This window comes from Eleutherodactylus coqui, chromosome 8 (assembly GCF_035609145.1).
Source record: "Eleutherodactylus coqui strain aEleCoq1 chromosome 8, aEleCoq1.hap1, whole genome shotgun sequence".
NCBI classification, from domain to species: Eukaryota; Metazoa; Chordata; class Amphibia; order Anura; family Eleutherodactylidae; genus Eleutherodactylus; species Eleutherodactylus coqui.
In genome coordinates this window covers 135,811,264-135,880,296 of record NC_089844.1, presented here as the reverse complement: position 1 = coordinate 135,880,296, position 69,033 = coordinate 135,811,264, and the positions used below count along the sequence as shown (strand labels likewise).

At 46.2% G+C, this 69,033-nt stretch overlaps 1 protein-coding gene across 2 annotated transcripts; it reads left to right on the top strand.

The window, feature by feature from the left end:
• Positions 1–21,133: 21,133 nt before the first annotated feature.
• TFAP4 (transcription factor AP-4) lies at positions 21,134–47,640 on the top strand. Of its 2 annotated transcripts, XM_066576484.1 has the most exons (7): positions 21,134–21,443; positions 32,377–32,542; positions 38,356–38,454; positions 39,351–39,521; positions 39,962–40,090; positions 40,438–40,596; positions 42,328–47,640. In XM_066576484.1, the coding sequence occupies exons 1-7, from the start codon at positions 21,355–21,357 to the stop codon at positions 42,499–42,501; spliced, it is 987 nt and encodes a 328-aa protein (XP_066432581.1). In that variant the 5' UTR covers positions 21,134–21,354; the 3' UTR covers positions 42,502–47,640. The 2 variants fall into 2 exon arrangements, with proteins under 2 accessions (XP_066432581.1, XP_066432582.1); XM_066576485.1 differs by lacking the exon at positions 39,962–40,090.
• The last annotated feature ends 21,393 nt before the right edge of the window (positions 47,641–69,033 follow it).

Below are 69,033 nucleotides of genomic sequence, written 5' to 3'. Positions count from 1 at the left end.
TTTCATCAATCGTGACAGATAAAGAGGCTGGCTAAAGCCCCATTTACACGCAAAGATGATGGCTCAAAATCCGTTCAAAAGATAGTTTGATTGACAGTCTGAGGAGCGATCATTTTGCATAAACTACTAATGGGCACTAATGCCCATTAGTAGCTTATTAGCTTTATTTGCGTGTAAATGAGGCTCCCTTTGCTGTATGCAGATAACAGCATGTGGTCTGTTATCTGCATGCAGCCCCTTTGTTCTGCCTTGGGACTGCAGCTGAAAATGATCTTATCAGTGCTCCCGTGGAGAACTCAGTATACAGTCCCTGCTATCAGGAACGATGGATTGAGCAACGATATTGCTCAAAAGCCATTGTTTGGACAAATTTTGAGCGATAATTGTTGCGTGTAAATCAGCCTTTAGTTATTGAAATGAGCCAAAGCCAAATCAAATCCTGTGATGATGTGATGGACAATGAAAGGGGCATACCAACATGATCCAGTGTTGGAACCCAGGCTAAAAGTGGAGGTACAGGCATGGCTGGAGTAGGTAAGTATTTTCCCATCCTGGACAACCCTTTTAACCAATGTTAAAATGTCTGAATGTTGATTCTTAACCATTGACCTGTTTAAATTTGTCCACTGCAATTTTTGATGGTCTCAAAGGAGATTTTAGGGGTTTTCCAATCCATTGGAAATACCATAATACTAAAACACTTACTAATAAGCTTCTTAATCTTTTTTGCTTCCCTATTCTGGTTGTTATATCTTATAATGTTTATTGCACCTTTCACTTCTTTTACATCAGTACCTATGTATTACGCATTTCTCCTTGGCACTCCTGAGGACGTTCACGTGACTGTTGTCCACTATGTCCTCTTTGACGGACGCACCTATGTAGTGTAGTTACATTATGCATTTGCTTGATAAATTTCCTTAGTCTTCAGCCGAAATTCATGTCCTGTTCATCCCCTGAGTGAACAGAGATAAACAGAGGTGAGAATTAAGTATACAATAACTTACAGGAGATGGCAAAAAGCTTTTTTTTGTCTACGAGGACTTCTAAAGGACCAAATTTCATGGATATAGGTATTTAACAATCCATTTTAGAGGTCCAAGGCTTGAGGCTGCTCTACAAAAACCATGTAACAGAAAACTCAACCAAAGAGTCCACTCATTTTAGATAGCCATTGGTCGAACACTTGTTTGATCTTCAGGTATCCCTCACAACCCCTATATGCATATACACGCTAGGCCAAGTGTACATGTGTAATAAATGCAGAGGGGGAGAAAGCCAAACACATCTGGCAGCAGTTTATCTCTCAAGAACAAAAGGATCAGGCAGTAAAAACTCAACTGCCCAGTCCTTATCTCCTCCAAATCCACCATTGGGGCCAGTCGGAAGGCCGTCATACACATCAGATGATCGACCCGGTCCCATCAAAGCCTGTAGGTTTGGCTTACCTCAATCTAACGTATACGACCAGCCGAAATATATTTTCAAATAGTTCAGTATTTAACTTCTCCATTGTTTATTTTGTGTATGCTTTTCTACTTTAACCCCTTAATGGCGAGCCTATTTTTTGCCTTAAGGACCGAGCGATTTCATTGTCGCACTGCAAGAGTCCTAACTTGTTTACATAGACATATGAGGGCTTGCTTTTTTTGTAGCACCACTTTTTTTGTACTTTTTAATAGCACCACTCTGGGGGACATAAAATGTGTTTGTATAACTTTTATTACATTTTTTGAGGGCGGAGATGGAGAAAACGCCCCAGAAATTCCGCCATTGTTTTGGGGTTTTGTTTTCCCCATTCAAAAAAAATAAAAATGACATGATAATTTTCTTATTTGGATCAGTACAATTGCTGCTATACCACATTTATATGGATTCTTTTTAACTACTTTTGCAAGATAAAAACACATTTTTGAAGAAAAACAAGTGAATCTGCATTGCCGCATTCTAAGACCTATAACATTGCTATTTTTCCAGCAATGGAGCCATGTGATGTCTTGTTTTTTGCGGGAAATTTATATTAGTACTATTTTGAGGTACATGTGACTTTTGGATTGCGGTTTGTGTTTTTTGGGAAGGGAACAAAACAAAAATAGAAATTCTGGCATTAATTTTTGAGAATGATTTTTTTTCAGCGCTCACCATGAGTGATAAATAATAAGATATTTTCATTATTTGGGTCATTGTGAACGCTGTAATACCTATTATATGTTGTTTTTTTAAGCAATTTGGGGGTATTTTATCCACTTAAAATGGCTTTTCTGGAAAAATGTTTTCTTTATACTGGATTTATGTTCTTTAAATTATACGTTATTGAACTTTTTTGACCCTATATTTTAGTCCCTTAAGAGGGCGTGAAGATGTGATCATTTGATTGCTTGGATAGTACACTGCATTACTTATGTAGTGCATTTTTCTAAGCCTATGACAGCAACCTATTTGACTCTGCGGAAATGGAGGCCTTTGAAGGTGGCGGAAATGGAGGCCTTTGTCAGGCTTCTAGCTGTCATAGGTACTCATTGCTACCTTGAAATCGCACTGCAGGGTGCTGATGGGTGACAGAAAGAGCCCCCTGCCCGGGTTATCTGCTTACATGTTGCTATTGATTGTGCCATGTAAGGGGTTAAACTGCCAGGATCTGAGGTTTCTCAGCTCTTGGCAGCTAGCGCAGGAGCCCAGCTGTCAGTAGTCATCCAAGCCACCACCTTAAAGAGATGTATGTGCAGTTTTAAAGCCCATTAGTAATGTCAGTATAAAGGCATATTGGCTGTCACTAAGGGGTTAATATACTTATGCAGTTTACATGGGTAGATAATCTGCCTGTAACGGGTGCCAATTGATGATATAGCAGGTCGATTGGTGCTTGTTAGGCTGCGTTCCACACAGCAAAAAAATGCTTGCGGCTGAAATGCCACCCAGTCTCGGCTGCCAATAACCGCACAATCTTGCATGGCTGCTGTGGCTGGGTGGGGTTCCATCTGCAAGCAGACCTTATTGTGTAGGAATGCAGCCCTAAAGGGGTTGTGCCAAGTTACAGTTATCCACAGGATAGGGAATAACGTTATGATCGTAGGGCTCCGACTGTTGGGACCTGCACCAATCTTAAGAACAGGGATTGGTCGGCCCTTGAATAAATGGAGCAGAAGTTGCGGAGGCATGCTGCTAATCCATTTACTTCAATGATAGCGCCAGCGATTACTGAAGCGCTTGAACTCGGTAATCTACAGCGCAGTCATTACAGGGACTGACCGGATCCCCATTCTTGGGATGATTGAGGGTTGTGGTGGTTAAACCTTTCCTTTACATACGGCAATCAACACTGGTGTGCAAAATACATGGAGATGACTAATCCTTTATATCAGGGTCTCCCGAAGTGGGCTACGCAAGTGATTGTCAGGCGCTCCGATGGAGGGACTAGGCTCCCACTCTACTGACTGCTGTAGCGGTCTCCGGACAGCCTACACTGGGGAAATGAATGTCAAGGACCTGCGGTCGACATAGCAACGCGGATCACATGAGTCTCGACTGCCCCGGGCCCAAGACTCCAAGGGGCCCCACGGCCATCCCAATCGCCCCTTTTGTAATCCGCACTGCTAAACCTCCAGCTTCAGGTATAGGAGGGGGGTTAGGAAACTTCTTATTTTCACAGCCCTCCATCTCTGCTGCCTCGATCTCTACATGTAACATTGTAACATTGTCCAAATATCTTAACTAGTTGTTATATCTTTTTGTAGCTTTAAATAAATAATATTGTCTCCAGTTCTTTTTTACTATTGTTTCCTTTATTAATATATCTACCTTATTATTCATACTTCCGCATACGTACCATGTGTAATATGCCTTATAGAACATAGACAGATAGAACTAAACACTAAATCACACCTTGGGGCTCCACGAGAAACTTTTGCTTCAAAAAGGGCTCCATGGGTAAAAAAGTTTGGGAACCACTGCTTTGTATGATATTTTTTCCCAACCGTGTAGAAACGAGTGGATCTGCTGCCGACACACAATGCTTTCTATGCCTACATAAGGGTGCCCGTACCCATGCAGGATCTGATCAGGCTTTTTGATGCCAATTTAATGATGTTTTTAAAGCCAAAATCAGGTGTGGATCAAAAGAGAAGAGAAAACACTACAGATACTACTTCTCTTTTTTTGAATCCACTTTTGATTTTGGCTTTGAAAACTGCATTAAAAAACCCATACAAAACCCGATCACTTGTATGGGCAGCCATCAAGATTAGAGATGAGCGAGCGTAATTGGCCACGCCCCTATTTCGCCCCAGCGCGGCGATTTTCGAGTACTTCTGTACTCGGGCGAAAAGATTCAGGGGGGGCACCGTGGGTGAGTGGGGGGGTTGCAGCGGGGAGTGGGGGGGAGAGGGAGAGAGAGAGGGCTCCCCCCTGTTCCCTGCTGCTACCCCCCGCTCCGCCACGCCTCCCCCCGCCCCCCGAATTTGTTCACCCCAGTACTGAAGTACTCGAAAATCGCGGTGCTCGATCGAGTAATTACTCGAAATGAGTAGGTTCGCTCATCTTGATTCAAGATGTGATCTGCCGACAAACGAGTGTTTGCTCAGTTGATGGCAGATCGCTGGATGTTTACACACAGCAACGATGGAGAACAAACATTCAGCTGATCAACGGCCTGTGTAAATGGGTCTTTGCCCTCTAATGGAAAAAATCTATAGGAAGATAATGACCAAAGTGCAGTACTGAGAAGATAAAGCATAGAAACTGCTGCGTACCCCGAACAGCGGTACAGCTGCCGCATAGCCCAGACCTCAACATTATAGGATGCGTTTGTGATCGCAAGGATGGAACTACTGTATCTAAGAACTCTTAATAGTAATACTAAATTCCACAGAATCCAACACAAAAAGTCTGTAAAAAGTTAGAAAAAAACCCATACCTAACATACTGTACAGCAGAGTGTAATAAAAAAATTAACAAGGCAGATATTTCTATTAATTGGCCATCATATAGTGGGCGGAACCACCAAAATACTACTTATGGTCCTTTTAAACGAGCTGATTCTTGTTTACACGAGCGAGTGATGTCACCGCTAACTCGTTCGCACTCCTGCAGCCTGTTTAGACAGGCAAATGCATCGCGGCTTGTTCAAAGGAGAATCAGTCAGTCCCTGTATAAGTGAATGAAAGGGACTGAACTATTGATGTTTAATCAAAAACGATAAGCGAACCAGCCAGCAATGATTTTTATGCCTGCACAAAATTAACATCGAACAAAACATGGCACTGTATTTGGTGGCATTTGGCTATTGCTGTATGAGGTACTGTGTTGTATTATGGTTTTCCCCTCCAGTTCTTCCTTTGAACAACTGATGACCTATTCTCAGTCATCAGTAGTTGATTGGCAGGGATCTGCCAATCTGGACCCCTGGCTCGATCACTCCTATTGTATAGAGCCAATGTGTTGCTGGAAACACACATCTCTGTACATTCTTTAGTGGCCCAGGATGGTACTGCAGACACAGTTTCCTTTACTGCAATGGGAATTTTGCCTGCAATACCATTTTCGGCCACTGCTAAGCGGACAGGGATGTGTGCTTCCTGCAACACTTTGGCTTAGAGGACAGTTGATTGGCGGGGGTCCAGAGCCTATCCTGAAGGCAGTTCATAAATAGTTCAAAGTTGAAAATACTCTTTAAACAGTATGTTCACACGTCACAGATCTGCCTTAAGGCCCTTTACTCGGAATGAAAGTGAACGATAATCGTCCAGTCTAAAAGCAGCCAATGACAAAACAATGAATCCTAAATCATTCACTTGTGGGCATAAAAATCATCGTTGGCTCGTTCACTAATCATTCAGTTTAAACAGCGATCGTTCCGACGTTCTCATTCACTTATACAACAAATATGAATGACTGAACGATTTCTCATTTGAATGAGCCAACGATGTATCTGCTTGTATAAACAGGCTGCACAAGTGAACTCATTCGCTCGCTCAAACAATATATTGTTTGGTGTAAATGGACCTTTAGGCATATCCAACATGTAACTGCATAAGCATCCATGGCAAGAATGTGAGGCTCACACTTGAATCACTGACATGGATATACTGGTGGCTCAGCGCGAGGATTAAATCTGGGTTGGATTAATCTTTGTTTTTCCAGATCCGTGGAAAATCCGCAGTATTTCCACCAGGATTTTTTTCTGATACATATAAATGGGGTTACAAAAATTTACATTGAGGGCAGATTGTGCGCGGATTTGATGATAATTTTGACGTGGAATCTGTGCCAAAATCCTCATTAAATACAGAAAATATGAACTCTGCAACATAACCACAAAGCAGAGGGCATGCTGCAATATTTGGTGGCCGAGTGGTTTAAAGTGTCCATACAGGTCAAAACCATAATGATCTGAACAGAAAAGATGACGGCGATAGTTCTGGCTGATGGAAAGTTTCTTGTAATGTGACCGCGAATGAAAACCATCATATCATTTACGTCAATCAAATTCTTCAATGCTTTTATCCTCATTTGCTTTTCTTTATAAAGAAATACTCCCTCTACTGGTGACATTTATATATTTACACGACCGGGCAATTCATGACGCCACTCAGCTTAGGTATCATGTTCTGCATGAAGATCTGTATCTGGTAGCACCCAGAATAACATTTCAGGTGGTTTGTTAATATGGTGGCACATGTGCTTGCTCAACTGCATGTCTACCCGAAATAGACAGTTTCTCTAAATATGCCACAATGTGACCGGTTCATGCTGGGGGGGGGGGAAGGTTTCACGAAAAAAGCAAAAAGAAGGTCAAAGTCCTCAAGCATGCCCCAAGTAACCTGTTCTGCTTGTGATTCCCACATGTGACTGTTAGACCGTTTTTGGCTCAAAGGTGCTGACATTCTTCTACTTGAGTTAAATTTCTGCTAGCTCCGTGAAGAATGCCAGCTCTGCTCTTTGTGAAGACATGGCGCTTGTGTGTGAGTAGCGATCTGGGTAGAAAATCTGCCCCCGATTGTGGCAATAAATATATGGGTGTTATGCAGGGCTGCAGCACAACCTCCTATCAATGTGCCCTGAAGGTCTGTAATTGCTTTACCGCCATACTATTTGTGGTGTAACTAGTTAGTTAATCACCAGTAGGCCAGGCTCACACAAGCGTAATTTAATTGCGTATGTACGGCGTTTTTTTATGCATGTTGCTAGGAAACATGACTTAAAAGTTGAGAAAAAAACGGGAAGCCAGTGCATGATAGCGTGCGTGAGATACATAGGCATACGCGATCACAAACGCGCCTCCACACTCCTAAAATGCTGCGTTTTACTATATGGCCGTGTGAGCCCGGCCATATACTGTACATATTAGTGCGCACAAAACATGGCAAGGTTGTCTCTAGAAACCACTTAGGTTTAGTTACTGAAGCTTATAAAGACACCATATAATGTAAACATCAGTGCTAATGAGCATTAGGCCGAATGCACACGGGCGGAGATTCCGCGGCGAAATTCTGCGTGGAATTTCCACCGTTGCACACTGCCATAGGATTGCATTGGTTTATTGCAATCCTATGCAGACCGCTACGATTTTGATCACGGAAAACAAGCGCAATAACAAAATCGTGGCATGTCCTATTTCAGTAAGAGCCTCGCACTGCCGCGCCGGCTCTGCATTACGCATGAGCGGCTGTGAGCCAGCCGGTACATCCGCAGCGCAGAGCGAAGACGCCATACAGGTAAGCTGCGAGTCACTGCAGGGGTACGGGTCGCATCCCGCTGCGTGAATCTCGCAGTCGGAATCCGACCCGGCCTTAAGTAAATATGAATATATGTAGTTGCAAAAAAAAGTAAGTGAACCCTTTGGACCGCCTTGGATTCCTGCATTGATTACTAGTAAAAAGGGGTCTGATGGTTATCCAAGTCACAACTATAGACAAACACAATGCAACTAATAACAGACAGTTATCCCAGCCATGTCTTTAATTGGGCACATTGAGTAAACATCCACAGTGCTGGGAGCAAAAATAAGTGAACCCTTCAATTTAATAACCTGTCAATTCCTCTTTAGCAGCAATCATCTCCACCAAATGTTTCCTGTAGCTGAAAATGAGATTTGCATAATGTTTTGGAGACCTTTTGGACCATTCCTTCTTGCAAATGTGTTTCAATTTATTACTATCCTAGGTGCACAGCCCTCTTCAGGTCTGCCACAGCATCTCCATAGGATTACGGTCAGGACTCGGACTTGGCCATTCCAAAACTCAAATCACTTCTTATGTAACCATTCTTTAGTTGATTTACTTGTGAGCTTTGGGTCATTGTCTTGTTGCATCACCCAATGTCTCTTCTGCTGGAGGTCATGGACGGCAGCTTTTACATTCTCCGGTAAGATGTTCTGATCCACCTTAGAAGGTATTGTTCCCTCAGTGATCCCAAGGTGTCCAGACCTGGAGGTTGCCAAATAGCCCCAAACCGTGATACTCTCTCCACAGTTGGGATGAGATTTTGGTGTTGGCGTGCAGAGCTTCCTTCCAAACATAGTGTTCTGCATTTGTGCTAACAAGGTCCACTTTTGTCTCTTTCCCAGAAGCATTGTGGACATCCAGGTGGTTTAAGGAAAAATTGAGACAGGCTGCAATGATTTTTTTTAACTGTAGCAGCTTCTTTTGTGGTGTCCTTCTATAATCACCAGTCTTGGTCAGTGTTTCTCTAATAGTGGACACATGAACGTAGTTTTTTGCAGTTTGCAGAATCTTCCATAGGCTTTTGCTGTTCTCCTTGGGTTCTTTCTCAGAATTGCCCACTATGCTCTAGGACACCCACTTATAGGGAGGTTAGAAAAGTCCTGAATCAAACAGTGGATTGAGCTACACCCAGTTCTTTAGTGATGCTTCTGTAGCCCTTTTCACCTCTATGCATCTCTATCAAACATCTTCTGAGGTCTTCTGAAATGTGGCATGCTTCACAGTAATCAATCTTTCTTGAGAAGAACAGATTTGTCATTAGCCAGGCTTTGTGTGCCTACATTTAATAGGCAAAGCACCTATGAAATCCTCCAATCTTACCTCCTTAATGGGGTTTTCTAGGGAGAATACTATTGATGACCTATCCTCAAGATAGGTCATCAATAGGTGATCGGCTGAAGTCCATCGCTCAGGACCCCAACCAATCAGCTGAGCGGGCGTATGCCGTCAGCGCCACATATACACATAGGTCGGAGCGGAAGCCTCCGAGCTAACCTCTGTGTAGTGGACGACGCTTATAACTGCAGGCACAGCTCGCGTTGATTTCAAGGAGAGCTGTGCCTGCAGTTACAAGCGCCAGCACTACACAGAGGTCAGCGCACTTCCGCTCCGACCTCTGTGTATTTGCGGTGCTGACAGCAGGTGCCCGCTCAGCTGATCGGTCGGGGGTCCGAGCAACAGACCCCTGGCGATCAACTATCCTGAGGATAGGTCATCAGTAGGATTCCTCCTGGAAAACCGCTCTAAGGCCTCATTCACATGGACGTTTTTACGAAAATTGCGACCATGTGAATCATTGGATTCCAATGCATTCATTCACATGGGCGATTTTTAGGCACGTGAAAAAAAATCGTTAACCATCTTTGGTCGTTGATTTTTCACGCTGCGTCAAATATAGATCTTGACCTATTTTTGGCAAAAAACGCTGGAAGCTCCCATAGACTCATTCTTGCCCTGTGGATGATTACTCAATAAAGCCACCTGCAGATGGCCAGGTCGGATCCCCTGAGAGAAATCTCGCAGCGGGACCCGACTCGCGCCCCTGCAGGGACCAGTGTGGCTCTCACCTTCACCCTTGGCTCCGGCTCCATGATTTTCCGGCTGCTGGCCAGCCGGCGCATGCGCAAAGCAGAGCCGGGGTGCCGGGAGCGACATTTCTGTGCGGGGCTCTGCGGGACCCGCACAGAAGTAGAACATGCCGTGTATTTTCACGCGGACAAATCGCGGCCGTCTGCATAGGATTGCGTTTTGTAATGCAATCCTATGCAGGCGGGGAAATCCTGCGGGAAATACCGCCGCAGAATTTCCGCCCGTGTGCAGTTGGCTTTAAAGACATGAGCGATACAACTGTTTGTGTGTTATTAGTTACATTGTGTTTGTCTATAGTCCTGACTTATATAACAATCAGACCACACTTGATTATTAATCAATGCAAAAATCCAAGTCATTCCAAAGGGTTCATTAGTTTTTCTTGCAACTGTACTTAATATGTACCAATAAATATTTTTTTCTCCATTCTATACTAGGTATGTAGGATTTTTGCATCATATGTGAGATACAGCCAACGGCAAGGGTTTGCAGAAGCATTGTGTTACACGTATTGAGTGACTCAATGCATTCTTATGGAGCACGACTATCACCTCGTAATGCCTCAAGAACAATAGTGTTATATAATCTGTCGTTTAGCCTTATTCTTCACACCTTGGCCTGACAGTATGCCATACAACATGTATGTTCCTTACAGCAGGGTATTATTGAGCTGCTCAGCTTGCAGGAGAGCAGCAGATGCATGGGAAGCTGTGCCTTGTGATTACACCCATGTGCAGGCTTCACCTTGCAAGTGTGAGATTAAACAAGAGCCCGCCAGTGCTGTGTGGCCAGTTCAGGAGCAGGGTGTGGCTGGGAGACGGCCTGGAATTAGGAGTTATTGTCGGAGTGTACAAGAGGTGCGTGGGAGGACTCTGTGGTGAATGTGGTTAGATGTTCTCAGGTCTCCTGTGTTCTGCATTCTCTTACTTTTTTAATTTATGCAAAACTATTGACAGATAAGTTTAAACAAAATAAGTGATTTAGTACCTGGTGTAACTATATACCAATAACACCCTGAATACTTATGCTGAAAGTAAGCCTAGTAGTATGAATAAAGTTGGCGATGTTACAGAATCTGCATTTGCTTCAAGTTATGCCTCTGTGTGCATAAATACATTCCATGTAGGGTAAAGTCCTAAAGTGACGTCACATCGTGACATTTTCTTGGCAGACTGGTTTTTTTGTGTGGGGTGGTTTGCAATTGCCTCCCCTAGTCATCTTGTACCTCGGAAGGATGGAAGGCTGAGTCAAGCTTGAGCCGACTACATGGGGATTAAACCCACAACCTTCAGGTCGTGAGCGAGAGCTTAGGACTGCATTCTCCATTCATTTAAAAGGCCACCCTAGAATGGCAGGACAGCAGAAGATCCGCCAGGATGAGATGCGCTCATAGAGGGGGTCCCGAGTGAGTGACCCTGCTCTATGACATTCACATGTCCTAATAAGGCATATGAACAGCAGTTGGGATCTTGGCACGACCATTTTAAGGGCTTATTCAGATGTGCGTATATTGGCCAGGTTTTAACGCCTGGACGATATATGCTGTCCCTCTCTGCAGGGGGAGGAGGAGACACGGGCTGGGAGCAGTGCACTGAGCTCCCGCCCCCTCTCCGCCCCTCACCACTATTTGCAATGGGAGGGAGCAGGACTTAGCTCCGCCTCATTCCGCCCCTCCTATTGCAAACCATGGCAAGGGGCGGAGAGAGGGCAGGGGCTCAGTGCACTGCTCCTGTCCCGTCCCGCCTCCTCTCCCTGCAGAAAGGGAAAACGTATATCGGCCGGGCGTGAAAACCCGGCAGATATACGCATGTCTGAATAAGCCCTTAGGGTGTATTCACATGGGTAATTATTCCAAAGGAGTTCTGTCCGTTTCTGAGATGGACAGAACTTGCATGGGAAAAAAACCAAAACATTCACTTAAATATATGTTAATTCACAAACGCGATTTTTCTCTCAGACCAATAATTCAAGTTAAAAAAGATAGCTAGACGTCCTGTTCTTGTGCGATTCTTCATTAATAGCGTATTATTTTCTATGAGATTATTTTTTTAAAAGCATTGGTTTTGCGTGCCATGCGATTAGCAAGCTATTTTTAATCGATTGCAACGTGTTTTTAATACAAGCGGCTATGGGGACCCCAAGACAAAAGTAAATTGACTTGCAGTAAGGATTTTAAATCTGAAGTGTGTCAATTTATGCTGTGGATTGTCAGTGTAGATTTCATCTCTTTAAGGGCTTATTCAGACGACCGTATATCGGCTGCGTATTCACGCCGGCCAATATACGGCGTCCATCTCTGCAGGGGGAGGAGGCTGGAAGAGTCGGGAGCAGTGCTCTGAGCTCCCGCACCCTCTCTGCCAAATCTCCACCCCCTCCCCGCCAAATCTCCACCCCCTCTCCACCCCTCTGCACTATTTGCAATAAGGGAAGGCAGGACGGAGCTAATTCACAGAACTTAGCCCCGCCTCCTCTCATTGCAAATAGTGCAGAGGGACAGAGAGGTGCGGGAGCTCAGAGCACTGCTCCCGACTCTTCCAGCCTCCTCCCCCTGCAGAGACAGACGACGTATATTGGCCAGTGTGAATACCCAGCCGATATACGGTCGTCTGAATGCGACCTAAGGCCATATTTACACGGACGATGTTCTTGTGCAAGTTTTGTGCATTGTAAGGTCTCCTTCACATGAGCGTTGTTTTAACGCTGACTAGGTGTGCTAAAAAAGTGTATAAAAAAGAACCCACTTTTATGATGTGCCGAAAAAAATCAGACGTCAAAAGGTAGCGAAAAGGCGTATTTTTTTGACACTGAGATTTTCATCCGTCGCAGTGCCTGCAGCTCCCATAAACTCTTATGGCAGCCAGTCGGCAAAGGGAGGGGGCGGGATGGGAAGTGGCACACTCGCTAATAGGAACGGCAACATGCTCACCCACTCCAACCCTTCCCATTGCTGGCTGCAGACCTCTGCACAGGTCTAGATCAGTCCCCCTACAAATTAATGGGTCCCCTCCTTACATTGTCTGAATGGCCTATGAGGCTGCTGTAAAGCATATCTAATAGAAAATGTTTTTAAAAAATGTTGGTGATATAGTCCCTTTAATACATGTAGTACTATTCCAACATCAGAGGAAGCAGTGCTTGGACCAGCTACTATGGCAACTTCCACATGCGGATTTCCACAATAAAGCCATCAGTGGGAAAATCCCAAAGAAATGCATATTCTTTGAAAGTGGACTTGTAGCTTTATAGTTATTGTAACGGCAAACTAACATGTCCTGACATCCGGAAGCTGGACAGCAACGTACATTGAGAAGGACACTGGTAAAATATGAGAACATCTAACTCCAATGTTCATCATATATTCAATATTAGTATTCTGGGTATACTATACACTTAAACCAGAAGGAATAAAGGGTGCATCAAATACATCAGCGTTGTCCTGCTTTTCTGCTAGGAACTATGTGAACCTATTGTGCATTGCTATCAGCAACTGTGGATTATTTCCCCAGAAAGTAAACTGCCTAGACAATGGCTGACTGCGGTGCCATTATCTCCTATGGAACACCTGCTCCACTCCTACCTTTGTGGAGAGCAAGAAGAACATGCTCGGAAACAAGCTCAATACCTCCCCTACCTCCAACGCGGGAACCTTCTTGCGCTCACTAATCACATCATCAGCATGAACCATTTCATGTGCTTGGGATAATTACAGTGATGACCCGGCTTCAGAATTCGAGAAGGTGGTAAGCAGGTAAGGCCAACCATGATTAGAGGACGAAGATGGAAAAAAATAGAACAGTAACATTTAGCATCGCTCATTTCAGATAATTTGCAATCTGACTTAGAACGTTCGCACCGCCCACCAATGATAGGAGGATGTGAAGTTACATCGGCCAGAATGAGGAGTTTTCTTTTTAGAATGGATGTTTTAAAAAAATGTTTCTAAATATAATAATTTCCAAGGCAATGGATAAACAAATCCACGATGGTCATCTCATAAGACATACACAATACTTTTGGCATGGATGATGGTTGACTAGGAATAAAAGGCGTTGTCCAATTGGGACATATGAATGTCATACAAGGGTGGCAGTTCTGTACTGAGGCTTCCATTTATTAGCTAGAGCAAAGACCCTCCAGTGCTCCGGAAGACTGGGAACACTCAATCACTTACCCGCTCACTTACCTAATAAATAACCAATGTCTTACAACTTCTTGCTGAAATTGTGGGGTAGGCCACAGCTTTATTTATTAAACGGTCTCAACGATAACTTAATTTAACGATCGATCACTATCCATGCTGTCCGTGTTAATTCTTACAGTTCGTAAACCGTCCACTGAGGACGTTTGTAAGCCCCGTTCCTTCGGCTTGCAAACCTTCCTCTATTCCTTAACAGCATGGACAAATTCCGGGCCAAAACCAGCTGTGACAACTTCCGACGACTGTCCTCTCTAACTAGCCCACCTCCTCTCCCTCCCTGACCTTACGGGCGGGTGGGCGGGTGTCTCTGCTCTGTCCTTCTCTCTTCACCGCTTGACTCCTGACTGAAGCTCCTTCCGCTCCCCCCCCTTCTTTCCTGTCTAAACTCCACCCCTTATGCTCGCTCTGCTTAACCCCTACCGTGCCTGTTCCCAGTCATGTGCCGCCTCCTTAGTTAGCTCGCGGCATTCAGGACTTGGTGCATTAGTGTATGACACATGGTTGGCCATTGACAGGGACACCATGTAATATTACATTTCCCTGATATCAGGTAATTACTGGGGGGGGGGGGGGTTCCAGAAATAGGAACCTAGTGATGAACTCATCAGACCCTGAGGGTGGCTTTACACGGGACAATTATCAGATAACATATTGCTCAAACTAGCAATTTTGAGCAATGGTTGTCCTGTGTAAACATGGGACCCGTCAAGGTACTGAGCAAAAAAAAAAATTGCTCAGTAGTTGCTTTGCTTCAGATCAATCAAACAAAGCAACTAATGAGTGAGTTCTTGCTCAATGTAAAGAGGCCGTCATCCCCAGCGTGCTCGGCCTCCATTTACTGAACCACTACCGCTCATGTGTGAACGCACAGAAGTACAGATGAGCGAGTATACTCGCTAAGGCACATTACTCGAGCGAGTAGTGCCTTGGCCGAGTATCTCCCCGCTCGTCTCTAAAGATTCGAGTGCCGGCGCGGATGACAGGTGAGTTGCGGCGGGGCGCGGGGGGGAGACAGGGAGATCTCCCCTCCGTTCCCCCCCGCTCTTCCCTGCTGCTCCCCGAATCTTTAGAGGCGAGCGGGGAGATACTCCGCTAAGGCACTACTCGCTCGAGTAATGTGCCTTAACGAGTATACTCGTCATCTCTACACAGAAGTAATGTCGTCATGTGTAAAGCCACGCCAAGAGTATGTTCACACACTGCGGATTTTGGTGCATTTCTGCACCAAAAACCATGTCAAAATCTGCACCATTTAGTGAAGCTTTTGATGCAGATCCACAACAGATTCCACCCTTTTAATTGAAAAGGTGAATTCTGCCGTGGATCTGTGTTTAAGGGGGTCCATGTAAGCTGCCACCAGACAGCTCTGGCATAGGCTAATGAATAGAAATTGAAATCTAACATCCCGATCCTTCTTGCTCCCGACATCATCATCAAATTTGAGCGGCCTCCATACACGTTGAAGAGTTGTCCTACTCTAGAGAAACTGGTGGGTTTGGACGACTAAACACTAATGTACATAAAGGGCCTTAAAGGGTTGTTCCCGAAATTTATTTATATCACCTATCCATAGGATAGGTAATAAGAGTCTTATTGGTGTGTTCCCACCACTGAGACCCCCAACAATCCTGAATACAAGAGTAATCGTCTCCTCATTGCAGGCTCACTGCACCCCCACAAGGAGGAGATTGAATGGAGGAACGGTAGAGCATGTGTGGTGCCGCTGCATTCATCTTCATTGGGACTGCTGGAGATCTTTCTGTCAGCTCCATTGAAATGAATGCAGTGGCATCGCGCATGTGTGACCGTTGCTCCATTCAATCTTCTCCTCATTGTGGGGGTGCAGTGAGAAGGAGAGGGGGACCGGGTATGAGTGGAAGTACTTCACCCCCACGAATCAGACTTTTATCACCTATCCAATGGATAGATGATAAAAGTTAATTTTGGGACCCTTTAAGATGTAAAAGTTCAGACTACAAGGATTCGCAGCAATGTTTCAGGACTTCCAGTGTACTGGAAAATGACCACTATGGAAATGCCAAGGCCTCCAACCCAATGGAATATGAGGGCAGTTGACTTCTAAACTCCAGCAGTGCCATCAACTGACACATGGTGACCCTAAGGGTGCGGGCAGACGAGCGTAGGCGTATTTACGTTCGCACGAGCGCAAAGTATAATCGCCCGAGCGATCGTTTTTCACCGATCACGACCAGAGCTAGAAAGCGTATTTTCGTTTGTTCCTACTTTGCAAATGGTCTTTTCGGCGATCGAATATGCGTTGGCGCGTATTTCGGTCGCATATGTTCCGTTTTTTTTCGAATTGCCGTTTTTACGCGCCGTAAAATCGCCCATGTGAACGAATACATTCAAAACCATTGCCTCAGATGGTCACGTATATACGTTTGGTCGCAAAAACGCGCCGTTTATGCGCTCGTCTGCCCGCACCCTAAGTCTGCCTGGCCATGGCCGTGACGGAATATCGCTAGCTATATTCCGCGTGGAGGAGGCGGGGGGGCGGGGGCATTGACAGGTCTCCATGATGAGCCTATCTAAAAGCATGCCGCGATTTTAATCCAGCAAGCAGAGAATCGCTATGATTCTCCACCTGTAGACGTCATGATGCGCTTTCCATAGTTAGCCTATTGAAAGCGTGTCATGCGAGGTCCGTGGGTGATTTATCGCCTAATGAGCTTCTTTTGGGAAGCTCAGCTAAGACTAACCAGAGTCAAATTATAGGAACCATAATATTTGGCTATTTACAATGTATTTCATATGTTGCACACGGTTAGGCCAGGCTCACTCGGGGGATTGCGTCACGTTTGCTGTTGTAGTATTTTACCCCAACCATTATAGTTCACACGTTGCATAATTCTGTTTATTACTTGAAGTTGTTGGCAAACAACAGGCAGAGTGAACCACTGGAACGTCTCGTACAGATCCAGCTCTGCTACATATGGCATGGACACATCGTGGAATCCCTTCAACCTTTTTGATTCCAAAATTGAAAAATTCTGTTTGTTTTCACTAGTGCCTTGCTGTTAGCAAATACTAACAAGCACATTACTCTCAGCTACCTGACTATGACAGGCCTAGACTGTAAAACAATACTAAATTATTGCAAGATTTTGACTTTAAATACATTAAAATTTCCAATAGGAGTCCCAACAAATGTCATAATTGCTGTCATCACCCTGCGTGTCTTCAAGTGACAAGATCCCCGATGAGACAGTCATGTGACAGCTAGGAAGACTGATTGCCGAGTACTTGTAGCACTCCGAGGATTAAATGATCCTATGCTGAGAACAGTGACAGCGGAGGTGACAAACTGATTCTATCATCAGTCAATAGTACAGCAGGTTGCCAGTGATCTGCTCCTGCAGCATGGGGGCCAAGAGTCTCAGGAGGACACCTTCTCCTTGAGATCCAAGATACGGGAAAAGACAATGTCCAAACAGGTCAACCTCTGAAAATTAGGAAATGGGCTAACGGTGCTTTTATATGGATGATTATTAGAGATGAGCGAGCACGCTCGGATACAGCAGTTACTCGAGCGAGCATCGCTCTTACTGGTCCGAGCGTGCTCGATGCTCGCTCGAGTAACTGCTGTATCCGAGCGTGCTCGCTCATCTCTAATGATTATCATTTAGATTCCCCCGATCCAAGAATCTGATTGATTATGGTCCAGTGTAAATGCCTGCCCCGACTGAACGGCGAACGAGAAGTCATTCACCCCTGTTCATTCCGTGTAAACAGGCTTACAGTTATGAATGGTTGCCTGCTTACTGGGAAGGGAGGGGGGCCGAAATGACCCCCGATCCGCTATGTCTCCATTCAGTCAGCAAAAAGCACAGGAACAACTACTGGGACGACCTGTTGGATATCTGGTGCCCGACAGATTGTTTCGTCTAAAAGCACCCATAGGTTGCTTTCACACATCCAAGAAAATTGCGTGAGATTTGTGCGTTGCATTCTTTTGAATGGGGACATATACATAAGTGATTTTTTTCCCACATCGCATCGCACTGTGGGGAAAAAAAGAATCACCACAAGTCTTATCTTTGGCCGTTCCTGCGGAACGCCTCGCCCATTGTTTCCAATGGGCTCGGGAAAAACATTGCACGGCATGCAAGGTTTCCCACTAAACACTTGCCAATGTTTCAGCTGCACCGGAAGATCGCAATTGTACTTAACTGATGGGAAACGTTTTTGACACAAAAACTCTTTGCATCCGCGGGTAAATCCCACGTTCCCGCGTGTGATATCGCGCTCGCCCGTTTTTCATTAGAAGGGTGCCTCTGCACTGAACAGACCCCAGGCTGTCCCCGCTGATCAGAGCTCCAGAAGCCATCCGGCAACAAACGCTTACTTTCAGGTGCTTTTTGCGACTCTCTGTTCTGGTATAGACTGGCTTTAATTGAGCATAAGTTCAACTGTGCACGCCTCAGCGTAACTTTATTTGCGCTATGAACGGGGCTTTTTTGTGCGCGTGTTGTCGTATTTCACTGCAATTTTGCTGCCCACAGGACATGTTTCTTCGCGTACAGGACAGAAACACCGATTAAAATGGCAAATTTTTCAAATAAGTTCCAGATGTGTTTTTTTTCCAGTGAAATCACGCAGTGTTTCCCGCATCTCCTTGCGTAATTTGCGCACAATTGTGCACTCCCCATTAACTTCTATGGGGGCCTTTAGGTGCGCAAATATACAGAAAAATAGAACATGCTCCATCTTTTTTCGCGCATATCCGCGAACTCTGCCATCGTTTGCTCATGCGAATGAAAAATCGCTTCGTGTTAAAGGAGCTTTAGGCCGCCTGCACAAGGGCGGAAATCCCGCGGCGGGATTTCCCGCGGGATTTCCGCCACTGAAAGCCTGCATAGGAGTGCATTACAATACGCACTCCTATGCAGACGTCCGCGCGAAATGTCGCGCGGCAAACAAACCGCGGCATGTCCTATTTTTGTGCGGGGCTCACAGAGCCTCACACAGAAACGTCACTCACTCGGCCGCTGGCTCCGGTCTGCGCATGCGCCGGCTGCCCGGCACATGAAAGAGCCGGGGCCGCCAGGCGTGGGTGAGTACGCGCTCGTCTCTGCAGGCGCTCGGGTCGGGTCCCGCGGCGAGAATTCTCGCCGCCGGATCCGACCCGCTCGTCTGCAGGCGGCCTTAGGACAGAAAATTCTGCACCAAAATCCACATGCATGTTATGATGCAGAAGAATAATGTGCGTCTTTAGGTGCAGATTGCAGAAATAGTCTGCTTGTGTGAAAGCACCTTTAGGCCACCTACACACGGACGAGCGCGATATTGGGGTGAGAAACTCGGGCTGATATCCCACTTGCCAACGTTCGTTTTCACGGCCATGCGTTCGTTTGCCCGAAAAACGCCTCTTAACACTTCAGTTTAGTAGCGATCCTCCGGCACGGCTTTCAGCCACATTGGAGGATCGGCAAGTGTTTCCCATTGTTTTCACTCACTCATCGCAATGTGTTTTACTGTCCCATTGAAGACAATGGGCAATGCGTTCCGAGGTACGCGAAAAGACAGAACATGTAGCAATATTTTTTTCCCCACACCGCGATGTGGGAAAACACCGCTCATATATATGACTACATTCAAAAGAATGGGGTTCATATTCATGCGAGATTTGTGCGTCTCGTAACTTTCTTGGCCGGTTGAGAAAAATTGTCCGAGTAAAAAAAAATTGCATCATGTCCCAATGTTGTCTGAAACAGCACATCATTGTGTTGTGTTCAGCAGACCGATGGGATGTCCGTGTACTGTCTGATCCAAGTTGCGCCTGCGAATTTCAGGCGCAACTTTTTTTTTCCACCTGTGTGTATGTACCCTAGTGTCGAGGTCACATGACTGTGTTCGTCAACATGTACATGTGTACTCGCTGCGTGGCGTCGGTTCCCATACACTATCTTGGCGTGTATGCGTGTGTAACACACACCAGGATGACTTGGCGCGGCCGCCGCTGCTACAGAACATTTGCTACATTCCATCTTCTGGGCAAGCTGGGCACTGCACGACAGGGGATATGTTGGGCAATACAAAGCCGGTACCCACACAATGGGGCATATTTGCCAACTCTGACATGCCAGTGAGCGATACACAAAGAAGGAATTTTGAGGTTAGCATACGCCATCCTCATCAACATCGCACGCGTGAATTGCTGAGTACATTGTAGTCACCTTGCTGTGGCACGTTGTGCCTGGCGGAATGGACGACGAGCAAAAAACTGTTGACATTTTTTAGTTAATAAGTACTTTTTTTTTTTTTTAACCCGTTACAAAAAAAATCACAGGCGCAATTAAAGTGTATTTTTTTCCCCCTTCCTCTGGATCAACAAGCTGAAGTGGATGGACCTTTTTTTTGTTTTTTTCACCATTGCATACTATGTAAGAAAATTTTGGGCGACCCTATTACTTTCTCCGGGATAATATGTGCATCATATATTTATTTAGCCCACGGGAGACGGTTGAAAAAAAAGGACAGAAATCTAATTTTCATCGCTCTAGATTAGTTGCAGAGCAAAAAAAAAACCCCATGCCCGAACGCGGTCCCCGCTTTCTCTGTAATGCTCCAACATGCTCTGCAGCACGCCTCCCTGGCAGTGCAGGGGTTAGGGGATGATGCAGAACATGTGCTCAGGTCTTTTCTCCTTTTCTTCTCCTTCCTTCCCCTGCTCTCCTCTCTGCCAAGCTGTCAGCTGATGGGACTGATCACCCAAGCGTGGCGCATGCAGCCAGATCAGCTCTCAGCCTCCCCATTCAAGCTTCTGTTACCCCACCCCTAATGCCAGCCCCTACCTTTGCACCTTAAATTCAAGCCCAATTTACCCCTGGCATCCCTGCAGCTTGATGCATGTGCCAGATCTGCAGAAGCCTGCCCTCTTCCCATTGCAGCAGGCTATGCATTGCTTTGCAAATAGTCCTTTGTTTACATGCAATGCCTTACTCTGCGGAAGAAGGGCTGGGATTTGGCTCTGGGTAGAAGGAGGGGGGTGGGGGGGCAGGCTTGGAGGGAGGGGGAGGGGTGCTGTTTCTGATCTCTCACCAGCTGTTTCCCGCCTTGAAACAGACATCAGCTGCAAACACACACTCACATTGAGAGGCAGAACACAAGGAGAGAGACAGACACCTCCCCCTGATCATCTGGGACATCCTACACACTACACCATTGATCCCCTGCATGCACCATCACCTAATCAATAAGGTTGATCGGGGATCCCACAAAGCAAGAGCAAAAAAAAGGGGGAGCAGCTGCCTCTACTACTAGGGGGGTGGTGGGAGGGAGACACATTTTTTGGGGGGGTGGAGGTTGGTCCTCCTGCTGATTGCTATGGAGTATTTCATGATGCCCGCGCAGAAAGTACCCTCCCTGCAACACTTCAGGAAGACGGAAAAAGAAGTCATTGGTGGTCTGTGTAGGTAGGTACCCATGCCTGTTGGTGGGGCACATGGCCGGAGCTGGGTTTGCATGCTGCAGATCTTCTTAGATCACCTTGCAGGCAAGAAGGGGAGGGAGGGGGTCAGCTGTGTGTTCTTTAGAAGGGGCTGCAGATTGCCGGGGTCGTCCATTGCACCCCTAAAAAAAAAAAAAAAATGCAGCCGGGTTGTATAGAAGGGGGTGATGGGGTGGAAGTGGGGGAGAAGGGCTTTTTAAAGGGCGCAGGGGAAGGTTTGTCACTTGCAAACAGACCCACGTGGTGCCTCGGCCATGCTGCAGAGCTGAGCTCAGGGAGCATGCAAACACTGCCAGGGAAACCTGCTGCTCCTGCCTCTGGCCACCCCCTTCATGCCCTTCCTAGTTGCCCCTCTGGATGCAACTGGGGGCATTTAAATACAATCTGTGGGCTCCCTTCCCAGCTGCACACAACACACCCCCTCCTGGGCAATCAGCTGATTTCTCAGCATTTCAGATGCAATTGGGCTGGAGACAGGCAAGCAGCACTAGACTGCAACGCTTCCAAGTGCTGGGGGACTAGAAGTGCCAGCATGGCACCGTGGCTTGCCCAGTCACATGCTGCTTGCATCTATTAGTATGCCATGCTGTCTGCACAAGGTCATATAGTGTTGTAGTGGAAGGCTATCGGAGGGGGCTTTTTTTTTAAAAGATCTTGGTGCAAGGTCAAGAACGGTACGTAGTCGTACGACCAATCGCTGCGCCGCCTATAGACGCAAGATGCGTTTTGCGCCATAAGCAGTTGAGGTCTTGGCAGTATCATGCCCGTGTGGCCAAGTTGGCACGTCGGGATAGTCGCTAACGTAATGCTACCATTTATACGCATCCTTTTATTTAGGATAGGGGTACGCCAAAAGAACGGCGGTCTATAAGTGAGCGACTTCTGGACGCGCTATTGGACGACGGTTGCCAACGGTGACTTCACTCGGCTCATAGTTGGAAAAGACGCAACCGTTTTGTCTTCGACTCCAGCGTAGTCGCTTCCTTATCAGAAACTATATAGATGTTATTTCGCCATGGCGATGGCTAAGATGGTGCTAGGCGTAACCGAATGTTGGTAAAGAAATTGCCAATTTTATCAGACTGGCATAGAGCGGCAACTATTTTGAAGTTCGTTTTACGCCCCGCGTTAATTATTGGCACTGATTTGTGACTTTGTCGCCGGTGTCTGACCACAAGGTCATGTGTGTAGCTATATATATGACTGCAGACCAGCACTGTAACAAGTGAGTTAATCTTGTAACACGCCCCCTCCATATTGCTGCCCTACTCGTGTTATCATTGTCACTATGGCTGGGGTGAGGGTAGACCTGCATATTAAGGTCCTTGTTCAGGACAAGCCGAGGTTTAGAGGCCGTTTTGGCCCCCATTCATGACCTTGCCGCCTGTTTCCACGCTGAGGGGGCTGTGAGACATGCTATAGCGCAGACAGGCCTGGCCGTGACTCTGCAGCCCGCCTGGAGTAGGAGTGTCGGAGCGCACAGCCTGTCGGGAAATGTAGTGCGGTGGTGCAGGGAACGCCGGGAGACGTAGTCTGCGACTGACCACGCTTTCTCCTAAGCACAAAGCATGGCACAGGGGCAGGTCATGTGACTGGTGTTTGCTGCTTTAGGCGGCTGTGCACCAAGGGCAGCTCTGTGTGTAACCACTACGTGCTGTGTGTTATGTCATCCCTCTCGTAGTCGTGTGCTTTGTCAACGTTTAAATAAAGTTTTCAAGTTTTAGCTAATCTCCATTTGCTACTCAGCTGAATAAAATGGGGCGGAATAAAGACTCTTGCAATAAACAAACTTTAGGGGGAGATTTTACGCCAGTTTTCTGCATTTTGAAAGACTTTAGAAACATGGCGTTTGGACCAAAAATGACATTTGTGAAACCTGTTGATCTATATGTCCACAGCTGTTCGTATGCTGCTCTGGTAGTGATGGATCCAGGGTGGCTGGAAGCGCCATGCAAAATATTTGGGATAGCCCCCCCCCCCCCCCCCCCCTTTTTCCTTTTTATTTCCCTTGGCACAACTTAGTTTTGAGTTGGATGCACACCCAGCATTTTATTAATGGGGTTCATCCGGGCTTTTTGCTGACTTTGTATATATTTTATTTCTTGTGTCCTGGCGTTACTACTTATGGGGGAAAAGGAATGCAAAAGATGTGAACATAAAAAAAATCAATGCCTATTTAATAAGTGAGATGTCGTGTGTTTTTAAAATTTTTTTTAAATAAAGTTTTTAGGAGCAAAAAATGCATCTGCGGATTTCCAACAGAATTCTCGTGGATTTCCGGTGCGGCCAATCTGCAAGAATTCCGCTGGAAATCCGTCCTGTGTGAACCCAGCCTTACTCAGGGTAGCAATGAGCTGTCCTCGGTGTCTTTTGGGGGGTCAGCTCCTGGCACCCCAGGTAATCATTTGTTGAAGTGGCCATAACTTCTCTGGCCCATCATGTATGCAGCATCAGTATCGTAGTCCTGGAAAACCGCGTTAACGCTAGACTGAAATCAACAGTGACATTAAGGCCGGTTTCGTACAAATGTATTTGCGCCGAGTATTGCGCACGGAAAATTTGCGTGCAATATGCAGTGCATAGAGCCCATTGCGTATAAGCTTATTTTGCGCATGTGCTTTGTGCCAAAAAATACGCAGCATACTCTATTTTCCTCATTTATGCAGGGAAAGGGCACATATTGAACTAATTTCACTAATGACCCATTTCGTTGAATGGCAGCATGGTTGCGTCTTTTTTTGTGTGCATGGAAATGCATATGATTTGCGCACGCAAGATACAGTAAAACATACATGCACGCAATGACTAATGCGCTTATGCCCGTGTGACTGACCCCAGCGCCTGGAGGGAGGAGCGCGTACTCACCCGCGCCTGGCGGCCCCGGCTCTCTCATGTGCCGGCTGACGGGCAGCCGGGGCATGCGCAGACCGGAGCCGGCGGCCGGGTGAGTGACGTTTTTGTGCGAGGCTCTGCGAGCCCCGCACAGAAATATGACATGCCGCAGTTTGTTTGCCGCGCGGCCAAACCGCGGCTGTCTGCATAGGAGTGCGTAGTGAAATGCACTCCTATGCAGGCTTCAGTGGTGGAAATCCCGCCGCGGGATTTCTGCCCGTGTGCAGGCGGCCATAAATAAAAATCTGGCCAAATTGGCACATCGACGATTAGGGGGTCAAAGTCTAGTCTGTTGTAGGCTTAGACAGCACACAGACCCAAAATACAGTTGTGCAAATGAGCCCCTAGGGTGCTTTTACACAGGACAACTTGTTGGGTGCCCATGCCTGACAGGTCGTCTCAGCAATGATTGTTCCTGCGTTTTTACATAGGAATACGGATCGCCGAGTGACTAGAGGTGCAGTAGGCCAGGGATCATTCCGGCCTGCTTGTCTCTATTCACAGTAAACAGGCAGTGGTTTCTAGACTGCCTGACACGGGTCGATTAGTCTTTCGGTATTTATGGCTGCTGAAACTAAAACGGCAAACAAATTTGTTCAGTCGTGAGTGCATTTAGACGAAATGATGGGCCCGCCTAAAGGGACCCTTAACATGGGCCAGTGCTATGTAAATTGGGCTGAATGTCTCATGCTTCTTTACACTCCACCTCACGGCTGTTGTATATGTATTCCCGACAGGCTCCAGATACCGGTACCAGGGAAGGAGAGTATAAAACTTACATCCCAGGACTCTGGTGGGTCAGCTGCTTTCAGCAATAGGCTAAGGGTACTTTTAGGCCAGCTGCACACGGCCGTGACTTGCTCCGCCTCGGAATATTCCGCTGCGAAGCCCGTCACGGCGCCCCCCCAGAGACCCCATACTTACCAGCGGATCCGGCGCTCTGGGTCCCACATGACGCTTCCCCGGCTGCCGCGGCACGTGGCACGCCGGCCGCGTCATATGTGGCGGTAGGCGGGGAAGTGTTTTCACGCTATCTTCCGCTGTGCTACAGCTGCAATGGAAGCCGTCTGCGCGTACACCCGCGGCAAATAGAGCATGCTGCGGGTGAGGACGGGAGATTTCACGGTGCGGAATTCCGCACCGTGTGCCCTGAGCTAGTAGGTTCGCGGCGGAAATCCGTTCGTGGGAAGGAGGCCTTAGACGAGCTGATTATCGTTTGAGCAAGTGACGTCATCACTAGCTTGTTTGTTCTCATTCAAATGAGAATCGTTCAGGCGTTCCCATTCGCTGTATAAGTGACCGAGAGGGACTGAACGAGCGCTGGTTAAACCGAATGATAAGTGAATGAGCCAACGATTACTTTATGGTTGCATAAAATGAATGACTAACGAAAAGTGAACTGTAATTGTTTAGACCAAACGATTGTTTGCTGCCGTTCGTTTGAACAATTATTTTTAATTTTATTTTTTACAATATTGGTTCTGTCTGAAATCACCTTAAATTTATAGGGCTAAAAGTAGGTGAGTCCCTTCAAACTGGAGATGACTGACAGGAAGTTCAGAATGTCTACCTCTCATATACCGTAGTTAGTTCATTATTAGAGATGAGCGAGCGTACTCACTAAGGCAAATTACTTGAGCATTGTCTTTTTCGAGTACATGCCTGCTCGTCTCAAAAGATTCGGGTGCCTGTAGGGGTGAGTTGTGGGGGAGAGAGCGAGCGATCCTTTCCCCGTTCCTCCCCACTCTCCCCCGACTCTTTTGAGACGAGCCGGCTTGTACTCGAAATAGGCAATACTCGCTTGAGTAATTTGCCTTAGCGAGTACGCTCGCTCATCTCTGTTCATTATATAACTGGGCTGAGGACCTCCAGAAGCCTTGCTATACATGGCTGTGACTTGAATTGGCAGTTCTAGAAGCGCCAGCTTCAGCTTTAATGCCGCTTTTTAGTAGGAGAATCTGATCCTATGATTTCCTCATTTATCAAACCGGGCACTGTTGCCCATAGCAACCATGGATTCATCTCTTAAACGCAAACCAAAAGCTGTGCGGTGAGGGTTGCTATGGGTAACAAGGCCACTTTTTCAAGGAGACCATTTGGATAAAAACTCCCTGCTTTGAGGGTCTACTACGGTATTCGCTTGTGTTAGTTGGCAACTTTGCACCTGTTAACAACCTCAAAAATATTTTTTCACTCTTTTTAAGCCCTCATGTCCAGGGGCGAGGTTGGATTCCGCATGTGGGAGCCCGCAGCAGAATATGACCGTGCCATGGCTGAGGGCCCTGCTTACCCGTTTGAGTGTTCTCTTTTTCTGTACTGCAGATGTGTGCGAAAGCGCTGGCGCACATGTGCAGTAGTGTTTTTTTTTTTTTTTTTTTTCTTCTTCCTTCAAACTCCCTGCTTTCTTGCGGAATCCGCAGCCCGTCCGCAATGTTGCCGTGGATCGGTCAGCTTCCATTGACTTCAATGGAAGCCGTCCATGTGGGAATCGCACTGAAATGAAGCATGCTGCGATTTGATTTCCGCACCCAAAGGTCCGCAAATCAAACTCGCATGCTTTAATTCAGTTGTGGGCGCCCATGTTTTCCTATACGCAGCTTGAACTGTGACTCGTTCGTGCGGGTGCCCCACAATTCAAATCCGTCTGTGGACATTTGGCCTTAGTCTTGTACTGTGCCATAGGGCCTTACATGGCGACTGCCGATGGGTAGCGATCATAAGATGTGTACAACCCAGGGTGGCATTATAGTTACCCTTTGAAAATGCATGTAAACTTGAAGTGATATTTACATTAATTTTAATTGGGTCTCACTGAGGAGGACATGACGCTTGAGTCTATCAATATGCCATGCTGTTACTAGATATAGGGCTTCTACAGGGTGGACATGGAAAACTAGGCCGGCACCACACTTTTTTTGAAAGCTGGCTAAAAGAAAATCTGTGTGTTGCCCATAGCAACCAATCACAGCGCAGCTTTCACTTATACTGCTGAGGTAAAATAAGAGCTGCACTGTGATTGGTTGCTATGGGCAACAGACAGATTTTCTCCTAGCCAGTTTTGAGAAGTATGGTGCCGGGATACTTTTTTGTGGCCCACCCTGTATTACATTACAGTATATGTGCTGCGCCCCATTATGGAATGCATAGAAATGTGTCGCTGAGTTGCAAGCCATGTGACCATAATGTAGATGGAACTTGGTCATAGCGGCAGCCATTGCAGCTCATAGACCATAATGACATTCGTGGCATACTACGATGCTTATTACTACTGTCTCTGGCAAAGCACATTTGCAAATCAGTCTTCTGTTAGATATGGTATACCAGCTGTCTATCTAGCCTTAGGCCGCCGTCACATGGGCGTATTTCTGCACGCGCAATAGTAAGCGAATAGAACCCATTGAATTCAATGGGTTAACTCAGATTTCCTTATTTTCCCACACATTTCGATTTCAAATAAGAATTGGCGCATGTTATATTTTTCTGCATATTTGCACACCAAACGCCCCCATAGAAGTTCATTGGGGGTTGCGTGTAATACACTGGGAGATGCGTGAAACGCTGCGTAATTGTGCAGGAAATAAAGCCATTCGGAGCATGAGCGGAAAAAGGATTGTTCGCTCCACAGAACTGCTGCATGTGCAAATGCGCATACGCCTGTGACGCTGGCTTTGGTCTGTGTACACAAAAGTATTGCTCGATTGACCGACCGATGTCTGAGTTTATACAGGCAGATGCATCGTTGGCTCGTTCACGTATACAGCGAATGTAAGCGACTGAGCGATTAGTGAACGGGCCAAAGGATAACGTTTGTCTGCATAAAATAAAGGGAACGCAAATGATTTATTGTTCGCTCATTGGCTACTTTTATGCTGAAATATTATCCTTAACTTCTGCTTATCTGAGTGACTTTAAACGCTTATCTTTCCGTGTAAAAGGTCCTTTAGGTCATATCCTCATCTAGGTGTGCATTGTATTACGCTAGTTACACTAATCCTGATGCACTGATGTGGAAGAACACAAGCCGGTGGCGGCGGCGCTATCCTCTGGGCAATTCTCTGTGGCGTTCTCTGGGCCGCTCATCCATGTGGAAGGCAGCCTGAACCCAGTTGGTTTGGAGTCCATCCTTACAGATCACATACCCCCATACATGCTGCCTTCCCTGGAAGTTGGGATCTTCCAAGACGATGCAACATGTCACATGGCTAGAAATGTCAGACAGTGGTTGGAAGAACACGACCAAGACTTCCAAGGACTTCCCTGGTCCCGAACTACCTAGATTTGAACCAAATTCATCATCTCTTGGACCTCCTTGATCGTTGTGTTCGCTCTATGGATCCATCTGTGGGATGCCCTCAGTACGGCTCCAGATACCTGAGACAACCTACCAGCTCCTTATTGAGTCACCCCCAACCCGACCAGCTGCTGTCAATGCGGCACACAGTGGTTACTGAGGATATTAGCTGGTGGCCATCATAATGTCACTCGACTAGTTTCTATATAGTATAATAGTTTCTATATAGTAGTTTCTATATAGTATAATAGAACTCTCTAAACCTCTGACATTGAGCTGCAAGGTGTCCTCCTCGAACCTCCAGCAATCCTGTTACTACAAGGAGAAGCTAACGGCGCCTACACACTTGTATATTAACTTTAAGATTATATTACAACAATGTAAAATATGGCAATGCTTTGTCCTTTACAACAAGAGACACTGTTTAAAGGTGCATTTACACGCAATGATTATCGCTCAAAACTCTATCAAACGATGGCATGTGAGCGATAATCTTTGTGTGTAAACGCTGCCATAGTTCACTTTTTGGCTGACCTATGATTTTAAGGTGAGCTTAAAATCCATCGTTTAGCCAGAGAGAGTTAACAGGGACCGCACACTGTGTTTTGCATGGGAGTCGGAGATTACATTGTGAGAACAAAGGGGCTGTATGCAGAGCTCAGACCACATGCTGTGCTCTGCAAACAGCTCCGGAGGCCCTTTTACATGCAAATGAAGCTGCTGAAGTGTTAATTGGCATCAGTGTCCATTAACAGTTTATGCAAAAGATCACTAATACTGTCAATCTTTCAATCGTTTGAAAGATTCTTTGCGTGTAAATGGGACTTAAGACCTTTAGACCTCCTCACCTGCTTGAGTTGCAAATGACAAAACTGATCCATCCAGTGGTCTTCTACCGGGTCCATCCTCTTGGGAGCTACAATGGTGGCAGCCATAATGGTTATCACTAAGCTCCTCTATAAATTAATGCTTTTAGATCTAGATGGTGGAACTGACAAATACATAGTATAGAAAGGCATAATTAGGGTTCTTTCTCTGCCTTCTAGCTATGACTTGTATCCATCTCAAATGGAAAACTGGATTTATGGCTGCCTGAAAGGAGAGGAACAGGGAGCTGCCCTACTTGTCCTGCTTCCTGGCTTGGATGTAGAGCCACTTTTTCTGCCTTGAGCTATAAATGCAGCTCTTTCACTTGGTGAGATAAGGGGGTGCAATAAGGAAGGAGTGTAGGTAGGCCAGTAATGTTATCTACCGTCGGAGTCTGGCTTTAATGTGGTTTTTATTGCCTCCCAATAAGCAGGTTGTTTTCAAGAATTGTTTAGTTGTGGGCACAGACCCAACCGTGGTGTCCTCATCAAAGGTTGCTGTGGACATATTAATGTATGCTAAAGCGTAAATCTGACCACTGATACCAGGTCAGAGTTTTTGTAAATTACCTGCCATGGAGTGAACACCTGAGATGGACAGGAAAAAATATGGCCGACACATGGATGGTGTTGGTTCTTAGGCCCCCTGTCCACGGCAGTGTATTCACCGGCGGTAATAAATTGCTATGGAAAGCGCTGGCACTTGTCCACAAGCGGAGAATCCTTTTGATTCTCTGCTCGCGGCGGGCAACTCGCAGCATGCTGCGACTTGCCCCTATTCTCCGCGGTCAACCTATCTATTAGATAGGGCTGACCGGCAGAGATTCGGCAGCGGCTTCTGCTCCGGGCGGCGGCAGCAGCCGCAGCGGAGCTTTGCTGCGGGATACCGCATCGCCCGTGGACAGCCGGCCTTAGAATTAGTATCTAATGTTTAGCACATGGCTATTATGGCTCCATGAAGACTCTGAACTGTACTGGACTATGGAAGTCAATGGGCCTATTTTGTACATCCTGTATGCCCTCAATCGTATAACGAGGCATAGGGGTTTTTTTTTATTTTTTTAATTTATTTATTTTAAATGCCATATTACGGCGCTATACTCTATAATACAAAGCTGTAGGGACTTTTATGTTCTGCCCTTAAAGGGGCTGTCCATTTGTAAACTATTGATGGCCTATGCTTAGGATAGGTCATCAATAGTTGATCAGCAGGAGTCTCTGGCCAGGGATCCCTGCTGTTCACCAGGCTGGTGCACTGATCCCATTTCTACAGGAAGCAGACAGCTCCATTCCCACTATAGTGGCCAGGTTTGGTATTACAGGCCAAGTTACCACTGCAGGGAATGGGACTTGTGTGCAATACCAAGTCCAGCCACTGCGATGGGAGCGGAGCTGTCTACTTCTGCCATAATCGTTTCAGTGCGTGACAGCACCATATTGGCTAACAGATGACCGGAAAGGATCCCGCAGACTCACTGATCTACTATTGATGACCTATGCTAAGGATAGGCCATCAGTAGTTCACAGCTGGATAACTCCTCTATGGTTGAATGCTTTTGTTCTCATAACCACCACTACTGAGAGCTTGCTTAATATGTTGTCACGGATTCTGACTTGTAAGATAAAGGCTGGGTTCAGACAGTGCGGATTTGCCACGGAAATTCCATGTGGAATTTCACTGCGGCAAATCCACCCGCAGCCGCTAATCCTGGTATTGGCCAGCCATGTAGACAAGTTTTGTCAAAAATCTCGTCCACACTGGGCGACCAATCCGTCGTGGCAAAGCCAGCATGGATTCCCTGATCACAGCATGTTTTTTAAATTTATTTTTTCTTTCCGTTGCGGCCGCGCTCCTCTCTATGGAGGAGCCGTCCGCAACGGAAAAGCATAATGCGGCCAAGCCGCTCCAAAACCCGTGGCTAAGTGCCACGGGTTTTGAAGCTGCACTTTCCCTGCCGAAATTGCGCGGTTTTTTTTGCTGCAGCAAAACCGCAAGATTTCCACCGAGAATACGTCCCATGGGAACCCAGCCTAAAGCATAACTTCACCAAAAACGCCCCCTACTAGTGGCCCGTAAGCGCTTTCGAGGAGGCCCTAATGAGTATTGCCCCCTAATGCATATGGCCATTTTCCAGCTTGAACCAAGGTTTATAGATGTGAGGTACATTGTATCTCTTGAAGGTACCGGATCTCTGTGACTATTGCTTCAGCTCATAAAATGGCTGCTTCCACCGCGGTGTTGACAAGTGGCGCTATAAGCGCTCTTCTGGCTTTGTCTGCTGGAAGTAATGGAGGATGTGTAAACAGTTTTATTGCCCGTGGAGCCAGATATTATTATGCATGGGATTTATGCAAGGCATCTGTAACATCCCATTGCTATGAGGTGTCTTGCTGCTGTGCTTTGTCCTCTGGTTAATCATGTCCTGTGACTAATCCCATCTATATGAGGGGGGGGGGGGGATGGATTTGGTGGGGGCAGGAAGCTGGAGTTCCCTCATTCTACCCTGAGGGGGTCAGCTGCCTTCATTCCCCTTCTGATATTGTCATCTGGAAATTATTACAGAGCCCTCCAGGCAGACAGGAGGGATGAAAGGGGGGTCCTCAGATCCGCTTCCATCCTCTTCCTGTAAGAGGCCACACACGGAGGTGCCTAATAGGTCACATTATGGAAGCGGAATGATATACACCCACCTTAACCCCTCCTTTGCTAAAAGTTTTCCACAAAGGACATGTGTGCTTGTATGGAACATGCATGCGTGCATCTGTACTGTATCAAAATAACTTTTTTTTTTTTTTTTCTGATTTCTCTCCACTAATCATGTTGGGGTGTACGTGTTTTTGTCTTGCAGCCTAGCAAACATCCCCTTGACACCGGAGACGCAACGGGACCAGGAACGGCGGATACGTCGGGAAATCGCGAATAGCAATGAACGCCGCCGCATGCAGAGCATCAATGCTGGCTTTCAGTCTCTGAAAACTCTGATTCCCCACACAGATGGGGAGAAACTAAGCAAGGTGCGTAATTTTGGGGAATCCAGTACACAAAACAATACATGATCAGATTCATATCTTTGCCTTTCATAGAGGTTTCATTTTTGTGAGCAGTTTAAAGGGATTTTTTATAAAGACTGCCCCTCTTCCCTTTTTAAAGGGGTTGTCCCACGAAACAAAGTTGGGGTATACACTTCTGTATGGCCATATTAATGCACTTTGTAATATACATCGTGCATTAATTATGAGCCATACAGAAGTTATTCACTTACCTGTTCCGTTGCTAGCGTCCTCGTCTCCATGGTGCCGTCTAATTTTCAGCGTCTAATCGCCCGATTAGACGCGCTTGCGCAGTCCGGTCTTCTCCCTTCTGAATGGGGCCGCTCGTGCCAGAGAGCTGCTCCTCGTAGCTCCGCCCCGTCACGTGTGCCGATTCCAGCCAATCAGGAGGCTGGAATCGGCAATGGACCGCACAGAAGACCTGCGGTCCACTGAGGGTGAAGATCCCGGCGGCCATCTTCGCAAGGTAAGTAAGAAGTCACCGGAGCGCGGGGATTCGGGTAAGTACTATCCGTTTTTTTTTTTTTTTGTTTTTTTTTAAACCCCTGCATTGGGTTTGTCTCGCGCCGAACGGGGGGCTATTGGAAAAAAAAAAAAACCCCCGTTTCGGCGCGGGACAACCCCTTTAATGAATTTCTAAGTTTAAAAAAAAATTTACTTAAATATTGCAGTTTTCACATTGGCCACTAGAGGTCAGGTTGGTAAAAAGCAAACAATAAACTCTTTACAGCATACAGTAAAACTAAATGTTTTCTAATCCTGTTATCGCTAGTGAGTGGAGGGTTATTGATAAAATGGTATCTATATTGTACTGTGTGAGACTAGACGAGCAGCTTCCACACTAACATGTTAAGGTGTATTTACACACAAAGATGGCTTTTGAGTGATCGTTTTTGCATAAACTACTACTTAGTACTAATGCCTATTAGTACTAATTAGTAGTGTGTGAGCCGCCTGGAGCTGTAGTCAGAGAGCAGACCTCCTGCTGTTTATGGAAGAAATTCCCTTTGTTCTACCATGGGGCTCACAGCTGAGACAATGTTAGTAGCACTTCCCCGGGCAGAAAACTGCGTGCGGTCCATCTGCTCAGCTGTTCTGCTAAACGATGGATTTCATGCCGAACTAAAACTCAGCGTTCGGCAGAAAAGTGAAAGACGGGCTCATTTACATGCAACGATTATTGCTCAGAAGATGGCTTTTGAGCAATAATCGTTGTGTCTAAATTAAGGGCTCATGCCCATGGACAGAGCGGGATACGCCCACAGTTTTACGCCATGGGGATAAACAAAAAAGTCCTCACTGGCGATCGTGGAAAAACGATATTAACGGAGACCTCCTGCCACGTAAAAACGCAGTAAAATGGAACATGCCGCGAATTAAAATTTTTTTTTTTTTTTTTCCCCCTTCTGTAAATCCGCGCCTTCCGTGTCCCTCCCGCTGGTTTCCGGTATTCCTGCAGGCTTCCGTGCAGTTGTCAGCACCGACAGAGCATCTCTTGCTGTTAACAGGGTTTCAAAACCCTGCCTATTCAACGCCGCAACTCAGCCAATTGGAGCCATCCCTTGATGCAGCAATCTGATTAGCCCCATTGAATGGCTGCCTATTCAATTCAACGCCCCAAAATAGAACAGAATTGAAAAACGCTGCGTTTTAACACTTGTCTGCTAAGCCCCATTGAATGGCTGTGATAGGTTCATCGAGTGCCAGCTCTGATTGGATGGGTCATTCATTAAATAGCTGTTATTGGCTGAGCTGCGTCGCTCGAGAACCAATCGGGGCCAGTGCTCGATAAAACAATCAGAACAATCTCTTGCCGGAGGCGGGGGTTTTACATTCTCCGTTAACAGCAAGAGATACTCTCTCTCGGCGCTGACCACTGCATGGAAGCCTGCAGAAACGTCTGAGGGCTTCAGGAGGGACCTGGACGACGCCTGCTAGGTGAGGGTGTTTTTGTTTCTCCTTTTCTTTTTTTCATGTAGTGTAGCTAGGGCTTATATTTTGGAGTAGGGCTTATATTTCAAGCCTGCCCCAAAGATCAAAGTGTGTTTAACACTGCCAAAAAAGCTGTGGCACGTTGTTAGCAGCGCTGAAAACTCTGCCTATTTCAACGCCCAAAAATAGAATAGACCACTTGCGTTTAATGCTTGTCTGATAAGCCCCATTGAAATGAATTGCAGCATTGTACAGCGTTTAGCGCAGCGCTTTAAACGCTAAAAGAAACTGCCTGTGTGAGAAAGGCCTTACTGTAAATGCCCATTTTATCACCTATTAAGTGGTCTAGGGCAGGGGTCCCCAACTCCAGTCCTCAGGGACCACCAACAGGTCATCTCTTAAGGATATCCTATAGTAAGAACACCTGTGGCAATGTCTGAGGTACTGACTATAATTACATCACCTGTGCAATACTGAGGAAATCCAGAAAACATGACCTGTTGGCGGTCCCTGGAGTTGGGGAACACTGGTATAGAGGGTTTAACCCCTTAGTGACGAAGCCTGTTTGCGCTTTAGTGACGGAGCCAAATTTTGGAAATCTGACCTGCGTCACTTAACATATCATAACTCCGTGAAGGCTTTACATATCCAAGTGATTCTGACATTGTTTTTTCGCAACATGTTGTACTTCATTTAGGTGGTAAAAATAGACCCATAGAATTTGTGTATATTTATTAAAAAACCCCAAAATGGGAAAATTTTGAAAAAATTGTCTTTTTTCACTTTTTCAACTGTAATATCTCAAATATGTGCAAACATACTGTACAAATTTTTGCTCAGATATATATTTTCATCTGTTCACTTTATTCTGAATGCACGTTTGAAAAACTTTCATTTTTTTTTTTAACCATTTAGGAGACGTACAAATTTAACATTACTTATCAACATTTTGAGGAACGCTTTATTTTCCGGCACCAAGCCAAGATTGTAAAGGCTCATAGGTGTCAGAATTATAGATAACTCCACAAATGACCCCATTTTAAAAACTACACCCCTTAGTGTATTCACTGAGGGGGGGTCAGGAGTATTTTGACCCCACAGTTTTTCAGGAATTAATGCAATATACAGTAAAAAAAATAAAATTTCATATTTTTGCAAATACGTAATTTTTAACACAATTTTTTTTTTATACTGCACATGAAAACGAGGATTTACACCTCAAAATGCATACCCCCGTTTGTCCTGTGTTCAGAAACATACCCATTGTGGCCCTAATCATCTGTCCGTATGTACAACGGGGCCAAAACTGAAAGGAGCAGCCGGTGGCTTTCAGATCAGACATTTTGCTTGAAGGCGTTTTAGGCCCCATTGGTCACTTGTAGACCCCTCGAGCGGCCAAAACGATAGAGAACCCTCACAAATGACCTCATTTTGGAAACTAGACCTCTTAGCGCATTAATCTAGGGGTGTACTGCATATTTTGACCCAACAGTTTTTGAATGAAGCAAAGCAAAGCGGAAGGAAAAAAATTACGTGTTTTTGTTTTTTTTGGCAATTATGTCACTTTAAAAACATTTTTTTTTTTTGGACAGCAGACATATAAATGGAGGCTTTCACCCAAAAATGGATACCCCCGTTTGTCCCGTGTTCAGAAACATACCCATTGTGGCTCGAATCTTCTGTCCGTATGCACAATGGGGCCCAAACTGGAAGGAGCAGCGGGTGGTTTTCAGAACAGACATTTTGGTTGAAGGTGTTTCAGGCCCCATTGCCCACTTATAGAACCCGTGAGCAACCAAAACGACAGAGAACCCCCACAAATGACCCCATTTTAAAAACTAGACCCCTTAACGCATTCATCTAGCGGTGTACTGCGTATTTTGACCCCACAAGTTTTTAAATGAATCGAAGCAAAGCAGAAGGAAAAAATTACGTTTTTTGGTTTTTTTGGCAATTATGTCATTTTAAAAATAGGTTTTTTTTGTACAGCATACATAGGAATGAAGACGTTCACCCCAAAATATATACCCCCATTTGTCCCGTGTTCAGAAACATATGCATTGTGGCCCTAATCTTCTGTCTGGATGCACAACGGGGCCCAAACTGAACGGAGCGTCAAACTTTAACTGTCTTGACTTTTACGTGATCGCCATTATCCATTGGATAATGGCGATCACGTGACTGAAGACCGCTCACCGCGGCCCCCCCGTGACATCTCTAAGCTCTTGTCTACCTTTAGTAGCCAGGAGCAAGGAGATTTAAAATTTTCTCTTGCCCTCCCCAGCTTCTGCGCTTGCGTCCGCCATTTTGGCGATGGGCGTGTGCGCCAAAACTGGGGGAAGGTCCGCGGATAAGGATCCCGTCAGGGAACCTCGCTGGTGGCCTTATTTAAGTAATTTCACCTCCCCTCACGGATCCGATCTGCGATGGGAGGTGAAAATTGAGCTTTTTTTTTTTTACTTTTATGTGATCGCCGTTATCCATTGGATAACGGCGATCACGTGACTGGGAAACGCGTACTGTGGCCGCCCATGAAATCTCCAGGCTCTTGACTACATTTAGTAGCCAGGTGCGGGGAGATTTTAAATTACCGCGCCAATCTGCGGCTTTTGTGCCTGCCTCCGCCATTTTGGCGATGCACGCATGCGCAAAAGCCGGGCAAGGTCCGCGGATAAATCTGGGGGCTTAAGGTACCTAATTTCATCTCCCCTCATGGGGAGATGAAACAAACTTTTTATCTTTTTTTTTTTTTTTTTTTTTTTTACATGATCTAGCAGCGATCATGTGACCGGGAACCGCATACAGCGGCTCCCGGTGACAGCTCCCTGCTCTCGGCTACTCATTCTAGCCGGGGGCAGGGAGTTTTTAAACTTCCCGGGCCTCCCGGCTCTCTGCGCGTGACGTAATTCGCTGGCAGCAGTACCGGGAAGAAGACCTAAGGATCCGGACGCTGCGGAGGACCGGGGGTGAGTACTCTCAGCTCCCCTTACGGATCCGATCCGTAAGGGGAGCTGAAACTTTAATTGTTTTTAACTCTGCATTGACTTTTAACACGATCGCCGGTATTCGGTGAATACCGGCGATCGCGTTACCTCCGGTAACCGGCAGCATGGAGCTATCATGTCCTGAGCCTGCAGGGCTGTCATTCCTAGAGGATGCATAAAACTACGTCCTCTAGGAATAAAGCCCAGCCGGCCAGGATGTAGAATCCCGATGGGGCAGTCGTTAAGGGGTTAATAGGTGTAAAACATGGTAACGACTGCAGTCTGTGCAAAAAAATCACCAGATGATTGGTGGTTGAACAATTGGCCTCTATCTAGTGTGTAATGACAAGCTTAAACAGGTTGTCCCACGAAACCAACTTATGCCCTATCTTATGACTAGGGTAGAATTATCTGGTGGAGGTCCAACTACTGGAGCCCTCACCAATCACAAGAACTGGTGTATCACAGGTCCAAAAATAAATGGAGCAATGGTCACTTGTGTACACTACTGCTCCATTAGTTTTAGTGGGCCTGCCAGAGATGGCTGAGTATGTGTGTTCTGAATGTAGAACGGGGTGAAAGCCACTGCCAGACTGTGCGCGCAGCTACTTATTACCCCAGAACCAAAGGATTGTACAATTTAAATCTGCCTGATTCTTATCTTGCCTAACATCTGCTGTCGAGGGAGCGTCAGGAGGCTCCATTAGACATCTGATGACTATCCCGACCCATTGGAATAGTAGAGTTCGGCTGATGTATATCTAATGTATGTGGCCACCTTTTAGTCATGGCATATACTTATGGAAATTTTGGTAAAATGTCTCCAGTGCTCTAACTTTGTACAATGTCTTCTCTACACAGGCAGCAATACTGCAGCAGACGGCAGACTATATATTCTCCCTGGAACAGGAGAAGACCAGGCTATTGCAGCAGAATACCCAGCTTAAAAGGTTTATACAGGTAAGGTGTACAAATTGCTTGCTATAGATGCATACAACTCAGGCCACCCTTACACAGGTGGTTTTTACAGATTTTAGTGTGGCGCTTCAAACACCACGCTAAACGCTGTAAAACTCCTCCATTGATTTCAATGAAATGTCTCAGGTGAGCGTTCAAACACGATCTGCTCTATTTTAGGGTAGGGCATTTCAGCATTTTTGCTGGGGTGCGTTTTAACGCTGTTGAATGAATTTGTGGTTGTTTGGTGCATATTGCAATATATTGTACAGAGCAGGGCTTATTCACACGAGCATAGGTGTTTTTACGTGCCCCCGTTGGCACCGTAAAAACGCGGGAACGGGCCCAGCACACATACGCCGAGCCTAGATTGCCGTCAGGCGGGGGAGACAGTTTAGCTCTGCTAAACAGCCTTTTTGCTGGCTCTTGGGAAGGGGGTGGGAGCTAGTGTACTAAGCTCCCGCCCATTGTTGGCTGCCAGTAATGGGGCGGGAGCTTGGCAACTAGCTCCTGCCCCCTCCCATTGCATACAGCCGTCAAGGGGCGGATAGAAGGGGGTGGGAGTTTAGCAGACACTTGAGCAGCTAAACTCCCTCCCTTCTCCGGCAGCTGTCATAGGCTCCCATAGGAGTCTGGCAGCGGCCGTATTCCAGCTGGGAAAGCTAGTTCCTGAACTCTTTCCTGGCTGGCGTAAAAGCGTTGAGCCAAAATGCCCTATTTCGCCCAACCGGGCGGTTTTATGCAGCAGCATATCGCCCGTCTGATCCGAAGCATCAGATGGTAGCATATATCGGCTGGCCGTGAAAATGGCGCCGATTTTATCCGCTCATGTGAATGAAGCCTCAGAATTACATCCAGACTTTGGTACTTATAATTATAGCGGCCTCTGCCTATTGCAGGAGTTCAATGGCTCATCCCCTAAGCGACGACGGGCTGAAGACAAGGATGAGGGCATTGGCTCTCCGGATATATGGGAAGAAGAAAAAGCAGAAGACTTGAGGAGAGAAATGATCGAATTGAGGCAACAACTGGATAAGGAACGTTCTGTGAGAATGATGCTTGAGGAGCAGGTAAATGCTTAATGTTTGACTTGAAGCACCTGTAAGGCTTGGTATTGTATGAGGCATGCAAATGGCATATACAACAATACTCGCCCATTAGTTTCCTATAGGAAGAGTGATGCTGGTAGTGTAGGCTGGCACAGTATATAGACTGGCACACTGCATGCCTGTTATACAGCATCTGGAAGGGGTATACCCATCTTATAAAAGATACGCCATCACTTTATGATCTGTAGGGTCAGATATATGGGGATCCTCACTGATCCTGAGAATGAAGGGTCCGTAGTGCTGGTTTAGCACAGCGTCCCATTCACTGCATTCTCCTGCATTTTGGTTTCCTGGCTACCCTCGGCATCATGTTATAAGATGGAAATGCCCCTTTTTAAAGTTCCCTGATGCTTACGTTATCAGTTCCCTATAGTATTCTAATTGACTGATATAACTGGCAGGTGCGGGCTCTGGAAGCTCACATGTACCCTGAAAAGTTGAAGGCTATAGCTCAACAAATCCAGGAAGAGGGAGGGCAGGGAGAATCGAATGAGTCACTGGACAGGGATGACCAGCCTCTCCAATCTCAGGTGAGACTGATAATCCTTTTTCCCACTATATTAGAGCACTCGTCTGTTCCATAGGCTGGAAACACTTGATCTGGCTGGCTGCACATGGCCTGACAACACCCACTCATAGCAATCAGTGGTCGCACGATTCTGCTGGTAAATTGTGCAGCTGTTGGTCATGTGGGTGGGCATGGTTTGGCTGCATGCGGCCACCTAGAACCTGTGTCCTCAGCCTTAGTCCCTATGCAGTCTGCAAGCCTGTTAATTGTTTCCTGTTTAACATGTGAGGTGGTTCCGTGCCGTAATCCTATGTTTATGTGCCTTCTGATAACCCCTGTTTGCTAACAATCTATATCTTGTCCCTGCAGCTCCTGGCACCACATGTGCCCCTGGCGCCTACTCATCACCCAACAGTAATAGTCCCAGCTCCACCACCTTCTCATCACATCAATGTTGTGACTGTGGGACATTCCTCAGTAATCAGTTCTGTGTCCACATCCAGGCAAAACTTGGACACGATTGTGCAGGTGAGTGTGAGATAAGGCGGGAGGAGTTTCAGCAAATGTAAAACTTTTTATGGTGTTGGCAAGAGCATAGCACAGATTCAGAAGAGCATGTAACGGCTTTCCAAACAAGATGGGTAATGTTAAAAAAAACGGTCCTGTTCTGCTAAATGGCAGAAACCTCTTCAAAGCGACTCTCTGGTTTTCTGGACAAAGATCGCCAAACTGCTTCTCTGACTATCTCGTGTACACTGCATTAGTATACATCATTGGTCTATGGCACTAAACTTGCTTTGATTGCCCAATGCGGCCTATGTGAGCAGCATTGCCCAGGCAGTGCAGCACGTAGAGTCTTAGACTACCAGTGTACACTAATGCAAAGCGTGCATAAGCCATCTTTGTTTACCCAGGATGCTTTTAAGAACCACTGCGAGCAAAACTTTGTCAATTGCCTACCAATCCTTGTCAATTGCCTACCAATCCTTGAGTATATTAATTGTCCTAATATGCAATTTGGGTCAACCTGGTGGAAACAGTTTCCCTAGAATGGCGCAGACTTCTTAGCCTGTTAGTATAACTACACAGTAATCTATGCCAGCTAGGAGCTGGCATAGATTTCTGGTAATAATTTATGCCAGTTTCTGGCGTAATTTATGCATAAATGTGTTGCTCTAAGGTTCTATGAGATGTAATGTGCCTGGGGCAGATTGTTGGCGTTTCATCTGGTCGTGGGTATTCATTTTGGTCAGAAGTTATTTGCATTAATATACCAATTCATAGACCCCAAAATTGGCTTATTTGGTGTGCTTGATGAAGAATTGTGGCAAGATCCATTTTTAGAGAAACTTTATTTTCGGCCAGGAAAACGGTTTTCATCAAGTGTAAAACACAAGAAAAAGAGTTACAGTAGAACTCCAAAAGTTCAGTCACACCGCTGGTGCAAGGTACTATGCAGTAGCCCAGTTAGGGTCCCGACTCCCCGGGTCCACCGTTGGTCATCAATGCAGAAAAGGAGAAGAACCAGGCAGCATTCATTAAAAATCCTCTTTATTAGAATAGCATGAGGAAGCAAGCAGCATTGCCTCCTCAGGCTATTCTAATAAAGAAGAGGATTTTTAATAAATGCTGCCTGGTTCTTCTCCTTTTCTGCATTGATGACCAACGGTGGACTCGGGGAGTCAGGACCCTAACTGGGCTACTGCATAGTACCTTGCACCAGCGGTGTGACTGAACTTTTGGAGTTCTACTGTAACTCTTTTTCTTGTGTTTTACACTTGATGAATGAGCGATCATCCGCTGTTAGAATATGGATTAAACTGGTAAATTCTGTTTTGAAAAAGTGTGCGTAAATCGTAGTGCCCACAGAAATTCCAAAAGGTCTGGAATATTTGGAATAATTGGCCTCTAATGGTCAAGTAATGTTTAAAAAAAAATGTAATTTAAAAAGTCACACATTTTAATTTCCTAAATCTTCCCCCTATAGTGTTATACTGTTGCTACCCCCCCAAATGGGCAGCTGTAACCTGTGGGGATCCATATCGCTGCAGCACCTCTTTAGAAGAAATTAAGCCGTAAACCCTGCACATTGAAATCAACCCTGTCTATGTCATACACAAATCTTACAGGTCCTCCAGAATGAAACACAAACTTTGTAGCCATTGTAATAATAGGTGAGGGTCTTGAATATGGGACTTCAAAACTTCCTGGTCTTTCTTGCCACCTATTTACCTCCCTGCTTCTACCTGTTTCCACTAGGCCATACAGCACATAGAGGGCACACGAGACAAACAGCTGCAGGAAGACGAGCAGCGAAGGGCAGTCATCGTGAACGCTGCACGCCCGTGTGAAGACTCAGACACCGCATCGGACACAGAATGTGATGAAAGCGAGGCAGATCAAAACAAGGATGATGTAATGGAGGACCCCTGACATCTACTACCCTTCCCAGGACTGGGCAAGAGACTGGGGAAACTGGAGGGGAGGAGACTGTGAGGGTACTTGAGGGAGGACAGTCAGGGGGTCGCTCCCTGCCAGCTTTCTTCCCAAATCTGTAGAGTTTTTATAGGGTGGTCTACTGCTGACCGCAAAGATACTGTAATGAGGTTGTTGAGGGTGAAAAAAGGGTAAAAGCACTAAGGGGTTGTTCGGTCTTTTTAAGACAAAAAGGAGGAGTGTCATTGTGGTAGAGGTGCTTACAATATATATATTTTTTTTTTCCTTTTTCCCGTTTCTTAAATTTGCAGCAGCCCCTTACATCCTTGAACATTTTTTTTTCTTCATGCCTCTCCCAGCAAAAGGGATGTAGGCCTGCACTTCGGAAAATAAAGTCCCTCTTGGTCAGTATATAGGTATAACAGAAGGAAGCGTAGTCCTACTGCCCAGGAGATAGTAGGTATGGTATTAACGGATACTCCATACCCTTCACTTTATACCTTTATAGATACATTTTATACTTCTATATTTTATAGACCTGTCTGTGTATAATATTCCTATATTTAACACCCATCGCTTAAAGGAAACTTTATCTCCAAGAGGCAGGTTGTGGCAGTGTTCTGGATATAGCTTAGCCCAACTTCTTGAGTTATCAATGTCCATTTACGTGATATTTTGTCTACTACAATTCTAGCTGCCTAAAGGACAAAATGCTGTGCAGGCCTTATTTTCTTTTTTGCCACATGGTGGCACTCTAGAGAACAGATTTCTTTAGGATCTTGCATTCTAAAATGTATGATAACTTTCATAAAGTCTTAGGGACCCCAAGTTTTTAGCTATATGCAAAGTCTTAGCACTACATTCTGGCTTCTGTATTTTTCATTTACTTTTCCGTTTGCTGCTGTGGCCTTCAATATTTTTTTTTTTTCCATGTTAACATACATCTGCTCTGAAGTCGGGGTTGGTTTGGAATCTGTAAATAGTTTAGAGAATTAAACCTAGGATCAAAGTTGGGTTTATACTGGCATTATGCATAGTTGCGATCTTATGATATTACACAATGTTGCTTTACTGCATATACTGGCCAAATGCAATGCTGAGCTATACCAAATGGTTCAAAGTTATCAGAAAAGAGGTAAAAAATATTGACTTTTATTGTCAATTTCAAGAGATTGCAATGGTCCGAGTGTAAAGCAGCGGTGAGACGTTAAGCAAACTTTAAAGCTAATATTCATTGTTGGCATGCAGATCTCCTCTGAGGGGTATCCTTCACCTACAATCAATCCGGCTCCTACAAGTTTACTTTGTTTTGAGGTTTTACTAGTTCCTTGTAAACGAAGGCCTTCTGCATACTAGTGTATTTGGGGGGCCATGTGCTCTGTGATTCACAGGCTGCACACAGCCCCATTTAGCCCATGAGGTTATGCAGACTGGTGCTGTTCATACGGACCACTCCTCATCGCAGATTAAAAATGGGACATGCGCTGTGTCCATGTGAATTGGACCGGTGTCCGTGTGTTGCGTGATACAAGTTGTTCCCGAACCTCTCGGGTGCAACTTGTGCACTTGGTCTAAGGCTGTATTTAGACAGCCGTAAGCAAGTAGTGCCTAAGGGACTGGGGTGCAACAATCTTCACGCAGAACACGGACACTCAGACTATTATGCGGCTATATGTTGTAGGGGTCAAAGCAGTTTTAAAATGCCTTTGTAGAGGCTATTTCTAATACATGGAGGGGACCAACCATTGACCTACTCCCTATTGGCTAAGGGTTTGTTCAGGATTAGGAAGACCTGACTTTTTGCTTTTGAAGAAAAGAAAAAAAAAAAGCCATACCTGTCCATGGATAACATCTTGTGTATCCTTTCATCTCCTCTGGAGTGAATGGGACTGGGATGTGATACCACCCACAAACTGTGGATAAGTGTGGCGCTGTTTCAGCAAGAAAGTGGCCGTGTTTTTGTGATCATCGATAACCCGCTTCTCCATGGGACGTGATCGTGGCTGCTAAAACCCCTGATATTACCAAGGAAAACTGCAAATGGCCAATCCTTTCCTATACAGCAACCCCTGTATGGAAATGTATTATACAGCACCCGTACTAATGAGTGAGCACCCTTTTCTTTTAAATTCTATATGGATGAGCCTAACTCTTCAGAGCGGGAACTTTCTTTATAGCCGCTCTCTGGCCAGTAGATAAGGACTTTATATCTCTATGCTCTGATCTGGTATAGAAACGGGTTGTCCAGGTGGGTCAACCCCATTTTTAAAATGCGCAGAGTGCGCCTCCTGATGCCAGTAGATAATCGAAGGTTGTACTGCTATCAGCTTGTTATAGTACCTAATAAAGGCCCGTTTACACGTAACGATTAGCATTCAAAAGTTGTTCAATTGAGAAAATTTTGAGCAATAATCGTGCAGTGTAAGCGCACAAAAATCGCTCATCTGTTCCTGGTTTGTTAAGCTGACTTCAGTCTGCCTAAAAAAAAAACCTCGCTGGCTTGTCGTTCCCCGCTCAGCACTTTACATAGTAGGTGAAGCGCTATGCGAGAAGCCCGCGATCCAGCGACAAGTCTTTCTACGCAAATGCTCTGCACCAGTGCTGACTACCTTGGCGGTGATGTTGGCGCTTGCGCAGTCGTTTGAAAGACTGTTGGCCCGTGTAAAAGAGCCATTACTCTTGACCAAAGAAAATCCATATTAATGGCGCAAGGCAGGTTGGCATGGCTTCAACTTTGAGTCATATGAGGCAAACTGGTTTCTAGGCATGCATTGTGTAAACCTTTTCCGTAGGGTTTCCATGCAGCATTTATCACATGCGTTTGGCCACAGCAGATGGGCAGGGATTCAGTCGCTGGACGATCCTGCCTGTAAGCCTAGCAAGATTGGCCACTGCGGGCGGGCAGGGTGTCAAAGGCATGCAGTAAATGAGGCATGGAATCCCATCCTGACAGAAATGTTGGGAGTCCCTAGTAATCAGTTTGTAATTACGTAGGACATTAACTTGGGGCCCTTTTACACGGGTTGCCTGACAGCTCGTCTCAACAATGATCATTTCCATGCTTTTACACAGGAATGGCCATCCTGAGTGAATGGAGGCGGCTGGGAATCATTCCGTCTGCCCGCCTCCATGCACAGTAAGCAAGCAACTTAGCTTAACGACTGCCTGTTTACACGGGCTGATCATCATTCAGTTTCTCTGCATGTATAAACTGAATGGCGAATGAATTACCGTTCAGTGTAAATGCATGCACAGACTGAGCAATAATTTCGATTTCAGCTGGATCGCAGGAATCCGAATGATATTGGCCCGTTCAAAAGGGCCCTACACAGAAAACGAAACCCATTAAGTTCACTGGGATTATTCACATGCGTGTACTTTGCATGTGCAGCTGTGTCATGCTTATTGTAAAAGTATATTTAGGTGGAAAACACCTCCTAAAACCCCCAGAATTGCTTCCTCCATTGCTTGTAGATAAAGGATACTCCTAAAGGGCTATGCTGTAACACATGAGGAGGGACTGACCTGCATCGTTTGCAGCAGAGGGGAAAGTATTGGATTGCTATGAAAATGTGGCAACCTTTTCATTAAAGGGTTTGTACCAGAATCACCAGTTATTCCCCACCCACAGGAGAGGGATAACTGGATCGGTGGGGGTCTCAGCGGTTGGACCTCCACCAATCAGAGGATGGGAGTCCCGTGTCCTCCATCCTCCTTACTGCGTCCCTTGGTAGGGGGGAGGGGCTAGTAAAGTGACCACTTCAGTGACGGGCAGAGGGGGACATGGGACACCCGTTATCTGGATCATTCGGCAAGTTCTCCCATATCCTATGAATAATTAATAACTTGTGATTCTGGTACGACCCCTTTTTATAAGAGGGGTGTCAGTAGCTAAGCAGGCTGACAAAGAATCTCTTAACCTAGCACTCTTCACAGACTTGGATCATTTTAAGGGATGACAATACTTTAAAGTATACCTTTTGTCTAGACATGGTGGCCACATATAGTGGCCCTGCTAAGGTATGCGACATCAACCAACCCTGGCTTAATGAATAGGATTGATGCTTCACTATGACCAGGCAGTAAGGTAGACTTGTAGTGAGCCCTCTTGACTGAGCCAAGCCCATCGGGTCTAGCAGTCAACTTGTGCCAGTGTGTTTTAATGCAGACTGCAGATGCCAGGGTGGTTAGAAATCTGATGCTTCTGTACGTGGAGGTGCGGGCCCTAACTGATTCCTCCACTGTTTACTTGTTACCAATGTGTGTGTTTTTTATTTTTTTGTTTGTTTTTTATAATTCTCTGATCATAAGCACTTAAATGTAATTTTTCTTTGTCTGCTAGGTATAATTCTGCCAGTAATGATGCTATATGTTAGGTAGACCGCTGACTCCTCCCTCCTCAATGGCCGCTGAATAAACTAACCTATTGTGACTTACGGTGGTAAGAGTGCTGGCACTGACTCGTAATGGGTGTTCCCACCTTGGCCTATCCTAGCTGAGATGAGAATACCCCTGTGTGTGCTGCAGCCAGGGTGGGCAGGAGTACTAGAGCAGCCCGCTTGGCCGTTCATTTGATTCGCAACCCCCTGGACTCAATCAGGTTAAAAGGGGCCTATGGCTTCGTTCACCACGAACACAGCCTAAGGCGGCTACACATGGGCATATGTCTCTTAGTAACCTTGTGGTGATTGCCACATTTTACCCTCTATTGATCAAGGCCCATTAATTGAATTCTTATAATATTATATAAAAACACGTAAAATGTTTTCTAATACGTGATGGAACATTATTTGCCATGTAATCAATTTTACACCCAATTTTGACAACCCTTTTTGTATAGGTAAGGTAAACTCTTCACCGCAGTAAGTTACATTGTTACTTTTCAGCATAGGAAATGGAAGGATGCCGCATCTTTAAGACTTGGCCCCACCCATTCCCAACACTCCTCCCCCCTCTTCACCTTATGATTGATCTTCCTATAATTTTTTTTTTTTTTTTACCATTTCAGCTCTTGTGTTTTGAGGGAAAAAAAGCTATTTTATATTTTGTTAAGAAAGTGACATAAAAACCCTGCAAGGCATCGCGGCCTTTGTAAAGAAACAAAATAAAAATGTTTGTACTTTGTTTTTTTAGAAATGTGTTTGTCTTGTCTTCATTCCTTACATGCGGAAATGGGCTCTGCTAACTTCTTTTAAGTATGAAGAAACCAAGGTTGATTGTCACAAATAGGACTACATGGCAGTAAGGAGTATGAAACTCAAACCTGTGGGCCATTGCCAAGTAGTAGATGATTGTAGAACTCTTCTACGTCCGCTTGCTTTAAAGTATAACTGCTTTCTTAACTTTTTTGACATGTCAAAAGTTTTGATTGCTGGGAGTCTGGATGCTGAGACTCCCGCTGAATGAGCCAGCAGAAACGCTCATTCGGGCACGGTCAATTAGCCCATCTTGGCTAGCGAGCAATGACTGAGCTTGAAAAAGTGCTTCAGTTGGCTTGTTCTAGCAATCATTGGGCATCTGAGCAGCTGGACCCCCAGCGATCAAAACTTTTGACACTCCTTTTATGCCATGGCAAAAGTTTTTAGAAAGTGCAGTTACATAAGCCCAACCTGCATTACATTTAAAAAAAAATCTAGGAGTCTTTGTCCAGGTCCCTCCAGCGCACTTCTTGCAGTGCTCGGTCACCTACAGCAGATCACTTCCTGGTTATGGCGTTCATAAATCCTACCTCCAGGAAGCAATGACTCTGATTGGTTCATAGAGCGCTGCGTTGCTTGGCTGAACAGCACTCGAGAGACAATGTGATGACTGTGATTGGTTTTTCGACAGCTGTTCAGCAAATCACAGCCATTGTGTTGTGAAGGCGGGATTTGTAAATTGGCCAATCAACGCAGTGGTTCAGCCAATTCATAAATCCCTCCTCCACAACGTGATGGCTCTGATTGGTTGGTTTATTAAGTGCTGCATTGATTGGCTGAACATTGGTAGAAGAACCAATCACAGCCATTGCATTGTGGAGGCAAATTTATGAATTGGCTGAGCTACGGCATTGATTGCCCAATTTATAAATCCCGTCAAGGCCGTGACTCGGCCAAATTCATAAATCCCGCCTCCATAACGCGATGGCCGATTGGCTGAACAGCGGTAAAAGAACTAATCGGCCATCGCATTGGTTCATCGAGTGCTGCATTGATTGGCTGAGCAGCGCCTGAGAACCAGTCGGAGCCATCGCTTTCTGGCGGTGGGATTTATGAATTCCATAACTAGGCAGTGATCATCTTTGGTGGCAGAGGACTGCACGAAGCGCTCCGGAGAGCAGTGGCAGTGACCTAGACCAACCCTGCTAGGTAAATATAATAAGACATTCCCCGAACCTAGGTCCTAGTGCTTCTTATGGGGCAAAAATTAATATAAGATGGTATTACTTTTGGGAAAACATGGTAGTTACCAAGTGAGAAATCTGTTTCTTCATTTCAGCTCTCTCTCACTAGAACAAAGCAACTAGTGAATTCTTGCTCAATATAAACAGCAGTCGTTCATCTTTCAACTGCCTGTTCCCAATTAATAGAGACGACTGAAAGATCTCCTTACTGCCGCCTCCATTTGCTGCACAGCTATCGCTCCCAGATCCACGTTGCAGAATAATAAGCTGAACGGGATGGACATTTTTTTTTTCTTACCAGCCTTATATACTGTTAAAATGTATGGTTACTGCACAACTACAAGGAACAATCCCTCCATTTCTGAATACTTTGTCAAGCCGATAACTGCCACCATATCTCAATGCTACCATTTTTGAACTGGTTATATCTACACTACTACCAAATATCATTGGACAACTGAGCAAGAAGCAACAGTAGTATTTATTTCCATATGGTAATACTTAGTGGGGCTCCTTTGGCCCTAATGACATTGAATACTATCCCTGGCATACTTTCTACTAACGTCTGCTACACTGCAGCTGGTATTTCTCTCCATTCATCCTCCATATATCTGGTGAGTTCTCTCAAAGAAGAGGGACGCTGTGCATGGTTACTGACCCTACTTTCCAGTTTGTCCAAAAGAGGCTCTGGTCGGGACTCAGCCGGTCCAATCCTGGAACATCCATATCTTCAAACCAAAGTAAAACAGCGTTGCATTTGTGACGAGGCGTGTTGTCTTGTTGGAAGTATGGCCGACCATTCCCAGAGTATTACCACATTGTCAGCAGCACATTATTGTCTAGAATGTCAGGGTTCACCTCCATGTTCATGGTTCTTATCCGTACAACCAGCGGGCCAAGACCATGTAAAAGGAGTATTCAGCAACCTTAAAATTGCTTTACAATGTTACGGTCCTTCTGCGTTGCTGCAGTCCATCACTGGCTATAGAAAGTCACTGCTGGGACCAGTGCTTGGCTGCAACAGGAAGCAGAGGGTGCTTGTGAAACTATTTTAAGGCTCTGGAATAACCCTTTAAAACATCCCTAGACTATAACAGAACCTCCGCCATACTTAACTATTGGCACCACACACACTCAGGTGTCCTCTATACCTAGGCACAGGCATCTCATGTGAAGTTTGACCAGCATGCAGTGGTGTAGCAAGAAGGGTTGTATTTATATAGACATGGGGGGAGGTCCAAGGGCCACATTCAGCACTAACCCGAACTTACAAATGGCAATGTGGCGCCTTCCTGTCATTTGTAGAAGGCACCTGAGCTGGCTTCTGTTGGAATTCCCTCTGGTCTCAAAGCGTAAGGGTGCACAATTGTGTCCATAGCCTCTTGTGTGCCTAAATTTGTGAGACCCTTTTGGTCTTTGTTTACACTGGCGTCAACACTTTTTAAAAAGAGTGGGCACAGCTTAGCATTAGGCCTCATGTCCTCGGGCAAAAGATGAATTAAAATCCACAGCGGATTTTAACTCTTCTCATGCCTGCGGATCCGCACCCTATAGGGATGCATTGACCACCCGCGGGTAGATAAATACCCGCAGATGGTCAATAAAAGGGATTTAAAAAAAATGGAGCATGAAAAAATCTGGACTATGCTCCATTTTCGTGCAGGTCTCCCGTGGGGACGGCTCCAGCGGGCTTCTATTGAAGCCTATGAAAGCCGTCCGGATCCGCGGGAGACCAAAATAGGAATTTACTCACCTGCTCCGGATCTTCCCTTCGCCGCGGCTTCATCTTCTCCGTCGCGGCCGGATCTTTTCTCTTCGGGATGGCGCATGCGCGGGGCACGTAACCGACGTGCCCTGCGCATCGGCTGAGCCGAAGAAAGAAGATCCGGCCGCGACGGGGAGAAGATGAAGCCGCGGCGAAGGGAAGATCCGGAGCGTGCGAGAGGTCAGTAAATTCTTATTTTAATGTCTCATGTCCGCGGGGCAGGAGGGACCCGCTACGGATTCTCCATGGAGAATCCGTAGCGGGCCTGATTTTCCCCGTGGGCATGAGGCCTTAAGGGTAGCGCTGCTCACAGCTCATCATATTTGCTCAAAGTTATTCCAGAAAGTCATCATTTGTGCACAGACATTCCAAAAATGTGCCAAATGTATTTAGAGGAGTTGCTGCTCAATACATTTAGAGTACTTTCTGCAAGACTGGTGTATAAAATGTCAATGTAAGTAAATTGCTTCTAGATGTTTGCTGCCCCAAAAAGCGCTAAATAAGTCATGTTTGAACGGGGCCTTCCAGGGCAAGGGTTGTCCCGTATAAACATCCGCTTTCTAAATGAGAGCTTACAAGGATTCAGCTTTCACAAGTCTGGTAGTTATCACTGGGGAAACAGCAGACTCTCCAGGACACGCGGTATTACATGGCTCTTCAAAAGAATGAATGGCTATAAGAAGTGGTCCATTCACACAGGATGCAGAACTCTTCCACATTCTGAGGGCGGAGGCCTGAAGCAAAGACTTAAAGGAGATTAAAGCCGGGACCTGAGAGCTTGGGGCAGAGACCTGAAGCCACAGACCTGAGAGTGTTGAGCTGACCTTGGGGACCTAAAGCTGGGGCCTGAGCGCATAGGGGAGCAATAAGTAGTCCTGGTAGCCCAACAGCAAAACCTTGAAGGGAGCACCACTAATTAATGCCCAGTATTAGCAAACAATGGTCCACAAAATTACTGAGACGGGTAGATTTTATACTATTCTAAAGTAAGGGTATAGTGGGATTGATTTGTGCCAAATTTCTTAAAAGGCGTTCGTCTCTTTATAAGGGTGGACGCACATTTGCGATATTTTCTCTCTTGCGCTGCAAGGGCACGAGAAAACTCGCCTCGCAGCGCAAGAAAGAGGCTGGTATAGAACCGGCATATCGCAAGTGGTTTCAATGGGGCCAGCGACAGCCCCATTTAAAGCATAGGGAGAATGCTGTGGACTTCTGCCACAGCTGTGACAGCTGTGGCAGAAGTCCGCGGCATTCTATTCTTTTGCTTTCAATGGGATCAACATTGAAAGCAATGGTTTCAGCCAAGCCCCGCAGAATGATTATCGTGGAAGGGCTTGAAATATAAGCCCTTCCCCGATAATCTGCCAAAAGCGTGTAAAAAAAAAAAAAAAATCATACTCACCTCTCCTGCGCTAAGCCGCGTCCTACTGCTGGCTCCCCGGCACTGCTATTAAGCTCTTTCAGCAGTCGGGGATTTAAAAATCCCTGCCTCCTGAAAGGGCTGTGCATATTGGCTGAGGGCTCAGCCAATAGCAGCTACTGGCTGAGCGCTCATCCAATCACACATAGCCCTTAGCTATTCATTCATGAATAGCTAAGATATAGCTGCAGTTGCAGCTACGGTGTACCTAGCCTTGGTGTTGCGAGACGCAGAAGTCCTCTCCCCCGCTGTTCAAGAGAACTGAAGTTATATCCCCTTCTGGGCAGGCCCTTTTTAAGCATTAGGTCAACTAGCCAAGTACCTAGGACCCGGGAAGATACTGGCTTATAATGCTAATTGCAGCGAGCTATATGCTAATCATATATGTTAATACACTACTCAGGTATTGCTGTACAAATGAATACCAGATATTTATATTGCATACAGACCCTGTAAAGCACAGTGGGATCACTTAGAGTAGTAAACTTGCCCTAAAGGAGAGCCCAGTGCTTGTATTCCCCACCTCTCACCCCCTTGCCATCATTTATTGAAAGTGATGAAGCTCTGTAAGCAGGACTGGCCTTTGGTTAAATTGCGCCCTGAGCAGGATTTTTTAAGCACCCCCCTAACCCCCAGCATAAATATCATAAAAGTATCATATGTATCCCCTCTTCCCCAGAGATAATATCCTCCCAGGTGTCATATCACTCCCCTCCCCAGGTTCAATCTTTTTCTCCAGTATCACCTCTCTTTTTCCTTTTCCTTTTTTTACCCTCATTTCTCCCCCCCTTTTAAGTATAATCTCTTCCTTGTCCCATGTATCATCTCCCCCTCCAGTATTATATCGCCCACTTTCAGTATCACCCCTTTGTCAGAGACCTCCACATGCAGGTGGATTAAGAGACGGAGCACAAAATCTGGTAAACAACAATAAGCTTTACTTGGCATCTGAATCAGCAGTAGATTCACTTCAACAGGAATCAGCGCTAGATTCACTTCAACGCGACACACAGTATTAGAAGAATGCAACACAGTTTCAAACAGCGCAGAGTTGCTGACTTTGCTCTTTGGCAACACTGTCTCAGTTTTCTGGCCTTTGCAGCTACAAGTCTCGTCCTCTAGCACAGTGGTTCTCAACATGGGCGTTATTGCCGCCCTGGGGGCGTTTTTACTTCTTAAGGGAGCGGTGGAACATAAAGGGAGCCGTAGGGGGCATTTTGTGTTTGCTTTGTTGATTTTTTTTTTCATCTAGTAACTACATTTTTCTAAAAATTAGTAGTGATACCTCGGTTTTTGACGATAATCCGTCCAAAAACAGTTGGTGAAATCCGAAACTGACAAAAACCAATTATTGCCATATGAATCATTTACATATATTGGGAGTTGTGTGCAGCCTGCGTGCCTTTATCATATAATGTATGACTTCTATTACTCCATGACTCCACTACAGATCAATCACACTTCATAACACTGGATAACCTACAGCACAACCTAACCCGCTGTATTCCATAATGTTACTGATTGGCTGGAAACGCTTCAAACTTTCACTTGTGTGGGTCTCGGAGTTGTAGTCTTAGTGGACGCCAAGTGTCTTTTCAGAACACTGATATAACCTACAACTCCCAGAGACCCACACAATTGAAAGTTCCAGCCAATCAGCGGCATTATGGAATACAACAGGTTAGGTTGTTCTTTAGGTTATACAGTGTGATTCATCTGTAGCGCAGTCATGGAGTTATAAAAGTCATACATCATTATATGATAGAACAACATACGCAGTGCATTCTTGAAGCATACTTTATAAAAGAAGAAGCAATGCCATCAATATTCAAATGAATACTTGAAATTCGGATTCATCCCTCTCCTGCAAATGGACAGCTTCCCTTGTGCCTTGTTTGTGAAAAGGAATTTTCCAATGAAGCTATGAAGACTTCAAGACTGAGTGATCACCTTGCAAAAATACATTCAGACAAAGTGGGTAAGCGTATTTCATTTTTGCAAGGTTTAAAGTCAAAGTTTGATAACCGCAGCACTGTAGGCAAGCTGTTTGGAAAATCTGCCCTCAATGCTGACAAAGGCCCCCTTGCTTCCTATAAAGTCTCTTTATTAATAGCTTAATGTGGCAAATTACATACTATTGGGGAAGCACTTGTGTTACACACAGTTAAAGAGATTGTCAGTACTATGCTGGGCCCTGACAGGTGTGCCATGGTGAAATTGATTCCTTTGAGTTGTGATAGACATGATAATTATTTAGTATAAAATGTCTATCAATTTGTATAAACCAAATGTATTCTGCTGTTGTAATGACTTTTAGCTCTGGAGTTTGATCGACACACAATCTAATCATGGTATTTGCTAAACAATGGGATGGTGAAGGATGTATTATGTAATGTTAGCTAAGTACATAGGAATTGCACAAGAAGCCTCTAAGAGTTAAGGGCCATAGTGTTATGTGTAGATCTGTGTTCAATACTGAGTGTTTACCTAGGCCCCCTTCCACTCCTCACACAATCTATTTAAACAATGATTTGTCAACTACACAGAATTCCTTAAGGTTGTCTGCATGCTAAAGCAGACAAAGTCCACACTATGGCGGATGTGAGGAAGGGTGGGTAGGGAGGCGGGAGATTCTATATAATCCAGCGAATAAGAATATATATATGTTACTGATGTAATCTGTTAAACGCCCATAAAGGGCAGGTGTTATCCTTTCCAATAAAAAGGCCTGTCTGGATGTCTCTCCCAGGGAGAGCCATTTTGAGCATGAGACTGATACCTCGTGTTTGACTTGGTCAGTGTGCGCATACTGCTTCTACACAATTTGGAAGCTACAAAATACCCCGAAACCTGCTGGAGAAAACTATAATCCAGATCAGAGTAATGATACCATTTCAAGAAGAATTGATGAGATGGCTGCTGATGTGGGAGAAACGCTTTTGGACATGTTAAAGAACACAGAATTTGTAATGCAAATTGACGAGGTTAGAGACAATAAAGCATTGATGCTAGCTTACAATCGTTTCATTAATTGGAATGAAGAGGTAGTGGAGGAACTGTTGTTTACCAGAAATTTAACCACTGACATGATATATACAGAAGAGGGGAAGAATTTTTCCAAGAAAAAAAGCATCCCTTTAACAAATGTACTTGCTTGCTTGCAGCTGCATCCATGATTGGTCGATATCACGGATTTATAGCCCATCTAAAATGTGCTATAATTGGCATAATGGCAGTCCACTGTGTGATCCATCAGCAGCACCTTGTTGCTAAACATTTATTGGAGAGATTGCATGATTCACTGCGCTATGTAATTAATGCTGGTAGCAAGATAAACGCGCACTCTTTGAACGAACGTCTTTTCCGCAAGCTCTGTCAAGACCATGATGAAAAACTTGAACATCTACTCTTACACATCGAAGTGAGGTGGCTGTCAAGAGGAAAGTGCTTAAGATGCTTCCACGAACTTTTTGATATAGTAATTAAATTTTTTTGGCCAATTGACCTAAGCCTTTGGGATAAAATCGAACTACGACGTCTTGACGTTGCCTATCTCGCAGACATATTTGACAAACTCAATTAGGTCAACACAAAGCTACAAGGAGACAAAATGAATTTCATTAAGGCTAAAGGTATAATCTCTTCCTTCATTGCCAAACTGGACATTCTTGCTAGTACCTGAGTTGATGCAAGCTCTGTCAGTTTCCGAGTCTTCAAGAAATTGCACGCAAAGACGGAGACAAACTTCAAGATGCAGACTTAGATGTTTTTCGCTTACACCTTAAACAAGCCAAAGAAAACATGCAAACTAGGTTTCATTATCTATGTACCCTTGAAATACCAACGTGGGTACTCAATCCATTTTTAGCAGATGCTGGAGCATTTCATCCCAGATTACAAGTACAGTTGATCGACTTGAAACACGATAGCGAAGGCGAAGCACTTTTCCAACATTGTGGCTATGAATGTTTTTGGATGAAAGTGAAGAATTCCTATGCTATCCTGTGGCAGGAAGTTAAGCTGCTCGTGTTAGCTTTTCCATCTACATACTTAGTGGAGAGGAGCTTCAGCGCAGTTCAGCAGCTCCTGACAAAAGCGAGAAATAAGCCAGATATGTGTAAGGGGCGACTTGAGACTGCAGTTGACAAAGATGGAACCAGATATCGCGAAATTGACGTCCGCTCATCAGGCCCAAGGCAGCCAATTAATGACACAGATTGCTTGTGGCAATTAGTATTATTTTATATTAGTTGAATTTCATTGTTCTTGCATATTAATTAGTCTTCTGACCACTAAGGATTAAGGTTAGAGATGAGCGAACCTACTCGGCCACACCCCTTTTTCGCCTGAGCGCCGCGATTTTCGAGTACTTCCGTACTCGGGTGAAAAGATTCGGGGGGCGCCGGGGGTGAGTGGGGGGTTGCAGCGGGGAGTGGGGGGGAGAGAGAGAGGGCTTCCCCCTGTTCCCCGCTGCTACCCCCCGCTCCGTCACGCCGCCCCCCGAATCTTTTCACCCGGGTCAGGAAGTACTCAAAAATCGCGGTGCTCGATCGAGTAATTACTTGAAACGAGTATATTCGCTCATCTCTAATTAAGGTGTATCCTGCATTTTCTTTACACGTTGTATGTTTATATTGAATGATAATTAAAGATGCTATCATTGCTTGCTTCTCCCAAAAAATAATCTTCTGCAATAAAACCTATTTATTATTGTATCCACAATTAACCTGTTTTTAAATATTTACCACCTACATGTTAGCAGCTAAAATTTAGCTGACTAAAATACTTGTTTGCTAATTTTTAGACACGTCTTCACAATTATTGCTAATCTGTTAAACACTATCGAACTTTCCAAAAAAAGTAGTCAGTATTTTAATTTGTACTTTTAATTTTGAAAACCAGGTAAGCTTTGACTGGGTTTAAAATTGTAAGACTTGGAGGGCACTGTCCACCATCCCAATACCTAAAGGGGCGCTGGGCTGAAAAAGGTTGAGAACCACTGCTCTAGCACAATGACAGGCCTATTGCAAATTATCAAGCTTCTCATATATGCAAAGTCACTTAGTCACTATGCTGCAGGCTACTTTAGTTACACATAGACTCATAATATTTATCAGGCTGCTTTGGTTACTCACAGTCTCTTAAGCCCCATTTACATGCAATGATTATCGCTCAAAATTCGTTCAAACGATGGCTTTTGAGCGATATTCATTGTGTGTAAACGCTTCCATCTTTCACTCTTCGGCTGAACAATGATTTTTAGGTGAGCATAAAATCCATTGTTCAGCCGGAGAGAGATAGCAAGGACCACATGCTGCGTTCTCCGCAGGAGCAGCTGATTACATTGTAATTAGCTGGCAGCCTGGGTGAAGGCAATACAGCAAAGTCCAGAACACATGCTGGGATTTGCAAACAGCTGCTGGAAGCTCATTTACATGCAAATGAAAGGTAATAAATTGCTAATGGATTTAGTGTCCATTAGCAGTTTATGCAAAATGATCGCTAGAACTGTCACTCTTTCAATCATTAGAAAGATTGTTTTTGCGTGTAAATGGGCCTTTAGTTACTGTTAGACCTGTCGTGGCTCTGAGAACACTCTGCGTCTTCATACTGTTTAACACTCACAGTCCTTGTGATGGAGGCTCTGTCTTTCAGCAGTATACACGGAGCTGCTACACCTACCACCATCCGACTGTCCAGGCACATATTCCTTTCTACAGGAGGCTCCAGGGAATTCTTGCATAGCACACATGATTCAGCTGCTCCCGACCTCTCTTCACAGACTACCAAGGTTCTCTCAAGGCACTAGGCCCGACCACACCAACTTTGTAAGCTCACACTTGCTTGCACTCCTCACCACCTCAGCTACACAACAACTTGCCATAGGGCTCATGCAGATGGTTGGGTCAGATCCAGCTGCAAGAATTCCCGCAGCGGGATGCGAGCCGTGCCCCTGCAGTGATCCCGCTGCGGAATTTCCGCCCATGTGCATTTGGCCTTAGCCTGCCTTTTATATTTCACTTTGCAACACCCTGCAGGCCTCTTTTTCAACCACAGATGTACAAGTCCTGCCCAGCACGGGGACATGGTTACACCTTCCAATGGTCGCTGGGTCTAGTTTCAAGCTGAATCTTTGCACCTGAGCCCACAAGCCTGTAACAACGCCCCAGGTAGTGTGATTCGTCACTCCATAGAACGTTCTTCCATTGCTCAACTGTCCATGATGACACTTTGTGATGGACGGCTTGTGTGTAGCAGTATAACCTGTGTATCCAATAGTGTACCGTTCCCATGCCAAACTATGGATGACACATCCCTGTGTCTGTATATTGTGTAGCGTGGCTTAGGCCATGTGACATGCTAGGAAGTCACGCTCCATTCTACTGATAGGGATGTCCAAGTACTTTTGGTAGGATAGTGTGTTTAAGGATGGCAGAGTACTACATGTTCCATCTGCAGATAAAATGTACCATCTTTACCCACCTCTTGTCACTCCCACTGTCTCTATTCTCCAGTGCCATAGCCCGTGCACACATCCTAGGTGCCACTAGAAGGCCTTGTATGCATCAGTGGTAATTTCGCTCCTGACAGCAGACCTGCCATTAAAGATGGATTTAAGAATAAAAGGAGATATATGAGCGCCTCGTTTAATGTTCCATGCTGATCAGTAGAAGAAACACAAAGCACTCACCTGGTGCATGGTGGGATTCCTGTGCGTCCTTGGGAATCCACCGGCACCCATTGTCCAGGTTAGCGTGTCAAAATAATCCTCGTCCCGAATCCAGACTGACCGGATGAGCAGCTAGGAGAAAGGAGCCTGCCGCCGCACAGTGGCCCAAGAGTATCACCCACAGGATAAATGTAGAAGAGTTCCCTGCGCTCACGGACTTGGATAAATTAATTCAAGACCCAGTGGTCTTGTGGTTATAATCACATAGCTTTACTGGTATATAGGAATGCAACGCGTTTCGGCATGTTAAATGCCTTTTTCGAGCATTAATACATAAACTCATAGCATTAGAGATGAGCGAACGTACTCGTCCGAGTTTGATACTCGTTCGAGTATTAGCGTGTTCGAGATGCTCGTTACTTGTGACGAGTACCACGCGATGTTCGAGTTACTTTCAGTTTCATCTCTGAGACGTTAGCACGCTTTTCTGGCCAATAGAAAGACAGGGAAGGCATTACAACTTCCCCCTGCGACGTTCAAGCCCTATACCACCCCCCTGCAGTGAGTGGCTGGCGAGATCAGGTGTCACCCGAGTATATAAATCGGCCCCTCCCGCGGCTCGCCACAGATGCATTCTGACATAGCTCAGGGAAAGTGCTGCTGCTGGTGCTGCTGCTATAGGGAGAGTGTTAGGAGTTATTTTAGGCTTCAAGAACCCCAACGGTCCTTCTTAGGGCCACATCTGACCTTGTGCAGTACTGTTGAGGCTGCTTTTAGCAGTGTTGCACAATTTTTTTTTTTGTATATCGGCCGTGCAGAGCATTGCGTCCGCAGTCTGCAGTCATTGTACAGAGTATAGGGGCAGTACTGGTGAGGCAGGGAAAGAGATATTCAGTCTCTGTTACATCAGCGCTGTCATCCCGCCAGAGGGAAACAGTATACATAATATTATATGCTGCCTACAGTAGCTATCTGCTGGGGGTTGTAGTCCTAATTAATACGCAGCTAAGCGTTACAGCAGGCTTGCGCAAAATTGTTTCCTGGATCTGCTGTCTCTGTTACATGATCGCTGTCATCCCGCCAGAGGGAAACAGTATACATAATATTATACGCTGCCTACAGTATCTGTCTGCTGTATCAGCTCAGCATTTAAAAAAAATAGAAGCAAAATACTTAAGGCCTACTACTGGCCTTTGGCCACTTGACTGCTTCTGCGCTGTGAATTCCACTAGCTCAGTCATACGCATCTACGTCTCACTACAGGCGTGCGCAAAATTGTTTTCTGGCTCTGCTGTGCGTTCCGTAAGGGAAGTCAGCCTCCAACCACAGGCCAATAAGCGGCACATTTAATTACAGCGTTCTGTTTCTGCACTACTGGTAATACAGCATGCTGAGGGGTAGGGGTAGGCCTAGAGTGCGTGGACGCGGGCGAGGACGCGGAGGCCCAAGTCAGGGTGTGGGCACAGGCCGAGCTCCTGATCCAGGTGTATCGCAGCCGACTGCTGCGGGATTAGGAGAGAGGCATGTTTCTGGCGTCCCCACATTCATCTCACAATTAATGGGTCCACGCTGTAGACCTTTATTAGAAAATGAGCAGTGTGAGCAGGTCCTGTCGTGGATGGCAGGAAGTGCATCCAGCAATCTATCGACCACCCAGAGTTCTGCGCCGTCCACTGCTGCAACTCTGAATCCTCTGGCTGCTGCTCCTCCTTCCTCCCAGCCTCCTCACTCCATTACAATGACACATTCTGAGGAGCAGGCAGACTCCCAGGAACTGTTCCCGGGCCCCTGCCCAGAATGGCCAGCAATGGTTCCTCTCCCACCGGAGGAGTTTGTCGTGACCGATGCCCAACCTTTGGAAAGTTCCCAGGGTCCGGGGGATGAGGCTGGGGACTTCCGGCAACTGTCTCAAGAGCTTTCAGTGGGTGGAGGACGATGACGATGAGACACAGTTGTCTATCACTCAGGTAGTAGTAATTGGAGTAAGTCCGAGGGAGGACCGCACAGAGGATTCGGAGGAAGAGCAGCAGGATGATGAGGTGACTGACCCCACCTGGTTTGCTACGCCTACTGAGGACAGGTCTTCAGAGAGGGAGGCAAGTGCAGCAGCATGGCAGGTTGGAAGAGGCAGTGCGGTGGCCAGGGGTAGAGGCAGGGCCAGACCAAATAATCCACCAACTGTTTCCCAAAGAGCGCCCTCGCGCCATGCCACCCTGCAGAGGCCGAGGTGCTCAAAGGTCTGGCAGTTTTTCACTGAGAGTGCAGACGACCGACGAACAGTGGTGTGCAACCTTTGTCGCGCCAAGATCAGCCGAGGAGCCACCACCACCAGCCTCACCACCACCAGCATGCGCAGACATATGATGGCCAAGCACCCCACAAGGTGGGACGAAGGCCGTTCGCCGCCTCCGGTTTGCACCGCTGCCTCTCCCCCTGTGCCCCAACCTGCCACTGAGATCCAACCCCCCTCTCAGGACACAGGCACTACCGTCTCCTGGCCTGCACCCACACCCTCACCTCCGCTGTGCTCGGCCCCATCCACCAATGTCTCTCAGCGCACCGTCCAGCCGTCGCTAGCGCAAGTGTTGGAGCGCAAGCGCAAGTATGCCGCCACTCACCCGCACGCTCAAGCGTTAAACGTGCACATAGCCAAATTTATCAGCCTGGAGATGCTGCCGTATAGAGTTGTGGAAACGGAGGCTTTCAAAGGTATGATGGCGGCGGCTGCCCCGCGCTACTCAGTTCCCAGTCGCCACTACTTTTCCCGATGTGCCGTCCCAGCCCTGCACGACCACGTCTCCCGCAACATTGTACGCGCCCTCACCAACGCGGTTACTGCCAAGGTCCACTTAACAACGGACACGTGGACAAGCACAGGCGGGCAGGGCCACTATATCTCCCTGACGGCACATTGGGTGAATTTAGTGGAGGCTGGGACAGAGTCAGAGCCTGGGACCGCTCACGTCCTACCCACCCCCAGAATTGCGGGCCCCAGCTCGGTGGTGGTATCTGCGGCGGAGTATGCTTCCTCCACTAAACCACCCTCCTCCTCCTCCTCCTACGCAACCTCTGTCTCACAATCAAGATGTGCCAGCAGCAGCACGTCGCCAGCAGTCAGTGTCGCGTGGCGTGGCAGCACAGCGGTGGGCAAGCGTCAGCAGGCCGTGCTGAAACTACTCAGCTTAGGAGAGAAGAGGCACACGGCCCACGAACTGCTGCAGGGTCTGACAGAGCAGACCGACTGCTGGCTTGCGCCGCTGAGCCTCCAACCGGGCATGGTCGTGTGTGACAACGGCCGTAACCTGGTGGCGGCTCTGCAGCTCGGCAGCCTCATGCACGTGCCATGCCTGGCCCACGTCTTTAATTTGGTGGTTCAACGCTTTCTGAAAAGCTACCCACGCTTATCAGACCTGCTCGGAAAGGTGCGCCGGCTCTGCGCACATTTCCGCAAGTCTCACACGGACGCTGCCACCCTGCGCACCCTGCAACATCGGTTTCATCTGCCAGTGCACCGACTGCTGTGCGACGTGCCCACACGGTGGAACTCTACGCTCCACATGTTGGCCAGGCTCTATGAGCAGCGTAGAGCTATAGTGGAATACCAACTCCAACATGGGCGGCGCAGTGGGAGTCAGCCTCCTCAATTCTTTACAGAAGAGTGGGCCTGGTTGGCAGACATCTGCCAGGTCCTTGGAAACTTTGAGGAGTCTACCCAGATGGTGAGCGGCGATGCTGCAATCATTAGCGTCACCATTCCTCTGCTATGCCTCTTGAGAAGTTCCCTGCAAAGCATAAAGGCAGACGCTTTGCGCTCGGAAACAGAGGCGGGGGAAGACAGTATGTTGCTGGATAGTCAGACACCCTCCTGTCTATATCTGCGTTGAGGAGGAGGAGGAGGAGCATGAGGAGGATGAGGAGGAGGGGGAAGAGACAGCTTGGCCCACTGCTGAGGGTACCCATGCTGCTTGCCTGTCATCCTTTCAGCATGTATGGCCTGAGGAGGAGGATCCTGAAAGTGATCTTCCTAGTGAGGACAGCCATGTGTTGCGTACAGCTACCCTGGCACACATGGCTGACTTCATGTTAGGATGCCTTTCTCGTGACCCTCGCATTACACGCATTCTGGCCACTACGGATTACTGGGCGTACACACTGCTCGACCCACGGTATAAGGAGAACCTTTCCACTCTCATACCCGAAGAGGAAAGGGGTTCGAGAGTGATGCTATACCACAGGACCCTGGCGGACAAACTGATGGTAAAATTCCCATCCGACAGCGCTAGTGGCCGAAGGCGCAGTTCCGAGGGCCAGGTAGCAGGGGAGGCGCAGAGATCAGGCAGCATGCACAGCACAGGCAGGGGAACGCTCTCTAAGGCCTTTGACAGCTTTCTGGCTCCCCAGCAAGACTGTGTCACCGCTCCCCAGTCAAGGCTGAGTCGGCGGGAGCACTGTAAAAGGATGGTGAGGGAGTACATAGCCGATCGCACGACCGTCCTCCGTGACGCCTCTGCCCCCTACAACTACTGGGTGTCGAAGCTGGACACGTGGCCTGAACTCGCGCTGTATGCCCTGGAGGTGCTTGCTTGTCCTGCGGCTAGCGTCTTGTCAGAGAGGGTGTTTAGTGCGGCTGGGGGAATCATCACAGATAAGCGTACCTGCCTGTCAACCGACAGTACCGACAGGCTTACACTCATCAAGATGAACAAAGCCTGGATTTCCCCAGACTTCTCTTCTCCACCAGCGGACAGCAGCGATACCTAAGCAATACGTAGGCTGCACCCGCGGATGGAAGCATTGTTCTCTATCACCATCAAAAACGGGGACATTTCTGCTTCATCAATCTGTGTATAATATTCATCCTCCTCCTCCTGCTCCTCCTCCTGAAACCTGACGTAATCACGCCGAACGGGCAATTTTTCTTAGGCCCACAAGGCTCAGTCATATAATTTTTGTAAACAATTTTTATACGTTTCAATGCTCATTAAAGCGTTGAAACTTTCACCTGAACCAATTTTTATTTTAACTGGGCTGCCTCCAGGCCTAGTTACAAATTAAGCCACATTAACCAAAGCGATTAATGGGTTTCACCTGCCCTCTTGGTTGGGCATGGGCAATTTTTCTGAGATACATTAGTACTGTTGGTACACCAATTTTTTGGGCCCTCGCCTACAGTGTAATCCAATTAATTTTTTGCCCACCTGCATTAAAGCTGACGTTACATCAGCTGTGGTGGGCACTGCAATGGGATATATTTATGTACCGCCGGTGGGTTCCAGGGAGCCACCCATGCTGTGGGTCCACAGGGAGTTGTAACTGCATGTGTCTACTTCTAAAGAACCCCAGTCTGACTGGGGCATGCAGTGTGGGCCGAAGCCCACCTGCATTTAACATGACATTACCTCAGCTGTGATGGGCAATGCAATGGGATATATTTATGTAGCGCCAGTGGCTTCCTGGCACCCACCCATGCTGTGGGTCCACAGGGAGTTGTAACTGCATGTGTCCACTTCTAAAGAACCCCAGTGTGACTGGGGCATGCAGTGTGGGCCGAAGCCCACCTGCATTTAATCGGACGTTACCTCAGCTGTGATGGGCACTGCAATGGGATACATTTATGTACAGCCGGTGGGTTCCAGGGAGCCACCCATGCTGTAGGTGCACACGGAATTCCCATTGCGGAGTTGTACCTGCCTGTGACTATTTATAAAAAACCGCGGTCTGACTGGGACATGCAGACACCTTGACAAAATGAATAGTGTGTGGCACATAGGTTCCCCATTGCTATGCCCACGTGTGCAGCTCCTGATGGCGGTGGCACAGGATTATATTTCTCATTGCTTCTGCACAGCATTGTGGGCTATCGCCCCGCCCCTTTTAAAGAGGGTCGCTGCCTAGCCGTGCCAACCCTCTGCAGTGTGTGCCTGCGGTTCCTCTGGCAGACGCACTTATAAATAGACATGAGGGTGGTGTGGCATGAGTGCAGCTCAAGGCTGCGCAGGGACACTTTGGTGTGCGCTGTGGACACTGCGTCGTGCAGGGGGGGGGGGGGGGGTTGGGCAGCATGTAGCCCAGGAGAAGTGGCAGCGGAGTGTCATGCAGGCAGTGATTGTGCTTTGTTGGAGGTAGTGTGGTGCTTAGCTAAGGTATGCATTGCTAATGAGGGCTTTTCAGAAGTAAAAGTTGTTGGGAGGGGGGGGGCCCACTCTTGCCGCTATTGTGGCTTAATAGTGGGACCTGTGAACTTGAGATGCAGCCCAACATGTAGCCCCTCGCCTGCCCTATCCGTTGCTGTGTCGTTCCCATCACTTTCTTGAATTGCCCAGATTTTCACACATGAAAACCTTAGCGAGCATCGGCGATATACAAAAATGCTCGGGTCGCCCATTGACTTCAATGGGGTTCGTTACTCGAAACGAACCCTCGAGCATCGCGATAATTTCGTCCTGAGTAACGAGCACCCGAGCATTTTGGTGCTCGCTCATCTCTACATAGCATGTATATGGATATATACATATATAGATGGCGTTAACTTTCAATTCAATGGTCAGTAGCAGATGCCGGTGTGGTGATTCTGGCGTCACTTGAGGGGGAGGAGCATCTCCCTAGTTTGACGGTGATCACATGGTGACCGCCGTGAGATGCAACGTGCGTTCCAATCTGTATATTTATTCAGAGATTTATCAGTGACGTAGTCAACGCCTATTTGTAAAAGAGCGTCTTGCCATCAAAAACCAGATTACAGAGGTCTGCTTTGGAGCATAGGATGAACACCTTTATCCGTCGGATACAGTTTCCGACAGACATTAAAAACAGAGCCTTTGTTTCTAAAATATATATATATCAGAAACAATAAATTGCCTGGCATTATTCTGTAATCTGGTCTATGATGTCAGCATGCTCCTCCTCCTCAAGTGACGTCAGAATCACCACACCAGCATCTACTACAGACCATTGAATTGAAAGTTAATGCTATATATATATATATATATATATATATATATATATATATATATATATATATATATATATATATAAAGACAAAAGCCCTCACTGACTGACTGACGGACTCACTGACTGACTGACTTGCCACTAATTCTCCAACTTCCCGATGTGGTAGAAACATGAAATTTGGCACAAGCATAGATTATGTCATAAATAGGAAAAGTTAATGGGTCCCAACTCGATTATTCAATTCTAAGTGCAAAAGAATTAGCCTCCAAATTTTACGTACGTAATCTAATTCTCTCACTTCCTGATGTCATTTTAGATAAAGGAAACGTCACATGGTTACCTCCACGTGGTGTTTCCTGGGTAACGCAAAGAACCATGCAAAATGGTGAACATATTTTTTCCTCGGTATCTCGGTATTTTCCGTGTGAACACCAGATGAACACCAGTACCAAATTAACTCGGGCGAAATCGGGTATATCAGCTAGTTTATGTATATATACATGTGCATGCTATGAGTTTATGTATTAATGCTTGAAAACGGCATTTAACATGCCGAAACGCGTTGCATTCCTATATACGAATAAAGCTAGGTGATTATCACCACGAGACCACTGGGTCTTGAATTAATTTATCCAAGTCCGTGAGCGCAGTGAGCTTTTCTACATTTATCCCATGGATTAAAGATGGACTGGAAAAGAGATTGCCCTTCTCCAGTCTATCTATGGCAGCAGGATGGCAGGGTCTGGATAACTGGAGCCCCAGGTTCAGATTCGGCCCATGGTCCACCATTGAGTACCCCTACTATATAGTGTACAAATAATAGGGCTATATATTGTGCTGCTATATTAGCTTTCAGCATAGACTGGTATATATATTTGGCAGTAATATACTATCACCATACTCCCTTCAACAATCAGTTACTGGTATATTTAGGGCACTGAGCACTTCAATACACAGCAGCTGTAACATGCAAAGCTAGCAAACACATGCTGCAGCAATCATAACTTTTTATTTACCCATTAGGTACATACTAAATGAAATGTCACAAGTTTGGCTGCAGATACTCCATCATAATAGACATCTGCGATAATTTTTAAGTATGACCCCCAAAACGTCCTCTGTAATGCCATATTATAAAGGTTAGGTTCCACTTTAATTAAAGTGCTAAAAAAAGCATAAGAGCAAATGGTGAGCTGTGTACAGAGCTGTGAGCCTGTGTTCTTCTCGGAGGAGAATGGAGGAAGTGTTGGCCCTCTCAGGATCATCTATAATAGAAAACTTTATATCATTGAGAGGGCAAAAGTGAACCTTGGTGACGATGATCACTGGTGAACGGGCTGCCGAAAACAGCATTGTGCTCTATAGCAAATTTCCCATAGAGCTGCTTCACACTGCCACTGGAAAATTTTGCCAAAATCGTGTCTTTGTTCCCATGATTCTTGTTGCATTTTCTTGAGAATATTATTGCATCGCTGCTTCCCGTGATTTCCTCGCGCGGAAGCCAATAGGAGTTTGTAATGTTAAAAACGCATTGCACGAAAATCGCAAGTTTGTGCGTTGAGATGCGATAAAAAGGCGCAAAACACAGTAAGATAGGACATGCTAATGTTTTTTCACTCCACATCACATGAGTAAAAACATCACAAATGGGAATGAAACCAATGAAAATCATTGGTTTCATAATTCTGCATTTTCACTCACTCTCGCGTTGCTCAAAAATTGCGCGATTTTTTTGCAAGGGTGAAGGCACCCATAGCAAGAACATATTCCTCAATGCTGTATGCAAATGATACTCACGGACACTCACGGATTGCCACCTGGCTGGTAATTATTTTTTACCAGCCACATAAATAGGTGGCAAAAAAATTATTTCCAGCTGGAAGCCGGCCAGGCGGCAACTGGATAGACATTTCACTTGCTCAGTCCACAGCTCTGGCTCGCCAGCAGCCACCACTGCTGAGTCTGTGACCCCTGACCTCTCCCCTGGTGTCTGCCTGCAGGAATGCCAGTACATAGTGCAGATGCCAGGGAAGAGATGAAATGCCTGCTGCTCTGCTGAGGGTCCAGAACTCACGGCGGCACTTACCAGGCTCGTTCCTGTAGGACAGGTGAAGAGGTTGTCACGGTTGACGCCACCGTTCTGGCACCCACCGGCATGAACATCGACGGGTAAATAACTGAGTCATAGACCCTAGCATAGTACCTCAGGTCCACAGGAATGGTCAGTCCTTTGAAATAACTTTACTTGAAACTTCAGGAGTTCAAGGCACAAATGACAAGTTTGGAAAGTACAGGAATTAGATAAGACAAAGTACCTCCACGCAGCAGACCCAGACTTCAGGCCGCCTGTGTGTGACTAAATAAAGATGCGTACCTCCAATCAGCAGGACGCAGACTTCAGGACACTGGAGTGTGAAGAATGAAAGTAGAGTTCCTCCACCTGGTGGGACGTACCTCTTAAGGAGCGACTTGTGGAAAACTCTATGAATTCTCCACGTGTCCGGCAAGGCCAACTGGACGGAAACCAAAAACTCACTGCACCCCTGCCCCCATTGCACTAGTTCAGAGGTGGACCAATCAATCGGGGGATTGTAAAGCCGGAGCAAGGGTAGCCCAAGGACTAAATCAACTGAAAGGCTCTCAATCACCAGAAAAGAACACATCTCCGAATGTAGTGCCCCAACAGAAAAATTTAGTTCAGGAGTCCTCTTACTGATTAACCCCGCTGACAAAGGCATGAAATCAATACCCGAGACCCGCATTGGAGGGTTCAAAGGCAACAGACATGCAGACATGGACTTAACAAATTCATAATTAACCCATTCCCGCTGCAGGGCGTAAGTTTACGTCCTGGGAGCGGGGTACTTCCCGCAACAGGGCGTAAACTTACATCCTGGGGATAGTGCGGGATCACATATGATCCCGTGCTATCGCGCAGCGGGAGCCGGCTGTCAGTCACAGCCAGCGTCCCGCTGCAACAACGGGGGGGCATCGGAGATGCGCCCCCCGCTGTTAACCCCTTCCCTGCCGCGATCTAAGTAGATCGCGGCAAGGAAAGAGTTCACAGAGGGAGTGCACTCCCTCTGTGTCTCCGGCCGGAACTCGCGATGTTATCGCGAGAGCCTGGCCTGTCGCCATGGTAACAGGATGCCAGACACTGGTGTCCTGTCTTACCAGTGCCTGAGATCGCTGTATAAGCGATAAGGCATGGCAGAGCAGTAGCTCTGCCATGCCTTATGACAGCGATCATTAGGGCAGTGGTTGTAAATGTTGTAAAAAAAAAAAAAAAAAAAAGATTAAAAAAAATGAATCAAAAAATGAAAAAAAAAAGCGTAAAAAAA

Excerpts from the sequence above, each read along its gene's own strand:
- TFAP4 (XM_066576484.1), top strand. The coding sequence starts at position 21,355 with ATGGAGTATTTCATGATGCCCGCGCAGAAAGTACCCTCCCTGCAACAC. Across the intron at positions 32,543-38,355 it reads ATGGGGAGAAACTAAGCAAG|GCAGCAATACTGCAGCAGAC; the intron begins GTGCGTAATTTT and ends TTCTCTACACAG. Across the intron at positions 40,597-42,327 it reads ACTTGGACACGATTGTGCAG|GCCATACAGCACATAGAGGG; the intron begins GTGAGTGTGAGA and ends TGTTTCCACTAG.